Here is a 72,089-nt window from a genome sequence, read left to right as displayed (position 1 = left end):
TTGAAATATTTCCAGAAATAAATGATAGCATGATTATCATTAGCCATTAAATAATGTTGTAACATTACAATCACAATACAAATATGATTACGCATTCTATCTGTACATTTGCACTGTCTTAAGCAGTGCTATGAATGGTTTCACGTTCTTTCTGTATCCAGAAGCATGTACTATGGACTTCAGCCATAAATTAGAAAATGAGCACTTGACGTATATCATATAAGCATGAATTAACAAGAATTGAGTGAAATCCTCAAAACGAATATAACTTTCATTGCTATTGCGTTAAACAGTAATTTTTTAAAAGCTGAAAAATGCTATACGTTCTGTCTACATATTTGAGGAGTTCAAGAAAATGACCGTCAGCGCCTTGTTCTATGAGCATAACCTGCTGCAACACGAACTCATAACATAGCATAGAACCAGAATAAATTTAATATCATAAATTCCTTAAATAAAACATAGTTCATCAAAAAAAATCAGAGATAGTGCACCAAACACGGATACGAGAAATGTATCAGCCTAGGATTTGGATATTTTGATTGCTTTCCACCCATTTTAAAAATCATCTTTGTTCCATAGATAAATTTATTTAAAATATGAATTATCAAATACTTGAATTTCATATCGAGAAACATTACGAACCAGATCAAATTAAAGCAGACATAGCCTGAATTTCAATATATTTTAAATACCGTTATTTAATCTTCATAAAGTTGCAAATATACTACAGATGGCCTCCAAAAAGTTGAAAACAACTGATAAAATATATGTTGCTTATTTGCTCAAAAAAATGTGCTTTTTTTTCTTTAAATGAGGTGTCAGATTATTCCTGAAGATTTCAGGACAAGTAGTTCATTTTCCACGAAGCCGTGACATCTTTGACCTTTCAATGAGTTGATAGTAAACAAAGAATTATTTAATAGTCCAATGATTTTCCAAGTCACGATTTTCAGATGATCTCAGTGTCATGTGTCTCAATGTTTTTGTTTCACTTACGGTTTCAGTTTCTTTTTGCTCCATTTATAATGTGCAACCAATATATTCTTCTTTAAAAGATTAAGTACCTTGCTTACAAAGAAAAAAAACTACTTCATCTGCGAGAATAGTAAGATAAAGTTTTGCAATTTTACTTCAAGCACATTTTCAAGATCTATTTCTAAGATGTCCCTTGATCTAATGAAATAACAATTTTAAACTTATTTGTAATCTGCCTATACATTGTTATATAAGCAGATTTGATGAAAGCTTTGTTTCTATTTAGTTAGTTACAAATCTAATTTGAAAATTTTCCCCCAAATTTCTAATTATATTTTTATTGTATATAGAATGTGTTTTAGCTTTCTTTGCTCGTAACACCCATTGAATTGTTTAGAACTGTTTTTTTTTTGTTTTTTTTTAATTTTTCATGTCCTTTAAAGAACTCAACTGCTGAGCTTTACAATTATTGCTGATCTAATTTTAATAGATTGAGAATCAAAGATTTGCATCTCTTGTTATCGAAATTAATTTCATAATTAGAATGGGATTTATTAAGAGTTTATTCCGTGCAATTTTTGAAAAGCAGATTTGAATCATGGGCCTGATAATACAATGAAAAGTTTATCGACATTCATTCTATTTCATACGTTAAAAAAACCAAATGAATATCCGTTGTGATGAGTTGTGTGACAAATCCCGAAATTGTCTTCTATAACATATTCAAACAATATTTTCTGGCAAGTATAGAAATCTATTTTGCCATAAATATGTACTCATTCTACTAATTTTGAAATTTAGTTGAATATTATCAATTACTAATTCTTCCAGTGACTACAAATTATGCTTCTTTTGTACCCCAGATACTATATTGTTTAATATTTGATTATTTTTGAAAATATCTGATTTTTTTTTTTATTTACATTCGTAAGATAAGTAAGCTTTGAAATTATTCTAATTCTAACTGTTATACAATATATTAATTTTGTGCTTTATTTTTAAGAATCTTGATTTCGAATCGTTATTTAGATCTTGGAGAAATTCATACCTCATATAAATAAATCACTCTAAACATATTATTTTTACATTTTTATGTGCTAATCGACAATTTTATACATTATAATCATACAGTTAAGTTAAAATTCTTATCTTTAAAACTTTTAATCCCACTGAGTTATTGAAGCGTTGTTGATTTAGCCATTACATATTATAGATTTAACTTTATTATTATTTTCTAATCAATAAACCTCACTTTTTTAACTTATGAGAATAATTTAATTTGATATGAAATTTAGCTTTAACTTCCATGAGGTAATGATAATCTTTTCAGCTTGTAAAACCCTTTAAACCCCAAAATATCTAACCGACAATTTCTTAAATGATTTATTTGCTATAATTTTCATAAATATTATTTTTATTGTTATAGAGCTACCAGCCAGCAGCTCAACAACGAAGACCCGTCTACACAGCTCCCAGAGTCCCTGAAACATACAGCTACCAACCTTACTCCTTCAACTACGTCGCACAAGGTGAAGACGGCTCCAGCTCCAGACAGGAAACTGGGGACAGCAGTGGTCGAGTCGTAGGTTCATACACAATCGCTGTCGAAGACGGTCGCCGTCGGGTCGTCGACTACGTTGCCGACCAGAACGGTTTCCGAGCCACCATCGACACCAACGAACCTGGCACCGACGTCCAGAACCCAGCAGATGTTGTCTTCCACTCTGCTGGTCTTGACAGCAGGACCCAGACAACTGCCTACCAGCCCTATAGGCCAACCAACGCCTACAGGCCAAGACCTACCGGTCGAGTATTCGCACAACCAGCTGCATACACCCCTGTAGTGTATCGTGGTGATACCCATGCTCCCTACTACCACTACGACAACTACGCCCATGATAGGCATTCCGGACATGCTTATGCTTCCATCTACAACAATGATCTCAGATATCACTGGCACTAATGCTGTTTATATGCTTAAGCATTGAATTTAGACCCTGATTGTGTATATGGACAGCTTGGTTTATGTGTTCCGTGTATTTATGCTTGTATTTTAAGGTTTTTCTTTTTCGCTAATAAAAGCAAATGTATTTGTTATTTAATGTTTCACTTATTTTCCATCTTTTATATATGCATACAAATTTAACAAATAAATAGTATGTAATGATTCACAGACTTTACCAATGCGGTGAATACAAATCTGGGATTTTGTGAAGTTTTATAACTAACTTTCTGCTATTTGACATATTTAGTGATCATCTATCTTTCATATAGAATGCCAAAAAATTCTTTTGGATAATAATTTTTCCCCCATGGAATGGAATTTTTGTTCATCGGAATTAAATAACTAAAAGTTTAAAATAAAACATATTGCAAATAGCTATAGAAAAGGAATTTACATACATTTAATATTGAATCCGAAACGTAAACTGATTTTTGTTATAATCCAATCTTCAACGTCATTAAACATAAAACAGAATATTTAGAATATCTGGTAAATACAATACAACCTCAAAATGCATTAAACATCAATCAAATCAAATGTCAATAAATAAATATACCAAAGGAGAAATTATCTGAAAGTAAGTATTAACAATAATAATTTCTACATATTTAAAACCATTCACAGAATGGAAACATTTTCACCTACTAAACATATTTAAAAGAAAATCACAGTTTACTCTTTATCAAGAGCAAATCAAGTTACAAATTAAATACATTTTTTTTATGTAATATGAACCTTGAAGCAATTGTATTTTAGTACTTTCTCTATGACACTTCAAAAACAATTATCAATTACTTGTTTATTTGCAATAAATAATCTCAATTTGATTGCGATTAAATATTCTATATCTAAAATAAAAAAGTGAATTTTTTAAAAAAACATTAGAGAATTTTTAGAGAATTCCAAATAATATTTATTAAAATTTTGTCGTAAATCAATTAAGAAATTGTTTGAAACTTTTCAGAATTTTCCTTCAATATCTGTAAAATGATTATTAAAAGATCCATTATTATTGAGAAAGTTGACTGCATAATATTCTATCAATAGTGTCGAAAGATTTTTAAAGAATATCAAGAAATAATATAAGGAAAATAATATTTTCATATATATCCATCCAAATTCGTGATGTTCTTATTCATAAAATGATTTTAGCAAATATTTTCATTTGTAAATCTCAAATAAATAAATAATGATGTAATTAAAATAATAGTTAAATAGAGTAAACACCAGTAAAAAGACGTCATTTACATTTTTAAGGAGAAAAATTGTTGCTGTAAAGAAAATAATTTTAATCAATTTGACATAAGATCCTTTAATTTACTAGAAATACTTATTATAATAGTCCATTCATAAGCATGCTACTACTAATAATAATCTCTCCTTTAAGTGATTACTCTAGTCTTATGTATAAACAACAAAATACAGGATCGTTTTTTCACAGTTCCATGTTATATCTGAGACTATAGATAGGGAACAAAGTTTTCTAATCATTAAAATTCAATGTCATTTTTATTATTTTTACTGTTATTTTCAATAATAAAAATGACGTTGTAGATGTTTCTAAAATGACAAACTATAATAAAATTGCAAAAAAATTATTTTTAGAGGAATTTGAAAAATCAAGGCAAAAAATCAAAAACAGTAGTTTATCACAGGGACAGATGCCCCAATTCTATTGTGACAAAAAAAACACATGAAACAAAAGGAAAGCGAATCATTTTTGATTTCCATCACGTATATTTAATTAAAATATTTATTAGCTATTTTAAAATACAACCTTGAACTGAATCACAGATATAAGTGCCACTCAATCGCTATCTTGTTTAAAGATAACATTTTATTAGTGCTTTCTTTTTTAAAACTTGAATCCACCGTTAAATACCAAAGCTGCATTAAATATTTGAATGCAAATTAGAGGTGAAAAAAAATATGAGGTTTACTTAAGTGGAGTTCTATGCTCCAAAAAACATAAAATTCCATCCACAATAATAAAAAATATCCCTATATAATTTTAATGATATTCCATTTATAACTATAAAATTGTCCCCAAAAATATCCATATATAATTTGAATTATTTAAGATAAGTTCTACAGTAACACTCAGGAATGAAACATTAATTACTTTGATATTGTGTGCCTAGTAAAATAATTTTTTTTTTGCATGAGATTGATGTACATTTTTCAGACGTATATCAAATAATGAAGACTTTATTTTTTCTCGCATACATGTTGTTGTTTCTGTTGTTTCTTATGGCACTTGCCATGAACATGTCCGCTGTTACGAACACAGCGATTTAAGCCTGAGGGGGAGCGTCTCTTGTTTTTATAGTAGCGCCAACTAGGGCCAAGACAACGATTTTGCTACTCACGCATCACTCATTAGCTTGCACAACACCTTTTAACAGGAAGGCACGTTCACACATCTTACGGACAGATGAAAAACAACCATTACGGAACCGGGACTCGAACTCAGGGCGCGCTACCCCTATGCCAGGACGCCGGCTCTCGCATACATAGTATGGAGAATGTATAGTAATCCTCAAAAAATTCAACTTCCATGTTTCAGACCCCCCCCCTGAGTTTGAAGAATACATTTTTGAAAAATATCTGTCTGTCTGAATGTGACAAAAATAACTAAAAAAAGTTTGGACCTAGATGGATGAAATTTGGTATACTATTCTTTACACTAAATTTGCAGGTTTCTGCAAAAGTCCGTCTATGAGGCTGTTCGAATATGAGTTAACACAATAACTACAAAACGAAGAGAGCTAGACAGATAAGCTTCGGTACACAAGTTAAACATCTATAGCGATTTACAAATTTTCACTTTACAAATTTTGAACCAAATCTAACAAGGGGTTGAACATTTGTGAGTCTGCATTTTAAGAAATGTGCAAACGCAATAACTCAAAAATGCAAAGACTTACATATATCAAATTTGGTATACAATTTTCTGACTCCAAGTGTCATTTTGTATCAAATTTTTATTTCAATCGGTTGAGAAAAATACGTCTAAAAACAAATTCTATTTTTAGATACTATTAACAGGGATTAGTCGCCATAAAATTCTCTAAGGATGACTCGATAGACTGGGAAAAATGCTAGTCGCGCCATAGATTAATATTTCGTAACTACTGGGCGCCAATGCCATGTAAGGTGTTCTCTGAGATAATATCTTTATTAGAGAATAGACGAGAAAATTTTGAGGAGACTATTCCTACTGGTTTGTTTCTGACTTCCGAATAGAACAGGAATATTCTGTCATTCCTGTTTAATAGATCTTTAACATTTTTGATATCTAAAGCATATTTTAAATTTTCAGCTTCGGATTTTCTTGGCTATATATGTATTTGATGTTATTTATATAAATAAAATTATATTGAGCATAAAATTATGAAATATCCAATATTGATAACTTTGAATTTTGTTATTTCATTCGAAAAAAGTAATAACATATTATGGAGTAAATTTATCGGTGATCAAATTAAGCAGAGACTTTTTTTTAAAAAAATTTAAATCATAATTGCTGGAAATTTTTTTAAAAAAGATTTGTTTTTAGTATTTTTATACCCTATTTTAATCTGGCAGAAAATATTTTGATTTTTTCCACATGCAAAATTTATTATTCAGATAAATGAATACCCAAAGATTTTATATGTAAAGATACTTTAATTTGTATTTGATAGACATTTCAAAAACATTTGTATATCCATTTCTCAATCTTAATATCTTGAAACATTGACAGTGCCTTTGAATATACAAGAATCAAACTTGGAATATGCTTTCCGACATGTCTCTACGGTTTTAAGAATTTTCTGGCAGAGTCTTAACAACAACGAATCTCAAAAATTGTATAGATTTGGTGTCTGATAAATTCGCTGATTGGATGCTATACTTAGGAGAGGAAATGGCAAGCTAAATTATCTTCCTTGTCATTTGATTAGAGAGTCTAAATTTGAGCTTCGTGCAAATGGGGTGCTATTTTTCTGTAATTGTCGAATGTGAACAAAACTCGAATCACAATTTTCATACGATTTTTGCTTACTTTTATTGCTTTTTGGTTTGATCCCAAGAGGGGTATATTTTTTTTGTACGTTTAAATTTGCAAAAGTTCAGCATGAAAAGTATTTCAACAAAATAATTCGAAATGGAAGATACCATGTTGAAAACATTGAAGAAATGAAATCTATCTTTCACTTCCCTCACTCTCCTTTCTTAACAGTTTTATTCTAAAACGAAAAAAAAAAATTTCAGCTTTTAGTTACTTTAACGTCCCGTTTGGAAGTTACAAGAAGGCTATCTTAGCACAGAAATTTAATTTTGAACCACTGTCAGGTGACTGAGTTGGTATATTCTTTCTAAACATTTGAACTGTACATGCGAGAAGATTTCAATTTAAGGTGCACCAGTCCCACATACACAGCGGATCTTTTGTTGAATCGGGTCTCGAACTTGGAACACTCTGGTTCTTGCAGACCTTACCACTAGGCCACCACGTTCTACTAATATGGAGGAAGAGAAGGCTAAATAAGAAAAATGCCGAATAGACTAGAATTTTATGAATTATAACTTCCGATCCACGTTGCGTTATTCAGTTATTATGCCTTACAGATATAGAGAGATGGACATACAGATATCCTATAAATGAATTTCGACCAAATTTTTATAGAAATCTTTACATTTTCTGAAAGAAGCCACATATTGAATTTTAAATTAGAACTTCTTTGCATTTTTGAATTTTCATGCTCTTACACTGATATCAGACAGACATACTGTTTCAGATGTCTATGTGATATCATTCTAAGACATACATAATTTCAAAAATGTGTTTATTTGAATTTGATGATAAGATTTGAAACATGATGATTTTCCTAAAACTCGAGTTGCAATTTTCTGACGATTTCAATAATTTTATTTTATATAAATCTTAAAGGCTGAAGGACTCAGAATATCTCATTTTAAATAGGGATTAATTGTTTAGATTTTTTTCATGCTTGGACAAAGGGTAAATATATATATATATAATTATTCAAATAAGTCCTTAAGGTCTGGTCAACCTGTAGACTTGGTATCTTTGTTTTATATTCAGTGAATTTTATTTGTTTGACGTCAAATTCTCATAAAAAACGTAACTAAACACTCACTTAACTGTACTTTATCTTCAGTTGAATCATGACATTACATTCTTTTTCACTTACAAGATATGCACTGGATTCCAAATTATCAAAATATGGTTTAAGTAGCACTTGCAAAATATTGATATTTTGAAAATGCTTAGTTTGAAAACACAAATAAACAGAGGTTTCTATTTAACTCATACACGAGACAGATGTTCTATTACATATCCAAAATACTCTGTCTGTCTTTCAGAATGCAGCAATTCAAATCCTGTACCCATGCTGCTTAATTTGATGAAAATATTATACAGCAAATCTCCTGATGTAGCTATTTTCTTGAATAACCGAGAATTTTATTGTATTTTCCATTCTTTATGCTTGTGGTTTATGTTACTTTAAAATAATATTACATTTTTTAGTCGGGCATCGCGAAATTTAGTAAGTTATTTTTCCTAATTATTTTACAACAGCTGATTTCTCGAACTCCCAACTATAGATTCAGACCATTTTTCATAAATTTAGCTTCAATTAATGAAATTTATTTAAATTAAATTTATCAATCCATTTAATTGATTAATTAAGTTAAATTATTTTCAGCTGTCTGAATTTTTTTAAAAAAACAATTAAAATAATATCTTAAAGCGAAATTTTAAGATGTAACTGATACTGATATTTGATTGTATATATTTGCTTTATTATGATATAGCAATATGATATAATTATTGCATCACTTTCTGGTCCTTATGCATTTGAACATAACGCGAAGAGTGACACGAACCTAACACGATATTTTCTTAATTTTTTTAAAGATGGTCCTAGATTATAATCAAGGACAAATATCAAATAGGGAAAAGAACTGAAATGCAGTTCTTATTGTTCTTAAAATATAATACAGATTAAAGAGATCAACTTTGAAAAATATCGGAACTAACAAATCCTTCTTTTTGGAATGCACGAGATATATCGCACTTTTTTTCCCAGTCAAGGACTTATTTTGAACCACATTTAAACATAGAGCATAACAGATGCGAAGGTTAAAAAAAATCAACTCATCTTCAATATTCAACATTCCCACTTCCTCCCCCCCCCCTACAATTTGACATTGAGGCCTTGCCCATAATCTTACGAGTCTAACAACCAACCCTTCAACAGAACTGTCCTTGAGTTTCTATAACCATATTCGTACTTTCTTATCAGCAATAAAAAAAAAGGGTGAATACCACATCTTGAGCAGGAGGCGCCAACCTCCATGACCTACTTACCGCCAAAGACATAAATAAAGTCGCCAAACACAGGTGATACCGTTATGTGACAAAAAAAAAAAAAAAGACATGAAAGGGAGTTAATTAGGAGTCTTGTCCAGGGACGAGTTGGAGGGGGAAAACCAGGACTTGCGAAATGAGCAAAGCACGTGCCTTAAAATTTAAATGTCATTTTGCAATCTGTGAAAAGTCAATGCATGTTTTTGGGACCCTAACGGCAAGGTTGAAGAAGATGAAGATTTATGTTTGAAGATGGCCTGATTGTGAAGCAAATGGTCGGAAAATGGAATTAATTACTTTAATAGAAAGAGGAGAATGAAATTCTTCATTTTAGGATCAAACATTCATAGTCATATCAGATCTAAAATTTCCAGAATTCATTCTCGAGATTTTGATAAACGCGTGTTTAGTCTTTATTACAGATTCAAAATAATATCTAGGTTATTTTTTTTTCAATAACTTCGGATAGTTACACTTAAATAAACAAAAAATCGAAGAGTTACATTTGGTAAAACTAATAAGTATTATTTAGTTTTTTAAAAAGGTGATTAATTTTATTTAATTTTAAAAAGATAAACCTTTGAAAAGTTCAATTCTTTTCGTTTTAATTTTGCATCGAAGGTACAAATATAATTTTATCTTAAAAATGGGTATAAGCTAGGTGCTCTATATAAGCTTCGGCAACATGTATGATCTCCAAGTAGTTCGAAACGTTCTACAGAACAAGCATTTGGATAAAAGACAAAGGGCAAATTTGACATATAGTTATTTCGTATTTTAAATTTTAAATTAGAATTTAAATTAAAAAGGCGTCGAACTATTAATGTCTTATTGAAATAATTTTAAGGCCTATAATCGGAAGAAAGCCAATTTCGCACTACTTAATAAATAAAACAATTAACTTTTCAGTGATACCAATTTTATTTTTGTATATAATTTTTGTTTTCATTTTAATAAAACTTTAAAAAAATATTTAAGAGGAATTTTTGTGACTGCCATTCTTATGCATTTATATTAGTTTGTTCCGAGGATATTAAATACATTTTTGTGTGTGTGCTCGTTATCTTTGCTTTTTTTATTTTTTTTAATGCAAAGATAGAAAGAGTTTTAAACTTAACTGTTTTAACAGACTTGTATTATCATCAGAGACAGAGAGGCATTCGAGATTCGTCAAATTTTCCTCATATTGTTCTGAATCTGTCCTTGTTCATTTTTCAAGTGTTTGAAACATCCTGAGTTGAAATACAACCTTAACCAGCTACTCGGATCAAAGGCGCGTGGAAAAAATCTGAATGGTAGGACTGCAGTGACAGCAACGCTGGCGGGAATTATGGTTGAGTCCTAAGTGTCATCACCGGTCACGGTACAGCCATTATCGTAGGAAGCATGTCCCATCATCGGTAGGAAGTAGCCGACTGGGTGGCCCACCAGGGAGAGGAGAACCAACCACCAGGTCGGCAACTTTTCATCCTCATTTCTGAGGTGCCCTCGCTCTCAAATAAAGCGAGTTGAAATAGGTAAAAAAATAGAAGAGTTTTATTTAGGAATTTGGTATAAATGTTTAGGTCAGTTTTTGGATTTCAGTTTTTACGTCTGTAGCTAATCGCAATGTTTCAAAGCGTGAATATCAGAATATCGATTGCTCCATGGATATTCTTTAAAACGCTTTATAAATGATTAAATGAAATAGTTAGCCTTTTACTTTAGATCCACATAAATATAGTTTTTGATAGGTATTAATACACATTAAGTTTAAAATAAATATTTTTTTTTATTTGATAATTATTCAAAGATTTAAAAATGCACTACAATATTAACTAAATTCACAAAATTAATTGAAATTGTTTAACAAAATAATTCAGCTTCAATAACGTTTTCTCGTTATTAACACATATAAAATATCATTTTAAATATTTTTTAATATTCTAAACATTATTAATCCTACAAAAAAATTCTTACTTAGTTATTAACATTAAAGGAAAAATTTTAACAGGCCCTTAGTTATAACAATCATTTGTTTAATGTCTCCAAAACATAAATTTGTAGGAAAAAATTTTCGCAAAAAAATATCAAAATTACGCCTTCTTGAAGACATTTATAAAAAACGCCTATATTTTCGAACTTTATTACATTTGATCAAAATAAATTAATGAACTATGTAATATTTTTGTTGAAAGAAGTCAGATTTATTGAAATTTAAGGTTCTAGATTTCAAAATAAAGGCTTCATTTTTAAACTTATAAAAATTTATTGAATTCCATAATATGCCTCTTTTTTAATTCATTTTATTTCTGTACAAAATTCATAACTGTTTATTAATCTTCTTTTTGAAATCATTCATTGAATATACATATTATGAATCTGGTATAGCACAACCAAAGGATAAACCAATAAAATTCGTTTCACTTAAAGATTTTATGAATGTGTTATTACTAGCTGAAAATGGTCAAATAACATATTGGAAAGAATGTAAATTGAATCGATTTTCAAACAAAGAATGGTTAAATCATTTTATGGCAGTTTTATATTTGGGATAAAATCTTGAGTGAGTTATGGGGTTTGATCTCTTGTGATCTCTTGGTTTTAAATTATCTCTGTTGCATACAACTATCTTTTCGAATTCTGATCATCAGGTCTATTTTATATATTTACTATTTATATTTATAATAATTTTAAGACATCTTTTATTATAAACATTTGATTTATTGTGGAAAAGGAACAAAAATTCAAAAGCTTTTCTGTTTCTGTTTCTTTTAAAATAAACTCCTGGACAAAGTAGAAAGCTCTTAAAATGTAAACAGATTAGAAATGATTTCAACTAATTGTAGATGTAGGCTAGACACACCATAAAAGAATAATTTTAGAAATATTATTTTACTGCATTTGCTATATGTAGACAATGGTTTGAATTCTTGCTTAGATTCGGACAATTTTGACAAAAAACATTCAATAACAGATTAAATTTAAAAAGTACAAAATTATTCCTCGTGAAATTTCAAACAGAAAATATGAATGAGAATATATTAGAAGATTTTGATGAGCTTAAGTATGCCTGTTGACGAAAAATATTACAGTACTTCTTTTATGCTTTAGTTCATACTTACATATTTAAACAAACTAGCCATGCTGAGACATTTCTGTGTGTTCTAGATGGATATTTTCAAATTATTATTATATTGGCAACTTTTTATATTTTATATTATAGAAAAATTTGCTTAAAATATTTCTAGTGATAAGATCAATTATACTAGCCCATTTTAAGGTAATAATGGAGCTAGTTTGCAACGAACATCTTAATTTAGAGTCACGGCAAGATGACGGAAACGACACCTGAACTGGTACCTTTTCTGAAATCTTCTGCACCTCAATTCTTTATCTATAAAATTCTATATTAAAAAATATCAAAAAGGTTTGTTAATTAAAAATATCGAATATTATGTTTTGAGTTTTGTATGAAATTCAAAATAAAAAATGTGACATAATAAAAACTGTCCTGCAACAAGAATATTTAAATCTGAAGAAACTTCGCATCTTCTGAATAATTTTATAGATATTTAAAGTTAAAAAAATGTTTTTTTATTTCATCATTATATATTATCTCAAAAGGTTCCTCATAAATAATGCATTTCAGATAAGAAAATTATGAAAATGTTTGATTTTTTAATACTTGAAAAAGTATAAAAAAATAATTAAAAATTAGAATTCAAATGAGATACAAAATATGCTTGCTAACATGCATTTTACATATGCATGTACCATATAGAAAAATTTATATGCTGTTCTATATATTATTCAGCATGCCATTCAAGGACAAACGAATATTTAAAAAATTTATTAAGGTAAGATTAAAGTTTTCGGTTTCAGATAAAAAGTACAAAAAAAAATGCACCACATCAATTATTTAAGTCTGTATTCATCGCAAGTAATTCCTATTAACCTATATCCATAAATTTTGATTAATCTTAAAAAATTCATTTTTAAGGTTCTGGTTGGGGTAAGAAAAAAAAGTCAGTAACTCGGATGTTCACTTTCTTTATCATATTTATGGGTGACGGAAAGTCTGTTTAAAACAGAGAAGCACAATTCACCGGTTCTTTTTCTTTTTCTCTTTTTGCCACATCCGCTAAGTTCTTTCAATAGCAACGTGTTCAGTTTTACTAATAACGTCACGATAACTCAACATGAATAGGGAATAATCCATATGATAGTTTAAAATATATCACTGCATTGGTAGACATATACAGAGTATATCTTTTATTTTGTATTGTTGATTGAAATAGTCGTATGGATTTCATCATACTCGATAGTTTGTTTAAAAAATATGAAAAAAAGTTTGAGAAAGTCAAAGACTTAGTTTAGGTCCGGTTTTTTCTATTATGAAGCATTCATGTTTTATGTCAGCTAAAGGATGTTGGAATATACAAAAAGAATTTATCTTCTTCTGTTCAGGATAAAATGTCGTAGATATATTTCGTCAGATTAGGATTTTGAAGAATTTATATATAGTTTCTTATTTTTTCTAGTTTTATTTATTTATTTATTTTTAATTTTAAAACAGAGCCGTGTTCTATTTCTGTTATTGATATATTACGACTGATTCTAACTCCTTTTTTATGAAAGTAAAGTAAATTAGACATTCCATCAGCTTCAAAAAGTTTGCTTAAATGGTAAGGAAAAGATAATATAAAAATTAGTAACCCATTATAGTGTTTATGGTTATAATTTATTTAAATTCTTGATATTTTTTGTTGACTATATTTTCTGTTATTTGAAATGAAAATCAAGATTAATAGTCAATTTTTTGAATTTTATTTCACCTTCAATATGTTAGATACTAATATCTTAACTTTAGTATTAAAACTAAATTCAAATATAAAAATGATTTTCAGTACATTGTAGTTTGCTTGTTCATGGGGGTTATGAATTGAAATTTGTTGCAGCGTTCTCTAAGAAATGCTCAATAACATTTTAAAAGAAATATGGACAGATAAAAAAAAAGCACAGAAACGATGTGCGTGCCTGTGGCTACAACTCTTTAAATTAAAAATTGAATTTTATTCAGTAGCAGTTTTTCTTATATTGTTTTGGATTACAATATCAGATTGATGACCTTAGAATATGTTGATGTATTACACCATCTAGATTTCCCATGAAATTCGGATATCACATTACGTTATTTCTGCTTTGGATTTAGATAAATCAAAGCACAAATTTTTACTTCCCATTTTAAATAGCCTTTAAAGGATATTAAAAAGCACTTTGTCGAAGAGAAAAAGCACGTTTCTTTTAAAAACTTTTGTTTTATTTTTTTATAAAATATTTATAGAAAAAGAAATTCCAATCAGACATTGAAATTCAAAAAATAATGCTATTCAAGTCAAAATCATTTTTACGAGCGTACAAATCCTATCATACTTTTCAAAATTTATTCATCTATTTTTTTTTTCTACTTGACTGTTTGGACTGTGATGGCTTGGGAGGTTCCAGATTCAAAATTTGATCCAATCTAAAGTTCTAAAAAATATTTGGATTTGTTTCCTATTAAATTTACGCATCAAAAGTCAGAAATCTTCATCCTTTTAGTAGAAGACTGCAGAGGAAGAAGTCAACTCTAGATGTCGATCTTTCCAAGTGATCATTTCTCAGAATGATTTGGTTCATTCCAAAATTGTCCTCGTGTATCTTTAATTCTTATAGAAGTTTTTCATTCTATTATTTCATAATTTCTAATTTCCTACATGCGTGATGAAAAATATCTCTTAAAGTTTTCAGAAAAATCTTTCGTGAAAAGATCTGATGAATATGCAGATCCTATAACACTGGGAAATAGAAAATAATGTCATTTTAGAATGTAGTCAGAACGATTGCATGTAAGCTCCGGCCATAAGAGCAGTGGCCCGATGTTATTAAAACCACTCATCTCATTGATTCTTCATTCTGAAGTTCTCTTTCGTAAAGAGAAAAATTTATTAGCAATAATTAATATGGTTTTATCTCTTTTCTTCTTCAAGAAAAATATTCTGAAAATCCCCACCCTTCATATCATGCTGTTACTTTGGTTCAATACCAGTTGCCAGTCTGCAATATCGTTTGTCGATTAATCCATTCGAATAAAAACGAAATTATTGATCTTGATACTAGTTGTAACTTTCAAGAAATGTATCGCAAGAAGTTAGAGTGCTTAAAACTTTAAAAAAGCATAAATGTAGAAAACGACATCGTATAAGGGATAGAAACATTTGTCATATATACTTTCTTAATCTGTTAACCGAGAACTAAGGGAACATAAATTTCTAGTCGACCGGTCTATATTTCAACGCATATAATTAAAATATGGAAGGACTATATATAAAAATATAAAATAATAACTTTAATGTGAATTCTACATTACCTTTTGGTCTAACAATTATTATCTGGAAAGTTTATGGCATTTAATACATTCTTATAAAAAATATCTTTTATAAATCTTTTGATGTTGATGTGTCTTATGTCTCAGTTGAAATAATCTGAAACGAGATAATACACAAATTATTAAAATTTAGAAGAAAAAAAAATGGGTTCAATATTTTTTTCTTTTATGTAGAATAAAAAAAGCTAAAAAAAATCCGTTTTGACCTAAAATAGGCTCAATTGTCATTGCATGATTTTGAAGATTTGCTGTATTTGTTTTTCAGTTAATTACAATTAAACTTTAAATAAGGTCAGATCTTTGGTTTGTTATTTAAGTGAAAGTAGTATTTCAGAAACCTTTTCAACAAAAATGAATGAATGAATCTTTTCGTTAAAATAATAAAATTGATCAGTTCTCACAAAAATTAGCCCACATAAACCAATACCATAAGTTTGTCTAAAATATTTTGCAGCAGGAGAATCAATCAAAAATCAAGTGTGTTTGAAATACTGTCCGATGAATCACGTCAAGCAAAAGAAGTTCTTTTTCGTCTTTTTTTTTTATTTATACAATCAACGAGTAAATTCTCTCTACTCAGAGATAATAGAGTTTAGTTGAATTGAAAATCCTGTGTGACTAGTTTAAACCAAAATTAAAAACATTTTTAAAAAAAACATTTGACTTTCATAGAAAAATATTAATCGATTTGTGCTGCTGCCATCTAGTTTTAATACCAAGAACTAACGAAGCAGTGCCGGGGAGTCTGTGCTCGTGTTAACGATTATTTAAACGATCAACCATTCAGATATTCTTACAAATAATTATGAAAATGTTATCTGAATATTTTCTAGAAAAAATAATTTAAATAACCATTACCATTTAATAATTTTAATAATATTTAATCAAAATATATTTTAAGTATTTTTGATTTAAGACCTCTAAAAACGTGCTTAAAATTAACCTTTTATTCCTGCCAAAAATTCCATACTTTTTTATTTTCTTGAATCTCACATTCAAAGTAAGTAGGTCAAAAATTATACAGAAATGCATTTAGATTTCGAAAATATGGAAATATATTCATTAGATTCGATAATAGTGTCTTTATTTTAGTATAGACTTTGTATAGCTTTTAAATTATTCATAAAAAGTAAATGTAGAGAAACAATAACTAGAACAGTGTAAAAATTGAAATTTTAATTTTATATACATGTGGATCCTCTATACTAAATATATATATATTTTTTAAGTCTTGAAGAAAACACGTATCGGTCCGCTCAATAAACTATGCATAAAATTTTTTTTTAATCCATGGCAGTTTTGAAATTAGTAATTATCATAGTTAAAATATTCTTTAATGTTATGAAATACTGTTTCTTTTTGCTCGGTTAGAGTTCTGTAATATTGCTTGTTGATGTTATCAAAGATTTTTTAACTATATATTCATATTACTTCCTATTAGTGTCATTAAAAAATTGGTGTTCATGAAATTATTTCCAAAGTATATTTTTTAAATGTATTTTTCCGGGTTTTTCTTGTAATAACAAAAAACATTCCCTTTCTGCCTAATTTTTATTCTTTAAAGACAAAAAAGTCCTGATAACGAGTATGTAGAGTGCATGTATATTGAGCATTTACTGGCGTTTTGCTTAAAATACGAAAAATAGCATTCAAATTGTCCGAATGTGAGCTTTAACGTCGTATTTTTATGTATTTGCTTAATTTTTTCTTTAACGTTTCTCCCTTAATTAGCTTGTTATTGTTACATTCTACCCTAATTTGTATAATTTTATCCCCTAAGTGAAAAAAAGTCTTATGGAGTCACTAAAAATATAGTAAGTTTTAACTGTCAAGGTATATCAAGTTCCTCGAAACAACAACACTATTTTTATTACTTCAGGAAGCACAAATTTACATATAATAAACGGTAATAACATAATTTGTTTGTTAATTAACGAGCATTTTGAACTGGATCTAACGAGTATTTTCTTTTCCCTAACGCTTATTAAAAAACTGTAAACTGTACAAGTGAAAAGATATGTAGAGATTGAATTTCTCTTAAACGTTTTACTTGTCAGTTGACCATGGATAGTATGCAATTCGAATAACAAGTACATTTTAAAGCAGAATCTGTTTTATAAAAAATGAAAATTATTCTTTGAGCTTCCCACGTTTCTCGATTTCTTAATCATGTTTACAGTCTTTTTATTCTATCGTTATCGTGTTTATGTACACATCAAACATCACTGACAGTTTGACTGAAAAGGAAAAAATAATAATAATAGCGATTCGAATAACATTTTTTAAAAAGCTATTTCGTAAGATTTTGAAGGATCTTTTGAGATACTCCCGTTTCTCGAGTTAATCAGATATTGTGTTTGCAGACTACTCATTACACAGATATCTAAAGCTTATGTCAACGACTTTCTACGTCCTCTTATTGCATTTTTTTCATTATTTGCATTTCGAGTTGGAAAAATGAAATTAGTTCTGTTCAGAATGCTGTAGACGAAATTCTAGCGATTATAAGAATAAATCTCAATGCGGTATTAGGACAAAGTACCCAACAACAATGTCATGATATTGGACAGTATTCAGAATACAGAAAACCATCGTGGAAATATCATACAATATCTTGTGAGAATAAGGCGGCATGCATGTCAAAAACATAAGAAGATAAAAAAAAATTGAAAAAGGTTTATTCCTCGAGTATGAAATTACAAAAAGAAAATATGGTAATCAAAACATTCGTCAGCGAGAGTTTAATAAATTGTCTCGTTTTAGATCTCGCTGAGTCAGATACGCAAATATATATATATATATATATATATATATATATATATATATATATATATATATATATATATATATATATATATATATATATATATATATAATTATTGGAAATAATAATTTAATAATTAAAAATAATTAAAGCTGCCTAATTTATCTCAGGACTCAAAAACGAAATACTCTAGATAATGCTCTCTGTATATTAAAATTTTAAATCAAAATTTCTCAAAATGTATCTCTCTGTCTGTATGCGTATGAATATAACAACAAATAATGAAATGCAAGACAAGATAATTTGAAATAAAATATCATTTTTATATGATATTATTTATATCTCATTTTTTTATATGTTATTAATATCTCAGTGATCTATTTTCTTTTTAATAATAATATTTAAAGAAGTAAGTAAATATAATTAAAAGTATAATTACTAAATATAGTAATTTTATTTTTAATAATTATACTTATTACATTTTTAATAATTTAATTATTACTTCGAAAGTTTGTTATAATCTTTAAGGTTAATTCAGAGTCCAGAAGCAAGGGTTTTTTTATTATTATTATTATTTTATTTGTTTATTTATTACTTTCTAATATACGAAGTACACAAAGAAAAAGCATTATGATCGTCAAAAAAATTCACAATCAATATTTTGACAAATTTCCAAATTTCAAATTTCCCCAAAAAAGAAAGAAAAAAAATTTTTTAACACATTTTTTGGAATTACTTCTCTCTTTCTGTCCGTCTGTAAACAGGATAATTCAAAAAAGATTTTAGTTAGAAAGGTGAAATGTGATATATCAATTTTAGACCAAATTTGTTGATTTCTATGAAATTTTGGAAGAAATTCATTCCGAGAAAGAATACAAAGACTAAAAAACGTAAGCAATTGGAAGAATAGATTTTAGTTAATATTACATTTTATTCCTCGCATTTACAGTACAGATTCTTATCAAATTTTGTACCAAATCTGTCGAAAGGTTGTCCGTCTGTCGATCTGTGCTTTTCCATGTTTTGAAGAGCTATAACTCAAAAACGCAATAATTTAAATAAATGATCTTGTGACATCATCTGTAGTTCCACATCAAATTTTGTTTTCATTTGGCAGGAAAAAAAGATATTCGAAATACATATTCGATTTTTTAATACTTGTGTACTAACTGCATACCAGCGTTTAATAGCAAGATAAAAAGTCTTCAAAGATATCGCCAGCTCGATTCAGTAAAAACTCTAAATTCAAATCAACTATCCATCTTTCGTAATTTTTGTTCTCCAATGCCATGCAATTAATACACAAGCACTATTTTTATTGATTATACTATGACCTACACAACTCTCCCTTGTGGGAGTCAAGTAAAAAAATGAGCACTCATGGCCTTCATAGGCTGGCCGAAATACCACGCGGTTGTGGAAAGGGTGACAATTCCTTCTTTAATGAGCATTCGAGAAAGTTCGATGGGAGATCAATCCCTCTGGTAACTAGGGAACATGATTTTGGAATCCAAAGAGAAGGGGTGAGGGAGGCAAATCAGAAGATTCTTTGTGAATTAAGTAAAAGAAGATGCACTATATAAAATGAGCAGCCGAACTCAAAAGAATCAAATTAACAATAACGCAGCAAAATATTATGTTCATATTCTACTCATTCCGTGTTGTACGTTTTATCCAGTGTGTCTTTTTCTTTTAGGTAATTCGCTGATTAAAGTATCTGTATGATTACCCCTTTTTGAATTTTCAACCCTATTTTTCTGCACAAAAATAATTCGTTGCTATGTGCTTGACCTACCCTTAAAGTTTTCGGAGACTTTGTGAGTATCAATGTATCATTACCCACTATGCAATCTGGCAGGCAAGAACTTAATATTTCTTTCTCAACTCGAGAGTGAGATACTTCAACTTCTTCTGTTAATCTTTTTATTTCTTGTTTTTGTTGTATAAATATATTCTTGTTCCTTGTTAAAAATGCCGTTGCGTCGTTTCTTGAAGCTCTGAACATTTTAAGTGGAGGAATCATCCCTATCCCCACAAGTGGTGACCCGGACGTGATTGAACACACAACCTTCTGATCTGGAGTCAGAAGCCCCACCCATGGGCTAGTTGCATTTTCACAAGCATCAAAATTTTGGGTGCATAAATGGATAGCGATACTGAGGAGAGTGGAATGTCGAAACGTATCGCATGTAAGCCATGCAGAAAATTTATGAATTTTGGTAATTCATAAATCTAAGAAGATTTTTTTTTTTTTTTTTTTTTTTTACAAATCTAATCGAAATATATATTTTTTCTTCTAAATTTTACATGATATAGCAAATAGAATTAACTAATATTTTTTTTAAAAAAATATGATTAAATATATAATTAAATACCCTAAATGTATCATGTGAATGTATTAAATAAAAATTCTTTCATTTATTTTTTTAATCGATGCACCGTATTAGTTGGAATAGCTGCTTTTTGAAAAGAAGTGCCATAAAGAAAAAAACTAATTTGTTAGGAAGAGACCAAGAAATTAAAGTGTTGAAGACTTTACCTAACCCAGAAACTTCGAAATTAATTTAAGTTACCGAAACTTTTTTACATGCAAACCTTATTTTAAATAATCAATTATTTCCACTCTGAAACAAGCTCTCCACTTTCCCCATTTAAGGAAGCTGCCAATCTTGCTTATAGGCGTCAAGACAACCATCTCAAAATAGGTGTGAAAAGCTATTACCCGCCTTAAACAACCCAAGCCATCTAGGAGTTATTATCACTTCTGCAATAACCGCAATCAGTATGCACGAGTGCCGTAACTACGAACGAGATCTATGGAATGAACAAAGCAGTAACGAGTGCCATCTTTTCATGCAAAGAATAAGAGAACCGGTTGTGGCAAAAGGTCGCCATTCACTTTCGTCCTCCGCAACACTGTGTTCCACCTGTTTGAATGGGGCGTAGAGTCACGATTATCGTTGAAAGGACTGCCGCGGAACAAATAGAAGCCGCAAAGTAGGATGCCATCGACCAAGACAATGAATGACTGTAACGGCGTTGTCACTTCTGTTTTATGTATGTCTTCTCGGAAAGATGCAGTGGAATGTCCGACTATCTACTGCTTCAGGCTTCGTGACAGCGGCTGAAAAGGAAGAGCTGGATTCATTTGTCTTGTCTTCGTCTTCAACCTACGCTGAAATGCAAGATTTTTAGTTTAGACTTTTGAGAAAGGAAACATTGTATATTTTTAACAAATTTGATTTATTGTCTCAAGCCCAATATCGCTACTGTCTGTATACTTAGCTAAGAACCAATGTCTCATTCTTTGAATCCTTTGGCATAAAATATGAATGAGTAAACATATTTGATACTTCAGAATCACGATAGAAAACGATTTAAACAAATAAAAGTCTTAGCTAGACTTTTATTATTAACACCTTTATTTAGCTTGACTTGTTTCATCAGTATGAAGATCGAATTTTATGATAGATTTTTCACATACATTCTGGTTCAGAATTTTTAACGTTTGTGTCCTTTCGATGAAAATGCAGCATTTTTCCACTTTCAGAACTAAATTGCTAATGAATCGATTCATTTTAATCAATGGATAGTGTCACTTAATAGTAAATTTGAGAAAAACATTATGTTAAGATTTTATATTTTCTATATCTATTCATATTTTAAGATTATAATATTTATATTATGACTTCTAAATTTAGAACTAAAAAATTGGAACTAATCAAAATAAGAAACTTCCACTAATATAGGCAAATTTCTAAATGGTGTTTATATTTAATAATTTATCGCAATTCAGTTTAATAATAGCTCAATAATTCAGTCTTTATGCAACATTCAATGGAATGCTACTTCCATGTCCCTTTAATGGAAATATGAAACCCCTTTTAATGCTTCTCCAAAATTAGTATGTTCTGAAAATGATGAAAAATTTTGTTTGAACGAAGGAGCTAACTCGAAAATTCTTTCAATCATTAGAATGAATTTTTTTATAAAACCCAATTTATTAAAAGTAAAAAATTTCAACAGGAGATAACAATTTCAATACAGACAACGTCTAGTCCTTTATCTGGGTCAAGTTCTGAAAATACCATAACTAGGAGAAGAAAAAGGAATTTCCTTTTTCCGAATCTCAGCTGCAATCTCTATGACTCGTTGCTTTTATTCCAGTGCGAATTCGAGTAATTTTACGTCGAAACTGTGCTGTTAAACAGCTGCCGCTTCTGTCCCCATATTATAAAAAATCGTTAAGTGTGCTCTCTCCGTATTATAAGAAATTGTAAACAGTACTATTGAACAGTACTCATTTTTTCCCCAATATAATAAGAAATTGCTAACCGTTCTGTTGAACAACTGTCATTTCTTTCCCCATATTATAAGTTATTATTATCTGTACTGTTGAACAACTATCGTTTCTCTCCTCATATTATAATAATCAACCAGACTGTTGAACAACTATCGTTTCTCTTCTCATATTATAAGAAATTATTAACCGTACTGTTGTACAAAGATCATTTCTTTCCCCATATTATAAAAAATCGTTAAGTGTGCTCTATCCGTATTATAAGAAATTGTCAACAGTACTATTGAACAGTACTCATTTTTTCCCCAATATAATAAGAAATTGCTAACAGTTCTGTTAAACAACTGTCATTTCATTCCCCATATTATAAGTTATTATTATCTGTACTGTTGAACAACTATCGTTTCTCTCCTCATATTATAATAATCAACCAGACTGTTGAACAACTATCGTTTCTCTTCTCATATTATAAGAAATTATTAACCGTACTGTTGTACAAAGATCATTTCTTTCCCCATATTATAAAAAATCGTTAAGTGTGCTCTCTCCGTATTATAAGAAATTGTAAACAGTACTATTGAACAGTACTCATTTTTCCCCCAATATAATAAGAAATTGCTAACCGTTCTGTTGAACAACTGTCATTTCTGTCCCCATATTATAAGTTATTATTATCTGTACTGTTGAACAACTATCGTTTCTCTCCTCATATTATAATAATCAACCAGACTGTTGAACAACTATCGTTTCTCTCCTCATATTATAAGAAATTATTAACCGTGCTGTTGTACAAAGATCATTTTTTTCCCCATATTATAAAAAATGATTATTATATTGTCGTATTGCAGAAGGTTGTCACAATTAGTTGCATTCATTGACTGTTTGTTACAAATAGAAATTTATTGTTATTCGCGTTAGATCTGTATAGTGTTTATCTTACAAAGTATAATGGATTCACTTTTGTGTGCATGAAAATTGATAATTGTCATCTTTAGTCATTTCAGCAATAACGATAAATAATGTATTATCACTGCCCAAATAGTGTTAAAAAAGTCCCTCTTTAAATTAAATTTTCAAGAATTTTCCAGCAGAAAGAGCTGAATAAGAAACTGAGCTATATTTTCATGGTTCTCGAGATTTATTAGATAAACAATGGAACAGTTGAACTTCCTCCAACTGCGTGTTTTGTAAAACTCTAAGTCGTGAGTAAAATATAAAATTCCCAAAAGAATTTTCTATTCTAAGCTATTTCGGTTGAAAATAAACAGAATGATGCAATGTGTAGTAAATTACATCAGAATACAAATGTGTTTAAATAGAAACGTAACTGGTATAAATAAGTAATTTCCAGAAAAACGTAGAAATTTGCTATCAGATTACCTCTACAGTATAAAAATAATTTTAAAAAAAGTTGTGCTGTGCTATTTCTCTCTCTCCATACAGTTGACATGTGATCACTTCACGACCAAACTAAATGAAATGGCTTTGCAGTACACATGTCTCAAACAGTTACATTTATGATTATATAATGCTGAAATAAAGCACAAATAAAAATGATAATTCCATTTTGCAATCTTTACCTGCTATTTCTTTCTTCTTTGGATCAGTATTGAAAAACATTAAAAATATATAAAATGATATATAAAAAAATATAAAAATATATGATTTTGTTTTAAATCTCAAAATGTGTATCACTTAAAAGGATAATCAGAACTTTAGAGTTCGGATGATTCTTATTTGATGCTTCATATTTTTGTATCATTTAATTCAATATCTCAAATAAGTATTTTCTATTAAAAAATTATTGAAAAATCATTTACAAATACTTCATCTTTAAATAAGTCTATTACATCAGATGAATTCATTAAGCAATTTAATTCATCTTCATTTTATTAACAGGAAAATACAAAAAAAAAAAATAATCTCAAACCACTTTGTATAATCAACTTTTACTAAAAATACAAAACGTTTTCTTATAGAAAGTCACTCCTATATCGATAGGAATTAAATGATATTCGTAATTACATTTTAGTCATTACTAAGTCTTTATAATAATTAATAATAATAAAGTATTTCAATTAAAAAAATCACTTTTTAAATTCAACAATCGTTATTATTCTGGTATTCCTCAAAATGTTTTTCCAATGTTCATAACTTTCCAAAAACACAGGTTATCATCTCACCATCGCAGTTAAACAATACCAAAAGTGCTAAGTTTTTAGGAGGGTTACCAATTAAGTACATAAATGATATATAATCAGTAGCATAACTATGATGAAACAAGTTTGGCAAATGTCTTGAATTCCATTATTGGGTGAAAAATTTTGGAATAAATTAATTTTTTAATGAAAAGTATATTTTTTTCTTATATTTCACATAACTGAAATAATACGTTTCAAAAATAGAAATGAAGATTTCCCTCTCATTTTAATAGTTCTATATGTTAAGTTATCTCGATTAATTCCCAAATTTATTAGTTTAATATATCTATAGCTTTGGAAATTCTGAAAATCTCCTGAATATTTTATGAAAATTTAAGAAGCATAAAATGAAAAATATAATCTTGAAATAAACCTTACCATTACGCTTAAGACCACTGGGCGAAAGAAAGAATCGAAAATTCGTAAGGTATTCGTAAGCTTCCCTATTGCCTTTTCATTGCTTAAGAGAGAAGTAAAATTTCTGATTTAAAAAGTTATCTGTAATACAATAATCTTTTTCTGTACAAGAACAATAAACGATTTAATGAAACAAAGAAATTCGTTTGACTAGAATTTCCTCAAACTAACCTCTTCGCATACAATGAGATGTCTGACACGCGCATCGAATTTTTAGTTTTAAGTCTGCAATTAAGGTGACAGAAATAAGTATTTAAAAATGTAAAGACCTCTTAGAAATGCTTCCATATCTCAAATGCTCCTTATTTTATTATGAGAATCAAAATAACAATACAGTATAAAATGGGATGTGTCATCTAAATTGGAAATTAAATAAATTCGCATGTCAAGAGGTTAAACTAATGTTAAAAATTTCACTCAGAAATATTTTTTGCGACAAGTGTTTGTGACTATAATTTAATAATATTCAAAGAAATTTATATTTGTAGTTGTTTCTAAAATAGGCTGGAATATATTCTATGCATATAACAAAAGGGAAGTCAACCATCTAACTCTCCGATCCGCCCGAAGGCACACGGATTTAAACCATAAAACTGAATGACCGGACCGCCGCAACAGCAACATTGGCGGGAACTGTGGTTGAGTCCTAAGGGCCGCCACCGGCCACGGTACAACCCTCCCCGAAGGAAGTACGTTCCGTCATCGATGGGAGGAGCCAGATCCCCTACCTATTAGTGTACCCTCCAGGGTGGCGAGATCCAACCACCATATCGGAAGCATCTCATCCTCATTTCGAGGTGCCCCCCCCGGGGGTATAACAAAAGGGAAAGGAGAATTCGATAGAAGATATCTTTACATAATCAAATCAAAATATTTTATTATTAATATAATTAAGTTAAAGAAGGGAAAATGTACACTTTTTTAAAGTTCGTAAGTAACAAAGCAGATCACCCGTAGAGTGGTATAAGGTTTGTTTTCTTTTAACTCGGAAAAGACTTCCTAGTCAGAACATTTCTAAATGATATAGAACATCTGTCCATTTTATATTAAATATTAGGAGGCAGAATGTACATGTACCTTAAATTTTTAGGTAATTTTTAATGAATCAGAATTCATTTTTTTTTCGATTCAAACTGTTTACTTATAAATAAATTGAGAGACATGTTTTCTATTTGTTATAAAATTTTGAATTGCCCGCTTTATTCGGGTGATTTTCATCATTTTAAAATCATTTTAATCTACTATTTAAATAATCTTTCTTAAAAATACTTTTTTCACTGCTAAAATGTAAAGCTGAAAACCCAAATAAACGTTAGCATCCCCAGAAAATTTTATAAAAAGAAGAAAAAATTCAGCTGGTCGCTGTATGGTTTGCCTCATGGCGAACACTATCGTGTGGAGTTCTGCACGTGAAAGTAAAATGTGCGAGTATCTAGTTCAAGGTCACATATCAGGATGAATAAAGAAGATAATGTACCGGGGATGCAGTGTGACTCCTTTATTTAATGTGAAATCTTGATCTGTGGCTTCAGGTACACACCTCCATCGGTTACAGAAGACATAAAAAATGACCTGTCTTAAAGTAAAAAACGCTCTCTCTCTTTTTTTTTCCTCTTCTTTATTCTGAAAAGAGAAGAACTGGAATAATTTAGTTGAATTAATTTCTTGGGTTTTTCGAGAAATGTTTTTGCAGGTGTTAGCTGCTCTTATTCAGAGGCGGGTTAAGGAAAATGTTTTTTTATTTTTTATTGAAGTAATATTTATTTTTATTTCACGTAGCTTTTAAGTCCATTCTGGTTTTCAGCTTTACTTCTCAGACAATTAATTCTGTAATTTTTTTTAAGTGTAGATAAAGGTCTAATAAAATCGTTTGAATAATAAAAGTTCTTTATTTATTAAAGAATTTTTAATTTTTTTAATTTTATTTTGCAGCTTCATAAATGGAATTATTAACAAATTAAAAATCGCGAATATACAAGAGTTAAGAATTTGATAATGATAACACTCAATTAATTAAAGCTTATGCAACTAATACTATCTTGAAGCGTTCATGTTGGTCTATTATAATCCCCATTATTAATGTTCATTCTCAGATTCCGTCGACGCTTTTGCGCATGCTTTTGAAAGCGTTTATGTCGTCAAAAAGGCAGGGGGGGGGGGAAGGAATGAGAGGAAAGATGAAAGGATTTTTACATTTAACATTAGGGGTAATTCGGATTATTCACTAATTTTGGAGGTGTAATAACTGCTCATCTTCCCTTAGCGAAGTAATATTGTCGAAAAGTACTAGTCTTGAAACATTGACGATTTTTCTGCGTACCACCTCTTAGTGAAGTACAATCATCGAAAAGTTTTTGTGCCGGCGTTCTGGCATAGGAGTAGCGCGTCTTCCCCGTGATCTGGGCATCCTGGGTTAGAGTCCCGGTTCGGGCATGGTTGTTCTTCATCTGTTCTATCTGTGAGATGAGTGACTTGTCCCCCTATAAAAAGGGGCTGTGCAAGCGAATGTGACGCATGAAGTAGCTAAGTCGTACTCCTGGCCCCAGTTGGAGCTACTAAAAACAAGAGACGCTCACTCCCGGCTTAAAATTGCTAAATTCGAAATTAGCGGGCTTGTCCATGGCAAGTGCCATCAGAAACAACAACAAAAGTTCTTGTCTCGGGATAATGGAACAATAGTATGTAGAACTTGTTTACAGTGATGTGGAAATCGTATAATACCAATTATTGCTCCGCTGAGAGATCAGAAGGAAATTCAAGAACATATGGAACAATTTGGCAGTAATATATAACAGATGTGTTCTCCCTATCCATCATATCATCCACATTTAAATTCTTGTTATCATGATTTGTTTCGAAAAATGTTTCACAGGTAACCTCTAAGAAACTATTGATAGCATTAAATAACAATTAACAATTGTATTTTACAATTTCGAAAAATAGAGTAAAATACATGTTAAGACTTTTGAAAGCTAATTTGAACATTTCCCGCAAAATTCACTAAATAAGCTGATGTGCAAAATCTCTCCTAAATTTTGAAATGCTCTGACGAAGTTTTGTGAAATTATTTTTTATTCTTATCACGAAATCGTTAATTAAAAATTTTTCCAAATAATTCGTAATGAACTTAGACTGTTTCTATTTTCTATTCTAGCTTTAAATGAGTCAAAATGATTTTATGAAATATAATTATCTTCAAAAAGTGTTTAAATAAGGAAATTATTTTTGCAAATATTTGAATTTTCTACGTAAATTGCAAATTTGCTGAGCTAGTATAATTCACGCACGTAAATTACAAGTCATTTCATGGGTAAGTAATTGTAAATAATAAATGCTAAATTGAATTTGAATTTAAAAACAATTTTCGAAGTTCACGTGGATTTTGCCACAAAAAAGTTTAAGATAGACAATGATTATTAATTAAAAATAAAATATTTTAATGATCAAATATGACAAATTTGGCTTATGCTTGAATTATAGTTTAATCGAATTCGATTAAGGTCCTATTTTGAAGCAATACTACGACTATTTTCGAATTGACCTAGAATTTTTAAATCACAATCAGAAGAACAACATCTTAGCTGACATCTGAAAATCAAAACGCTAGGGGGGGGGGACATTTGGACCCGAAAGATTTATGACGCACCGTATTTGCTAGGCCGCGTTCCGACGACCTGTGCGCGTCTGGAGACAGGCACACTTTCCTTTCACTTGTAGTTTTCCGGGACTTAGATATAGTCCTAAATCGGCCTACTGACCCTTTGTAGGATCACTTTCACCAGTGGATGTCAGTTGGGAGCTTCCGGCAAATTGTCGGTGAAATGAGCAGACACCAAAGAACCCCGGAAAACCACAAAAGAAGAGAAAGTGTGCCTGTCTCCAGGTGCGCACAGGTCGTCAGAAGGGGGCGAATGTACAGTGGAATCGGATTCAAACTTCGAACCCTCTATAATCCTCGCCATATAGCCCTTATATGGAGAACTTACTACCAAGCTATCGTCGTTCCTCAATTATAAAAGAACACTTCTCTAATGTGACTTTTCTGATCATTTTACTTTCAATATTTTTTTTAATTTTTTCGATTCTATTCTATTTTAAAGTAAAAATGATTAAATTTTGGTGGGTTTTTAAAATTTTTTTTCTGCTTATAATGTTTATTTTATTTGTGCATCCAATAACAGTATTTTATTAACTTTAATATACAATTAAATAGGAGCAGTCGTTTGAAAGACAAAATCATTTGAACACGCAATAGTATCTCGGATGCCTTTTACATTCATATATTGATTAAATCGAAATAAATGTCCTAGACAGAATGCATCATCAAATTAATATTTCAACTGCTAATTAATTCATCAACTGCTGACCAATAAATTAGTCAAGAGTTGAAAGGAAAATATGAACCATCAAAGATTAAGTTGCAGGAACGAATGATAATTATTTATTTAAGAAATATTTTACGGTTAAAAATAATAAAAAGAATTTTGCTTATGATAATAAAAGAAAATATTTTCGGTAAAAAGTTCCATTGTCCTTTCACATTCCACGTCTTTATTCTTTACTTTGATTTACAATTATTCAATTTCGATAATAAGTTAAATCATGTAAGAAAATTAATTTCTATATTAACATGGTGAAAAATATACAGCACCAGCCACCAGCAGATATTTTCCCCTGTTAGTGCAAGTTGATGAAATTTTAGTAATAAAAAGACATCAGGTACAAATCACTTACGAAATTGACCTGTGGGGTTTTCTAAGAAGATAAGGGGAAATTAGATATTATCACAGATGCTGTTTTATTATTCTAATATCCTACTTTGAAGCTGCACTAGAGTATTTAGGGATGGATGTTATAATTTTGATTCGAAAACAGATATCGAGGACGATGCCTGAGACTGTATTTCCCCTCTCTCCAAACTTCCACAATACACAAGGAAGAAAAACGATGGAAGAAAGGTACTTAGATTCTAATCACAAATGACTCAGAAAGATTAAATGATATTTTTGTTATTCTTTTACAATATATCAGTGAATTGATTATATGAAATACCCTCTTCATATAAACTAAATGCTAAAAAGAGTGATAGTGAGAGATTTAATTTTATAGAGGAACGATATCGATATGAATTAGAAAATTCTATTATGATCCTATACTCGGTTTAAATCGCAGGGATTGTTTTCCTGCCAAATTTCTCTTATACTTGTACAAATGGATGCATTTTGTGTTTTACTTTGTGGAATAGTGATGATATTATGCACTTTGTGTTTTTCTTATTAAATGATTAGCCCTGAAAGTTGAAACGTATCTACAATTTAGAGTAAAAATTTACATAGAAAATTTTTAGTACTTTACATTTTTGAGTATAACATTCATAAACGCTCAAATAGACTGATCAAACCGAGTAGCTACTCATGACAATTTTAGTCTAAAATTGAAACAAGCCTATAATTTGGGTTAAAAGATTGTGTTTCAAATTTTATTGCTCTAATATCTTGCATTGTTCAAACTCCTTGATTCCTTTCATTGTTCTAATCTCTTTAATTCTTTGCATTTTTTTAATCCTCTTGATTCTTTACATTATTTTTCTCGCTTTCATTCCTTGCATTGATTTAATTCTTTTCATTCATATTGTTATATTCTCTGTCATTCCTTGCATTGTTCTAATCCTTGCATTCTAGAGAAATATTCGAAGTCCTTGCATTGGGTTATTTTATTCAGCTACAATTGGGTGGACTAAAAAGTAATCCATACACAAATTTCATTCAAAAATTAATATGAATGCGCAATTTTAGTTTAGAGAAATCAAAGAAGTTCACATGGAAATGATTAGAAAGAATTTGTTGAAGCATGCGGAAAATTCGAAAATGATAGAATCCTTTTAATTAATAAAGTTTCATTTATGTCAAACTGTTTTGTATAGAAGTGAATAGTTTTGTTGAAAACGAAACGAATAGTAAACGAAGAAATAATAAAGTGAAAAACATAAAATTGGCTTAGATTCAAAATTTATTACTATGCTGATGTTTCAATTACAAATATTTAACATTAAAAAGTAAATAATCTTCGATATTGTTTGAACAATCGATCCCAAAAATTGAGTCTACACCTGAATGTATAAACAATATTTTTATTTGACAGGCTAAATTTGCCTTTGAGAAAATTGTGTTTTTCATTGAGACTCATCCCGTACCAACATGTCAAGAAGAAAAACTAAGAAGCAAAAGTTACTTTTATAGAAAAATAAATAAATATAGCATTTAGAGGGAAAAGAATATCATGAAAATGAATGTACAACTTTATTAATTTCGTCACAAAAAGCAAATGAATGTTTAGTTGGAAAATCTTTTGCCTGGACCATAGCTTGTAATCGCTTAGGCATGGATCTGACCAGATTTTTGGTTGTTTCAACTGAAATTTTGGCTCACTCTTCCCTTAAGACTTTCTTGAGATCCGTTTTACTTGTCGCGACATGTTCATGTACGGATTTTTCCAACTGAGACAGACTATAAATTTTCTATAACACTTACGTCTGGAGGTGGAGGTGAAGTTGTTGTCTGCAATGGTACTACAAATAAAGCTTAACAATCCTCGCAGTATGATTCGGATCGTTATCCTACTGAAAGATGAAGTAGTTTGACACTAGTCCTAATTTATTGATATTTTTTTGTAAGTTATTCTTTAACATGTCAAGATATACCAGTGTATCCATAATGCTATTAATGAAAACAAGTTCTCATACTCCATTTGCTGCCATACGTATGTATTCTTAGGATCTAGTTCTTTTCTAACTTTTCTCTACAAATCATACCTACTATATAGATATTATTTGCTTTTATCAGAGAAAATAACACAGTTCCAGAAAGATTCCGGTTTTGAAGCAGGTTCTTTTACAAAAGAAAGCCTTATTTTTCTGTTGATACAACTGTTGGAGTACGACCATGAAATCCTGCATTATAATGAACATGTCTTACAGTTTCAGATGAAAGCTTTTTACCATTTCCTGAGGACGTCGCTGATACAAGTTTTGGAGCATTTAAATTTTTAATCTTTCTTTACTGAACATATAGTCTTCCTCTTTTCAGTAAGGCTTAAATTTTCTTTACGTTTTCTTCCTAAAGTAATGGCCACACATCTACTTCTACGATAATTCTATAGCATTTTCCGGACACAACTATGACTATTTCCAATCAGAGAAGCAATTTCTCGAAGAGATTTGCTATCTTTCGACCATTTGATGGTTAAACAACGTACATTCTCAGAAGTTTCAATCCTAAAATTCATTATAAGGGTATTTCTGGTGAAAAAAATAATTGTATTCATGCAAAAATTATTACGTTTATATGCTTCAAGTAGAACTGTAGAATTCTTTAAAGAAAATTTTTATCAGAAAAAGTGGCGTTTACTTGACAAATTGTTTAGGTATATGCTCAATTCTATGTTTACCACAAGAAAGTTATATAATTAAAATATTCTTTTAACTTCATATTTGTTTTAGTAATATCATTTTCATATTTGTTTTTGTAAATATTAAGTTTAAATGATAAGTTTGTATTATATTTTTAACCCATTAAAGAAGAGAGTGATTGGTGTACAATCAATTTTGAGATCCACTGTATTTGCAAAGCTTCATCTAGAGCTCATTTATTTTCTCATGTAATATACTCTATCGATAGATTCTTGGTAAATTTGAGAAGCATTTTAAGGTCACAAGGTTAATTAACTCACCAAATTTTTTCACTCTTCTTGAAATAACGATTCTAAGTAAATATTACTTTTAAATGCTGAGAAGCCATAACGGTAAGTAATTATGTGAATTGATACAGAAGCGCACGAAATGATTTGTAAATAATTCTTTTTAAGTTTCACTAATAAAATGCTTGCTGTAGGATGGAAAGACTAAAATACATTCTACATTTTTGAAAACGTTTGTAGAAACGGAGTGGTACAAGAGTGAAGTTCAAAATCTTAATAGCATACATCAATAATTCTCAGTACTTTTATTGATCTTTAATAACGTAGGACAGCGATAGATTTGTTAGAAATACCGGGTGCGGCATAAATTCGTTCAAACTTCAAAAAATCATAATAAAAAAGTAATGCTCCAAAAAAATTGCAGTTTGCGGGAATATGTTCAGAGAGCCTTTGGATTCGTTTTTTTTAAAGAGAGTTGTCCTGTATCCGGTTGGAAAAACCTGTTCCGTCTCTACAGAGCGCTATCTTAGGCTTTTGCGAGACCACGTTATGCCTGCTTTGCAGCAAAGACGTGCGTTATCTTCCGTCACCTTCATGCAGGATGATACCCCGCCCCCACGTTGCTAGTTCTGTTAAGACGTTCCTCCTAGACACATTCACTGAGGACAGAGTGATAAGCAGAGGATGTAAGAATGAATGGCCCTCACGATCGCCAGATCTTTCTCCAGCGGACTTTTAGTTGCGGGGTACCTGAAGTCTCGTGTCTACCGGGGCTCTCCTGCCACGTTGATGGAACTGAAAGATGCCATTCAATTGGCCATTAATGGCATCGATGTCAATATGTTACACTCAGCTGTAATAGGCGTAGTTACGCGCCTCACTTGCTTAATACCTTGTGGTGGCGGTCATGTTGGGAATCTTTTGTTTTAAAATAAAATGTACTATAATGTTACTGTGCTCTGTTTTCCTGATTTGCATAAACCGTCTCGGTATGATCGGGTGAGCGCTATCTATCGGTCATTTTTAAATACATTTTTTAATGGAAAAAACGAAATCCAAAGGCTCTCTGAACATATTCCCGCAAACCACAATTTTTCCCGAGCATTATTTTTTTTTATTATGACTTTTTGAAGTTTGAACGAATTTATGCCGCACCCGGTATATCGCGTCTTAAGTTCTTTAAGATTATTCATATCATCAAAAATTCTGGTTCTTTGATTCAATTTGAATCAAGTTATTTTTTTATTCAAATTTACTTTGAGGAACTCTATGCTGCAAAATTAATACGTTCGCTGCCATGATTCGTGCCCCGGATCCCACTATTATCTAATTAGATATTTACTTTTTTTTATCGCTTAGTTGTAGTATAGTTGATTATGTGTATTTAGAATGTAGGTGTGCATCACAGGCGATTCAAACGGTGAACAAGATATTGAAACAAGGAGATGTAAACTAAACATAGACATGTTCTATTCACATTAAATTCTATATTGAATATGGGTGACATAGTAACCAACGTGTTTAGCATAGGGGTAATAACCATGAACAACACCAGTAATTCTGAGTAGAATTCTTTCTTTTAACTCTCAAACATGTCTTTTTCTAAACCTAAACTGCCCTTTAATGAAAATTTTCAGGTTCTTTAGAGGTCCCTCCTTTAAATTTGGCAGGCCCGTTGTGGCCTGGTGGTAAGGTCTCGGCTTCGGAACCGAAGGGTTTCAAGATCCTGGACTCGATTCCACCGAAGAACCGTCGTGTAAGGGAGTAGCCTGTTGTACGTTAAATTCATCATGACTAAACATTCTCCCGCTGATGTGGCGTGGTGTGGAGAGGGGTGCCAGTTCAGGTCGTCCTCGTCATCTGACAGTGGTTCCAAATTACGAGGTCCGTCCCAAAATAGTCCTAGTGTTGCTTCAAACGGGAAGTTAATATAACAATAAACTTTAAAAAAACCTTTAAATTTGGCTGGGGGAAAAGAGCACAAAAACAAGGTATTCAGATAAATACCTAAATCAATCTTACTGACGTCGGTTTTACTGAAAAAGGCAAAAACATATTACCCTTGTTTCTCTGAACGATTATATTGAATATTTATGACACTTATAATTTTACAGTAATATCTTTGAAGTGATTTAAAATTTAGCGTCATTCAAAACCCTGTACGGTTAAATGAATACATTTTTCATGGTTAAAATTTTTATTCTTATAACTTTGTCATTCGTGCACTACTTTCTATAATGAATATTTAAACAAACCAACTACGAATGCCAACAATTAATTCTTGATCTTAGAAGTAAACAACAAACAACACATGTATAAAACTCGTGACTGAGATGCCAAGAAGCAGCGTGACTTTTCTACTTATTTTCTCGAAAACTGAGGCTCGAGTAAGAGAGTAGTTATATTTTACAACCACGAATCAAGTGCGTAGTAAAATTGGCCTTACATAAATCTACAGACTAACTCAGAATCTTAATTCTTTGCCATTGCGAAATCATTTTGGGAAATGGATGCTGAAGAGCACATTTGCAATATTCACGTTGACTATGATGCAGTGAACAGCAATTAAAATGTAAAACAAAGAATGGCATGTGAGTTAAAGTCCTTTAATAATTCATGCAGTTATTTGTGCACGATTAATTAAAACCTGAAGACCGCACACTTAGAATATAGTATTTGTAAATCAGAAGAATTGTACTTGAAAATAACTATGATACAAATAATTCAAGAAGTAAATTTATTTAAAAATACCTTCTTATGATTGGAAGATTTGTAATGAAAGTAATTTACAGAAGAATGTCATAATTTTTAAAGATTCTATCATGGCAACTAAGCAACTTTGAGAATTATTTTTTATTCTATCGTGAGAAGGGACATTCTAAAATTGCATTTGTTTTTTGAGTTTGGTTGCTTGGGGCATCTTCCATCGGAAAATGAGAGTTTATTACATCTTTTTTTTAAATATCGCAATAAGATTATAAAGTAAATCTTAACTGTGAATGGTAGCATGAGGAGAAAAATTTATTTTCTGGCCTAACGGACAACACTACTTATTTCAATTTTCAAAATTTTACTGAACGAAAAAAAATATATATAAACGAATTTTTTTACTAGTTATAAGGAATATATAAACAAATTTCATGTTTGGTATAAGCATAAGGCAGTTTATTTATTTCAAATGCGAAAAAAAATGTCATATTCATTGTAGGTTACGAAAAAAAATCAGCCTTTTCTTCCACTTATAAAATTTTGAAACCTGAAATAAGACTTAATATTTCTGTACTGTTTATTAAGCTATGATTTGTTGAGTAGCTATCTTTTAAAGAACTACCTATTTTAAAAAAAATACTTGCTTCGAATTTTATGCAATCTAACTGATGAATATAATTAATTTCCTTTTTAGCAGTGACATTAACCTTTTACATGCAAGTATGTTGTAAGTTTTATTTATTTCTACTCTTTTCCGAAACAAATTTCTTGTTCGGAATAATTTATTCATAAAAATAATATTTATGCCACTGAGCTTTCGAGTAGTTCATTTTCAATACAATGGCAGCTAAATTAGCAGATATGCCATGATTATTTTTAACGAATTTACTTCTACGTGACTCACCAGTGGTTCATACCTATTAAATAATTGCACCAAACCATCGAAATAATTAACTGATTTTTCCTCTATTATAATTAAGAGAGAGCAAAGAAAAGCTCATCTTATTAAATAGAGACCTCTTTAATCTGAAAGTGAAAAAAAAAATCATTATAATACTAACGCCTTAACATTTTCACTTTCTCATTGGCTCTTACCTCAGCTGATCCAGTATATCTAGCCAAGACTGTGAGCCAGGGATTTAGGATACACGATACATGTGACGTTATGTCTTGATCAAAGCCGAAATGCCGTGGCGACTTTGAACGAGTAACAGATTTAACACCACTACAAGGACACTGAGAACAATTGCAATGATTACAAATAGCTCTAATTTTCTTGTAAATAAAATGAAAACGCAAAACAATTTGAACATAAAGCAGAAGGGAGAGTAAACTTTCTCTTGCAGTATATTATATAAAAATTGTCTTATGTGATTTTCTTGGTCACAAGGACAACATCTATGTGACAATCCATTTCACCACCATATGAGTTATTTTTTTAAAAGCACCTTTAGTTCATTCGTTGTTGGCCTCAAGGGAGGCATTCAGACTCAATATATGGCATATTACACAGTTTAAAACATTTCAGAATATTCCGGTAATTACATGCTGAAATCACACGCCTATCGAAAGCACATCTATGACTACGAAAATATTTCTCACAGTGTGATGTGACATAAACTACAGCACGATATTACCCCTGTGATCAATGGAAATCACATGAATCAATTAGGTACACATAACAAAACTTCAGCTTCCTGCCGTAGTGTACTCAAACTTTTTTCTTCTCGCTTGCAAGATATTATAGATATTTATAATAGATGCAATCATTTTCAATATTCCTGCGCTTTTTTTTTTCTCTTTTTAGGTTTCGCAGTTTTTTTTTTTTTTTTTTTTTGAAATTCTATATATACATCGTTTATTGAATTCTATGCATCGTTATTGAATAAAATAGCACAAAATATAATCCCTTGCCTAATTTAAAACATTTTTCTGGTTGTAACTATATGTCTGATTTTAAATGCTAAGAAATTAGCAGATGAGCCACGATTGCGAATACACTTTATACGGTGTCTCAAAAGAGTGGAACATGCGTTTATTTCCTTAACTAATGTAATTAGACATATACTTCTAGTCGAAAAATTTCATCAAATAAAATACCCCAATGTATGAAAATACTTTGGCCTCTGTAGAGGTTGAAAGTACAAAATTACAAAAATTAAAATTTTATGCAGCGAATTTAGTTTTATCCACAGCGCAAAAATGCCGGTGGGCAAAATGTTTTTCTTTCACATTTCTGTAAGCACGCGAAGTCTATCTATAAAATTTGCTAACCTATTTGAAAGTAAATTTATTGACTTAGATAATTTTTCTATACTTCAGACTGGTGTGTGAGCGAATCTTCCGTTGTCTTTTTTAGGAGATAATACACATATTACAAAAGGTTATTAAACGAGCTTAATCAAAATCAACCATGTATTTGCATTATGATGCAGTTATTAGCTATTTCTTTTTTTAAAAAATGATCGAATAATACATTAATTGAAGTTCTGAATGAATTCCTTAATACTGAATAAAAATCTCCGACATTGCTCGAATTTATATTTTTCTAACAATACTCGCTAACGCGATTAAGTCATTATTTGTGACATCAAGGCATGTCGACAAGCAAAGATCTTCCACATCTGCAAGAGACCTGTTATACACAGAAGAGCGTAAGCAACTCCATCAATAAAAGTCAACAAGCGTCAAGTCAGGTAATACGGGAAGAAATTCAATAAGTCCTTGTGAGCCAATCCACCTGTCAACAAATCTACCATCCAATCAGCGACTTACTTCTGACGTAGGGTGAAGAGCAGCGCCATCTATTTGCTAGTACATTTATAAAGGTATTACCAACAGTCAAAGAACTTAAATAAACTATTCAAAACTAATTGAATAGATTGGTTACCATATAACATGCAAATGTTCAAAATAAGACTAACCCAAAAATTTTTTTAAATGACACACCACACATTTATAGAAAATTTTTACTGATAATGAGCCTCTTGTATGATGAATAGATTTTTTTTTTTGTTTGAAAAGTGATAGTTTCATTGATTGATACCTCCATTTCAATTAAAACAAGGTTTTCTTCATTTCTTCTGAAAGAAAAAATGCTTGATTTCGTCAGAAGTAAGGCCCATTTGTAAAGCTCTACAAATTCATCTGTTTGTGGCTGTCAGTGAATTTTACGAATGCCTAATGAATGTCAGTAATTATGGCATTCATAAGGTCCTGAACTGACTGTTCATACATTAACATGAGGATAACGTGAAAAATAAAAAGAAATAAAATGCCAATTTCTTTGCTACTTGCATAACGCCTCGTCTCCTTGGGGCATAAGAATCATGTTATTTATAAATACAAATCTTCCTGTAAAAACATTTTCTAAAGGGATGCTGAAAACTCTCTATTTATATTCTTTTTTTCTTTCGTTCTTTTAAAGTAAATTTGTATTATTTTGCACCTAATCCAGCGTTATTGTTGCATACAATTTAAATCATCAACATTCCAAAAAGTCTTTCTTTATTAAAATATTTCATATTTTGAAATATATCACACATACACTTGTATGTGTGATATTAACATGCAAACAAAGAATTTTCTTTTCTCTTTCGGTATTCAATTACCTTGCTAAAGATCGAATGTTCAATTTCTCAAATTTCAAGATAGTAAATGCTTTATCCAAATTTGAATATAATAAAGGTTTTCGTATAAAGTTGTGATAAGCCTCTTTAAATTTTAAAGTACACATATTCCTGCAGATTCTAGAGACAGAAACATGAAATTCTGCGTATAAAAATGTATTTTTAAACACCTTTTATAATCAACCTGTACAGAAACGAAAGTGTTTTTATATAATCACTTTCTTACTTAAAGCAAACAAACTTTGCAATTGGAAGTATATATATCTAAATGCAATAATTAAAGAAATAAATATTTGTTGCACTTTGGAGGCGAAGGGTTGTGATTTTATTGTTGTTTGAGATTTTTGCATTTTAATTGGGTGATCAGTTTATTTGTTTTATTTTATTAACTACCATTCCTGTTAGGAATGAGGTTTGCTAAACTCTTAAAACCATAGCAGTGGATATTTCAGTCATCATGGTTGTTAGAGTATTCCGGCACTTGTCGTACTGGGTTCGTTCACTTCTCTTTACATCTAATTTCAAGCTTTAAACCAGGTTGGAAACGCAGATCGGAGTATATTTTCTGATAATCTGCTTAATTGCAAAAATCTGCGAGACTCTTGCAAAATAGTTTTCTTATTAAGTTTTAAAATTTACCACTATAATTCAAAAGTAAATTCAGCCGAGTGATTTTGATGAATCTAAGCAAAGTATTCATGAATGGAAGATGGCACTTTCATTTGGTACTATCCATTTCTTTTATCGTTTAAATTTTAATCGTTATGCAAATCACTTGTAATGATTTATGTCAAAAACATTTAAAACAATGTGGCACCTTGAATAAAATTTTCGCATAATTTTGAAAGGCAAATAGTTACAAAGTCATATGTCTATTTTAATTTATTCAAAACAAAGTTTCGCTGTGAGGGACACTATAACCCAATTTTCATCGTAATGTCTTTTTAATGAAGATCAAAGATCTTACAGTGGACACAGTGTCTAATAAAATTTACGTTAAGGCTACTTAGTGACCTGTGCCATTAGTATTCAGTCTATGATGTTCACAATGAAAGCAACAGTTTGATTTAATTGCCCTTTGATGTCTTCAACAACTAAAATGTTCAATAAATCCCTCATTCCCTGTACTGCTGATGGCGTTCTCGAGCAGAACAGGTGGTGACTTATGAATACAAATATAATCAAAAATCACTAACAACTTTAGGTTCTTATGATTTTTTCGAGGTCAGCCATTTCCCTAAATTTACGAGTTGAACTTTGCACTGGCCCAAGTTAAAACTAAATTAGAATCAGACGCCTTATGAATAGATTTCAATGGTGATAAGAGAATTATAAAAAACATTGTTTTGGTATAAAACTGCGATGCAGATTATTATTTTACCACATTTTCCTCTTTGGTGTGAGTGTCCGAACGATTTCCTGATTCTTGTATTAAAAATGAAGGTGAGTATTTTCTTCTATGAATTTTTGATGTTAATTGCCATCAAAGGATTTTTCGTTATTAATTTCTATTTAATTTCATTTCAAATCATAAGGCTGCAGCCATAAGTTCTAATACTATTTACTTATTGAAAATACTTACCTTCTATTCTTTTTATTGAAATTTTCGGCATTTAATGATAAAAGTTCTGTATGGAAATTTTTTTAAGTACCGAAACTGAATTCAGCAGCAAGTTTGTGAAAAATGTCAGTAGCAGTTTATCATAATATTTTATTTTTTCCTGGATATACTTTATAAAATGTACTTGATGAAAATTTTGCGCTAAACAATTAGAATTAAACTCTGCTGTGTACCGGGGAAAAGACATGGAACATTTTACACTGTTGTGCGAAGGCTACACGAAAATGGTGCCGGTTTCGCTTCCGTCTCCTTTGTTTTAAAATGACAAAGAGTTGCCGTATAATATGCATTAAATTAAATATTGTGTTTTCACCGTGTAGTTCTAAAACGGTCCATTAATCTAATAAAATGAACTATTTGATCAAATAGTCGTAGTTATGCAACCGAGAAACCATTGACCTTTTGTGGAATTTGAGTTTTTAATACTTTCTAGTTTGCGATGCCAAATTGGGAAAATTAATCTGTTGCACAACAGATTATTTATAATGCAATCATCAGTTTTGGAAATAGTCATCATAATAAGAATTAAAAAGTTTTCATTATAATTTCTATATCTCAAAATACATATTTTGTGGATGACATTGTGTCTAGTATCGTTATAGATACTCTACGTTTATTTTAATTTCCGCAATACTTTAAAATTTTGGCTATTTCAGTACTGAAATCAAATAAGTTGCTTCATAATGTCTGGATAATTATATTAATATAAAAAGATATACACAGTTCATTCTTTATTGCTTTGATCTAAGCAGTCATAGATTGGGAATAATTTAAAAGTAATATTTGGTTTGCCATATTATAAAAAAATCATTTTGACCATTTTTACTCTTTTGTTTGATTTTACAATTGTACCTATTTTCCTTCTTTTGAGCATGCGTTTCAAGGTATGAAATAATTAACTTAAGATATCGTTTACAAAAAAAAAAAAAATTTTGTTTGGTTTTTCATTTTTTATTTATTTATTTGATAAGAAGAATAGAAAACAAAGCTATTGAAGTTCGATAATCTAGTTTCATCAGAACTAACAATTTTTTTATTGAATCAAAATTATTTTTAATCTGAAGTCCATCATTAAAACCCAAATTTCGTTTGAATATTTAAATAATTTGAAAGCTTAATAATGCCTCAAGTGTCACTCTAGCCCTCTAATCGGGACTCAAAGCTACGAGTTCCGTTCCAAAACAGCCCTATTGTTATATCGGGATTAAAATAACTAATCCAAATAAAAAAGAACCGATCTTAAATGCAGAATTATAGAATTTAATCTAGTTTTGGTTCTGATGAAAGGCAAATACCAGTGCAAGTTGGTACACATTGATAAAATTTTTTGTTGCATTTCATGATACATTTAAAAAAATTATTCGATTTCAGCTTAAACTTCATTTTAATCTATTATCAAAATGTGAAATTATATTTCTAACTTTTATTGCAATTTAATAAAATTTTATATGAACAAGTTTTGAGTTTCTTTAAATGTATGACTTGACACTATTATTTTTATTTTTTTCGTTATATTTTCTCCAGCAAGGAATTATAATTTATTTTGTTTATTGTTTTAGTTTACTGACTGTTTTAAAACAATCATTACTTATTAAATAATTTCTTACTTATTCTTTCTACCTAAACACCTGCTTAATATGTGTGTGTGTGTGGGGGGGTATATAAGAACTGTAAAATACATTGAATGTTTTGAATAGCATTGGCAAAAAATAATTGAGAAATAACTATCTTTGCGGGAATCTAACATCCTTATTGAATCCAGCGCGCGATTTTTGGCATTTTTGAGGATTAATCGCTGTCATGCGATTAGTAAATGAATACCAAAAAATCAATTATATAATATATAATGTTCTTATATTATATAATATATAATGTAATTATATAATTATATAATATATAATGTAATTATATAATTATATAATATATAATGTAATTATATAATATATAATCCTATAATGTTCGGAGACCTTTTCTCCGAACATTTAAAACTAAAATTCAGCATAGAACTACAATTGTAGTCACAAAATGAAATACCAAATATCATTTATTGCATTTTTGAGTAATCGTTTTTTATGTGCGCAAAAGTATAGACCGACATACGATCAATCCTTTGACAAAATAGACTGAAAATTTCATAAGCTCTACAATTTAAATACTAAAACTGTGAACTAAATTTCATTTACCTTTGTTAATTGTTTGAAACATTGTGTTTAAATGCATGAAAAGTACAGACTCATAAATTGCCCGCTCTTGACAGATTTGATTAAAATCTGATGCAAAATCGTGTATGAAATTCTGTCTAGCTTGCTTTTTACATTTTCGCGTTATCCTGCCAGTCAAACTGATATACAGCTTTCTCTGAATGGATTTCGTTCAAATTTTAGGAGAAATCTGCAAATTCGATGTTAAGGTCATACACAAAATTTCCTTTGTGTATCTCAAAGACTCTTTGAGTTATTGTTTTTGTTTTATTTTGTTTTTTATTCTTTTATCTATTGAATGCAATATTTTATGAAAGAAGTCAACAATGTGCATTTCTCTGTACTTATTCCGCTTACTTATTTTGATATTTTTTATTGATAGTTTCTGGTGATTTTAACAGCTGTAGTGGCATCTGTCTCTGCTCAAACAGGTTACAGAGTAAGTAGATATTTTTTAATAAAATTTCGTTTGTTCTAAAGACCTTCGAACAAAAAATAACACTATGGAACTCATCTAAAGAAAGCAATAAAAAAGGTACAATGCAGATTAATTAATTTTTATTTCCATTAATAATTTTAAAAATTGATTACTTCAATACTCTTCAATTTTTCATACTCAATATAGTTACTTAGCCTTTGTTTGCTACTGTTTAATGTTTAAACAGCTTTTTATTGCAGACTTCGTATTTTATCAGTCTTCCTTTATTCGCTTTTCCCATTTACCTATCAGTGATATATTAAATATTTTTTTACTCCAAAAGCGTCAGTACAAAGTTTGACACAAACATATGAATGTAGGTGTCATAAATCATGGTGAAAACTATATGTATTTTTTAAAGTAACAAAGGATAAAATAAAAATATTTTTAGCATTTTGCGATATTAACATTCTAACTGTTTCAAATAGACCTTTTGAAATTCATTTATCAACTTCTTTATCAAAGCTTTCATTTATTTCTTTGCAGCCTCAAATACCTGAATATGCGCCGATCCCATATTCCTTCAATTATCTGTCTGAAGCAGATGAAGGTAGCAGCAGTCACCAAGAAAGTGGAGACGGTTCAGGAAATGTCCAGGGATCCTACACAGTAATCCACGGAGACGGCTTGAGGAGGGTCGTCGAATATACCGCTGGACCTGACGGTTTTAAGGCCATTGTTCGAACCAACGAGCCAGGCACCGATAACAGTAGTCCTGCCGACGTCATCTTCGAATCCACTGCTCCTGAAGCAAAAGGGCCCATCATCACTTACAGCAATAATGTTGCTCCTGCAGTAAGAAGTGGAGGCCAAAGACAGAATGTAAGATACGTACTTGTGCCAAGTACTGATCCTAGGGCATCACGACAATATTAGATTCTATCAAGTTTATCTTAGGACCATGGGAAGTACAAAACATTGAAAGCTGGTTTTGGTATACAGGCTACTACTTTTTGTATTAAATTTTGTAAAAAAAAAAATGATGACTATTTTAGAATAAATTTTATTTCTTGCATGCAAATTTATTGTTAATCTCCAAATCAATGTTTCAGTAAATGTGTAAGTCGGAATTAATTTCAAGTGATATATTGTGTTTCATAAAGTTTGGCTTTATATCCATTGAAATTTTCAAATGTTCATGGGAATAAATGTACTTTAGGTGCATTTGATTTTTATTATTTTTTTAAAATTATGATATTCAGATTCATAAGACAACCATATCACCTTTAATTTTATTTCTAAAATATATCCTCTTTTCGATAAATTAGGAAAATAAATGTGGACTATTGAAATATGTTTATTTAATGAATCTTTTAATTTCTTCAAATAATTTTTCATCTCTTAGGGATCAAAAAATAGCACTCAAGGTTTAACCATTTTTCTACAAAACTGAAATAGTAAGAATAAGAGGGAGATTATAATTTTTTTCATGTAACATATGCCTTCATTTTCGTCGATTTCTCTTCAAAACCTGTATAATTAAAAGAAATTTGCTCTGTAATTAAATCGGAAATATAGTATAGTGCTTTGACTTTTTTTTATTATATTCTGAAATTAAATACTGTTTTTTCAATCATCTTTTGATCCAAAGTCAGATATGTTGTAAGGTATCTCGGGTATGTCAAGGTTTATATATGAATGAGAATAAGTATCAAACTAATAACAAACATCAGGCTTTATGATAGCACTAAAAGCATAAAATTTTTAAAAAAATTATATCTCGAAAAATAATTTATTTCTATGAAAGTTAAAAGTTATCACAAATGTTTTAAAGACATTTGTTAATAATTTTAAGATAAATGGTACTAAAATGAAAGAAATTGAATGAGTCAAACATAATTCATAGAAATTAAATATTCTAATCAGTGGTGGAAGCATCTTGCACATGTAGAAAAAATGATAAATCCTGTTTTTGTTACTTATGGCACTTGCCACGGACAAGCCCGATGTTCGAAGACTGTCGATTTAAACCTAAGGGGGCCTCTTGTTTCTATAGTAGCGTCATCTAGGGCCAAGAGTACGACTTAACTACACAGACGTCGCAACCCTTTTTACGGAGCGGACGGACTTCATTCACGCATTTCATTCACTCATCCACAGATCGTCATTTAGACCTGAATCAGAGAACGATCACCCCTGATCTAGTACCCCCAGTGATATTACTCTCGACATGGAGGACTTTGTGACCACGACAGATTTATGCGCCCGTCAGTCACCAAGAACGCGGGGAAACTTCGGCCGGTGGGGTTCGAACTCGCAACCTAAGGGACGCGAATACAACCAGGCTATCCCGGCCTATATATAATCCTAATGAAAACTATATATATTATTATAACTTGGATGAGTATAAGACAAACATCATAGTTGAAATCAAAAATATACAAATTGGCCTCATTATTTCTTTGGAATCGACATTAGATTTGATAAAATTTACATCATCAATACCAATATTTAATTTTGGCATTGATATCAAATAATTAAATAGTTCGTGAAATAAACTGCCATTTATAGAAGATTGCCAGAAGATTATATAGAATTTATACATTGGTCCTTATAAGAATAAAATGATCATATTATTTTGTTGAAGTCATTTTATTTTTGAAACTATTGAAATAAAGCATCACTTTTCAAACATCACCATCGCAATCACTGCTACAAATGAAAACGAAATGCGTATCTACACTGTATAGGACAGACAATTAACTATAAACAACTACACAAATTTATTTGAATTGATCCAACTATAATTTGAAAGAGGAATATATACTTATTTCACTACATTTTAAAAATTTTATTAATTAAAAATTAAACAAGTATTGGCGATTTTTATTGTTAAGGCCTCAAATATTATCACAAAAATGCGATTTTTTTGCACCATCTTCAGATTTAAAACATTTTATTTTTAATGATTACAGATTGATTTTTTTTAGTTTTCCCCTTATTATTACAATTACTTTAAGTTATTTTGTAATAATTTGTAACAATATTTTTTAATACTATAATGAAAATCTTTGAATTTTTTCATCAAATATTTAATTGCTTGTATTTCTCTAATCTCAAACTCCACGAAATGAATATTCTACTTATATTCCCACATCTTTTCAAAAAGTCATAGTGAATTTTTACTTCCTAGTATTATTTTCTTTAGTTTTTTTTTTGTGAAATCTGTAAATTATGCCTTCTAAAATATTTAGTATACTAGGTAATTTATCCACTACATACTGAAGCAATATATTTGCCCCTTTCATAAATTTGTTATTCGCACATTCCAATTATTTTACATGTTTTTGAACATGTTTCTCATAATGCTCTTGACTGCACCACATCAATTTAATATTGGAATCAACAATGCATTTTGCTAGAAGAATAAGAAAGTGAAGTTACAACATCGCGTAAGGTGCATCCAGATATTAGATAATACAAGCATAATGTCTTTCATACGAATATAGCAATCGATTTGATTTCATTGACAGTTCATGCATACACAAAGCATAAAAAGGTGTAAGGCTGCTATTATAACACGCTATAAATATCCTTCATAATTTGAAGTTTAAAAGTATCCATGAGTGGGATTATCAAATCAAAATACTCTGCATGTTGATCAATACGCAAGAGATTTAAATGGAATTCAACACAACCAGTATTACCGGCAAGTAACCTGGCCGCTAATGGTAACTAGTTTCAAACAAATATAATAGGAAAATATTTAAAAATAATGAAATTTTTATATTTAATTATAAATTAATTTAAAATAAGTTAATTGTACTCTTGTTCACTGTCTCATTTTTTAAAAAAACTGCAATTTTTCTAATATCAGACTACAAAAAGGAGTTATCTTGAAACGTGTCAGTAGAAATAACAACATGCACTGAAAAAATGAAATTTGATCTCTAAAATTCCTCCATTTTAAATGCATAATATTTCAGTTAAGTAATTACTAAGTTTTTTTGTATTTAATTTCCTTTAAAGCTTAAGTAACTGTTGACAAAAGTATCGATTATCTCACCTCACAAACAACTAAATATATTTTGAATCATTGTATTGAAATCAATTTTAAGGTAACTAATCAAGGGGTATTTTTTTCCAAAAATGTTATAATGCAATAATCAGTAAACCAAAACAATGCGTTTTGATCCATCTAAATTCTCATTATAATATAATCATCTGAATCCATTATCACATTAATTGCATTATCTTTTTTGAACCATAAAACGTATGTGTATATACAAGGTCAAACTTCAAATTTTGTGACTTTATTTCAAATTTGGTGTGGATTCCCAAGAATTAATTATATCTTGAAATTGGAATTACTTAACAGATGAATTGGAGAGAGAGAAAAACTTTGATATCCAAAATAAGTTCCGAACCTGGAATTTGCTGAAGATAACGAAAGTTGTTTACATACCATTCAAAATCATTAAAATTGCTTGTTGCAATCGTATATAAATGTTTAAGAACGATCAAGAGTTATTTAAGAGTAAAGCCGAATAGGAAATTTGAAAGAATTTTGGAAAAGAAATTTGAATAGTAGGAAAGAAATTTGAATATGTAAGATTAGTTGCAAAATATTCTCAATAATTTGCTTTTTGCTGTGAAGAACCTGATCATCTGTTAAAGCAAAACGTTTTTCATTCTGGGGAAGTCCTAATGTTCTCAACTCAAATATCTTTCTCTCAGGTATCACATCTTCTAATTCATTTATTTATAATTGAAAGAAACACTTTTACATTGAAAGAATCCAAAATTATGAAACACATCCTAGAAACCAAGCCCAATTTTGACACCTGTCTATTTTAGTTTTACTGCCCCATCCTACTTCTTTTTGAGAAGATACCAAGTTTCCATTTCAAACATCACGATTAGTTTTTCTAATGTAAGGATTTTTTTTTCCTTTAAATAAATTCTTTCTCAAAATTTATCCCACATACTTTAGAGAAAAAAACGTATATCCGATCACATAAAGTTTTAAAAATTCAGGAAAGATAATTAATTTCTCTTTCGTCTTGTTTTAACATTTAACAAAATTACCTAACAAATCTAACACACCTATTCGCTTATCATCCTTAAATTTTGGGAATGCCCCCCCCTCCTTCCCTTGGCTTGTTTGCCAAGACTCCTCCACCTCTTGCAGCTAATATTGTGTTAAGCTTCGTCGCAAACAAAAGCATTCATTTTGGAACTGACCTTCTTCCCTTTGATCTATTCCCCGAGGTTACCGAAAATATGAAGATACAAAGCTTCCGGAATAGTGATTGGTTCTCGCTGCCCTAGTAAATTACAGAAATGGTGTGGTATGATTAGCCCCTACCAATGATTGGACATACCCCCCTACGGAAGGGACTGTACCGTAGTATCTCAAAAATAGGAGTGAGAAACTTCTGGTACGGTAGAATAGGTATATCCAACTACAAGTGACGATCCTATGGGAAGGATAGCACTGTGCCCGGTGGCGACCCTTAGAACTTAACTTTAGTTTCCACCAATGTTGTCGCGGAGGCCCGGTCATTCAAATTTATCCTTATCCCTTAGAGTCGGATCGGAGTACTCGTAATTGATCTTTGATCAGCTGATACCAAATAATAGAAATCCATAATTTTGGTATACAGATCCTATTCCATATTTTGTTTATCTTGCTGATGAGGCATCGCGTTCATATTCACAAGGATTAACAGACAGGCAGTTGACCTTTTATCAACTAAAGTCCAGAATTTCACACGATCATTCAAATCTTTTTAGAGGGATCACATGAAAATGTGTACTCATTTAGTTCATAACAATTTTTAGTTAGTTACAGTCACATGGATGGACATTATATCATTCTACGACCGATGATCTTTCTGTTAATTGATTATTACATCAAGTCCTGAACTTTGTTGTAAAAAAACTCTTACCGAATTTAATTCGTTTTTGAGTTATCACATTGCAAAAATCCACAGATGGATAGATAGATATAGTTCCAAAAATATAATTATAAGAAGCAGGTCAAAGCTGCAAAGAGAGGCAGAAATTTTCGTTGACTGAAAACTTTCTGCGTGCCCTTCGTATGCGAAAAGATACAAAGGCAGCAATTGAAGTAATATGGTAAATTCCTAATAACATATTCTAGATCTGAAAAACTTCTTAAACACTTAAAACGAATCCTAAAAGGAGGTGAAAATATGAACCTATACATATGTATCCAGATTGCACCAATAAAGTCGTCTGTTGTGCTTCAAAGCAGCCTTTATATCCCCGAATCGCCCCTACTCTACCTATCCCAGTGACGCACGAGACCAAAACTAGAGCAAAAGGCTTGCAGCCAGGAATAAAAATAATTCCGTTGACGTAAATTGTTGTTATTCATAGTTGCTTTCACTAAGATGTAGCCTATGAAAAAAATATTTCAAGTTCAAGTTAATTTCATATCAAATTCTTTTCAAGTTGATCTAGTAAGAGTTTCAAGGAACTAAAAAGGAATAATTTTATTTATTATCAAGAATGTTAAACATTACGAGGGGCATTAGCCTAACCATTAGTAGTACATTATCCTAATTTAGTGCAATGTACTAACCCACTGCACTAGGAAAAGTAACTCAATGCAAGATTATTTACTTAGTATAATGACTTGTTTATTGCTCCAAGAAATAAACATATATAATTGTTTTAAATTAAATTTCCGTGAAGTATTTATCTATATCTTTTTTATCACTCTATAAGTATTTTTAAAAATCCAAATTTAAAAATAAATAGAACTTTAAATTGATACACTGTCTTGAATGGTATCTCATAGAAGACATCCGTGTGCAAAGGGTTAATTGAAGTGTTTTTCTTTTCTTCTTTCGCACTTCAGTTATTTAGTTTCAAGAATTCAACATTGATTGCTTATTGATAAATGATGTTTGGAATGCCTTTAGTTGAAGTTAGTTTAATTGAACTAAAAGCAGATTCCAACATCATTTATAATCAATAACTGTTTGAAACTGAAATAAGGAAAACTAGAGAAAAAGCAGAGTTGAAATACGTAATGTTGTTTGCAGCGCTATGAAATGAAGTAAATTAAATATTGCAAAGGTATGAAATGTTGTAATAAGTATTTATATAAAAAAAATTATACCCTCGAATTACAAATTAAAATGATTTCATAAATTTTTTCAAATGCGCCTTTTTTAATATTCTGGAAATCATTGAACATTTATTTTAGACAATATTAATCTTTTCTTTTTAAATTAAAAAACACGTTGCATAAAAATCATATAGATATCTTTTCACCTATAAATATTTTTTCTAAACCTCAAATTTTAACAAAAAGTTCTAACTATTATATATCTTCTATTAGAATCTACTGTGTTTTTAAAAATTATTGATTTATAATGTTCTATTTGTAATTTATCAAATTTACGCGGGAAAATGTGTGTTTGATCTGACATTACAATTTTCCCATAGAGACTGCATATAAAATTTAATTCTTCTTGTCTGTTTCATTTTTCAGATATCAAATTCATTGAACAAACAATAATATATAGTTCCAAGCATTTTCTTTATTTTTAATTCAGAGAACAATAAACTTAAAAATTCATTAAATCTCGAAATTGAACATATTAATGATTACAGTATTTTTTGTATTTTTATCCAGAAAAACAAATATTTATCTCTATCAATTTTATCTTTTATTGTGTTTCTATTCATTTAGAATAAAGAAATGTTCACACCTATCATTGCATTTAATTTATTATGATTAGCATCTCAGAGTCTAAACTTTTCTCATATTCATATTACGATATTAAATATTTAGATTTTTCTTAAAAAGAGAGAATTGGCGTGATTTCCAGTGGCATAAATATTGAAATATCAATGCATGATAACTTTATGTAAATAAAACATTATCAAACAAATCAAATATTTGATATAATATTATATATATCTACTCGATGGCATTAAAAAGTGTATTAAATATCTCTAACATTAGGATTTTGCAGCTCTTGGATAATTCCTGGAAGAGGATTATTACAGTGTTCCAGGTATATTAAAAGAATTAATATATTTCCTGGATACCTGGATGGCTAATCCATTTGCAGGAAACCTGTACACTATATAAACTGTAATACTATGATAAATTTTAGCACAAATATAATAATTATTAATAAGGAAAAAATTAGTTATCGGTTGTCTTTAAAGATTGTCTGGTTGAATTACTGTTCTAATCTTAATTGAAAGCAAGCAATGAAAGATGATAAAAATTTTAGGCGATAAAAGAATTTTGTATATTATAATATTTTACACAAAAATAACCTTTTCTTTAAAGATATTACACTTAAACGGATTTTAATTTCAAGTAAAACTGTGAATATCTGTCAATGTCATACAAAATTTCTTTAAAAAGTGTTGAAAATCAAGTACTTAAATCCTATAAATGATAATAATTTTCTTAATTTTAAAACACAATGTTCACAAATTAAGAAAGTCTGAAATTCATTGGTTGAAATTCAATTCTATTATGTGAGCATAAATTTTGATTACGAGTTTTGAAATACATTTTGGGCACTAATTTTTTTATACTATTGTACGCTTGACGAATTGCATCTAGTATTTTTCAAAGCATTCCCGAGTAGAAAAAGTTCTATGAAATTTTGAACACGAAAATCATCATTCTGAAATATATATCTGCAAACAGTTCTGTGTTTAATATCAATACCTTTTTTATGAATCTGTAAAACTCATCAAAATACAAAATTGTGCTCTTGAAAAAAGTGGAATTTATATTTTCTATGTAAACAATGGTTGAGAGAAAAAATATGTGAACACAATGCAGAAGTAAGCTTAAGGTATCCATTGCGTATGTAATAACTGTCCTTTATCATGCGGCAGTTAATTTAACCATCATATAAAGTATTATTTTGACCCAATTTTTCTTTGCTCTTTGTTGCAGAGAAAAGAGGCGTTAAAATAGAGCCTATACACTCTCAACAACCATACTTAGAACAAGCACGCGCTAGCTACCGAACGTGTATCAACAGTATTAGGCCCGAAATAGACTGCTGTATGCGTGTTACTCAAATAAAAGTCGAAGTCACATATGTCAAATATTACACACACAAACAAAACTTTAAATTTTAAACATTGTGTTTAAATCTTTTCTGTCGCTATTTAAAGAAATTAGTAGCCATTTTTAAATCAGTGCAATTGTTCTGAATAATATACAGATATTTCTGTGTATATTACACTTACGTAATAAGCGGGAATAATGTATAGATGTTCAAAACAACGCAATTATTATTCGATATCATGTATTAGGTGAATAATTAGCAAAATTCATAATTTTTTAAAAGCAAATTAAAGTTTAGAAAAAATTGACATCGTTGCCCAGGCATTAATGAATTGCAAAACATATGAGTGAAAAAGTTCTTCTCTGAATATTCAAAAGACAAAAACTCCAATTTACTCTTAAATTTAGAAGAAGAAGAAACCTTACTTAATATGTTTTCTAGTATAAAAGCAACTCTCAACTTTTATCTGCTGAACATAGAAAAATAAAAAGATATCTATACCTAAAAATTTTTTATTGATTTAAGAGGGATCTTATAAAAAAATAATTCATTTTATCATCTGAATATTTTCACAGGAAATACCAAATATCTCTACGCTTATTTTGCATTAGAAAATTCTAGATGGAACAAAATCACTAAGATAAATCTGAGAATTCTATTTCATTACTGATGAGGAGAATTAAAGAATATCAATTATTCATCTCGTGTTCTTAAAACTTCAGTTATGAAGGAGAATCTCATTACATGGCGAGATATGTTTCTATTTTCTATATATTCATAGACTGAGACAAATTTATGTGACTGTTTCAAGAATTTGCGGTTCATCAAGGTTGACTGAATATCGCACTTATGACTGGGAATTTTAGCCTTGAACTATGAGATAGACGGTCATATTGAATGCCACTGTAGAAAAGCACCCAATTTTTTTCTTTTAGTGTTCTCTTACTCAAAATGTATATATAACGTCCCAAATTCGGAATTGTTCTATCATTTTCAAGTAATCTAAACTCGACCAGCATCTTCCACTCACCTAGAAATATGAAGGTAAGTTTAAGATTCTACTTAGTCATTTTTTCTATTCATCATAATATTTAAATTTTAGGAATAAAAAATATGTTCTTCTCATTTCTTTAAATATCTATAAATATTTCTTAATTTCCTGATGAAAATTTAACTGAAATTTTTCCTGCTATTGAATAAGCTATTGATCTTAGGCTATTCAATATAACAAACTTAGCTATTAAGTGAAATGTAAGAAACGAATCATGCGAAAGATAAGAAGCGAATGATACGAAATGTAATGAGTTACGAATTTTTCGTATTATACGAAATGAAGAATAAGAATTATGCGAAATACAATGAAATTTTGAATTTCTCGTATTATGTGAACAAAATGAAGAATGAGAATTATGCGAAATGCAACGAGATAATCAAAAGATAATAAAGAAAAAGAATTTTTCTATTCTCTTTTTATGCTTATTTACGCAAAAGAATTTATTCTATTTATCTAAAAAAAGAATTATGCCAAAGAAAAGAATAACTCTATATGTACAAGTAGTTCAAACATATCTGACATATTTATAAATTAGTATACTTTTCTTAAATTTATAATTCATGAATTTATTTGATCACTGCTGATGAAAAGAAGGCAAAAGTTCTAAATTATATGAATTATGCTTTTTTTTTTTCCTTTCGTAAAAATCAAGTAAAAGTTTTACATAAAGCAATTCAATAAATAGAAAATTGTAGTTACATTAAAACAAAAGTTACATTAATTGTAGTTACATTAAAAATGGAATTCGTTAAGGCTAGATTAATTAAAATATGTACCAAATCATATCAGTTTCTAATTTTAAAAAACTCAGAGCAAATTCACGTAAATATGTCTATTATTTGAATAATGATTGTTATGAAAATGGTAAGGTGTAATCAATTTTCTATGAAAAAAATTATGGAATCAATATGGAATATTCGCGGGATCAAACGTTCAAACTATTTGAATTTTTTGGAATTAATTCCGGATCTTAAAATAAAAGAAACATGTAGCAGAATGTAATAAAATATGTAGTTGCGTGTTAGTTATCATGCGCAGCCATGTTTGGCATGTGACTAGAACATCATGCGGAATAATTACATCTAAATATTCTTATTTCAAACAAAAAGAAACCTTGATTAACAGAACATTTGCTGCATACTGAAAAGCAAAAATTTTGGAAAGACAGAAACATTAGCGCTGCGTAATATAATGCGCAGTTACATATGATTACGACAACTTATAAAATGGCGTCATGTTTTAATTTTTCCAGCTATTAATATTTGCAGTGAAAACGACACTTTGTGTGACTTTAAATTTGGAACAAGGAAAAGAAATTTGAAATGAAATGTTTTTATTTCAGAATAATTAAAAACATTTTTAACTTGATCGGTTGGTTTGGAATGAGTTTATAAACTATGCATCTTTATATAAACTATAAATCTTTATTATCTATACATCTATACATTTTTATAGCTTGTGTAATAAAAAGCAAGTATAAAAAATCTGAAAAATAAAACTGCTGATTTTTATAAAATCGTTTGACCTAAAGTCGCTAAAAGATTTTACAATTTTATTATTAATAAAATCCAATAAAATAAGGTCCAAACTCTATCTGAAATTTGAAACATCCATTTTCCCAAATTAAAAACTGTAATTCTTCACTTTAGTACAATAATTTTTTTTTATTACAAAACAATATAATTAAAAATTTTGAATTGTTCTCTCGGAAAATAATTTGAAGAAAAATTCATCTCAAACTATGTTAATAAATATCTAATAATAAATCTATGCACACTTCTCGCATACAAATGGATATTTTTATCAACCATTTTGAAATATGCACCTTACGCAATCGTCTTTGCAACATATAAGCGTGGTAATATTTTGAAGTAATTTGCTTTATCTATGCATTATCCTTATCAACCAAACTACGTATTAAATACTGTTTATTACCTGAAATTTTTAAACATGTATAAATCATTTTACTTGAATATGCGCCATTTTAAAAAGAATTTTTCTGAAGTAAACATGTTCTCGAATAAATTTAGTTTCATGCTTTAAAATATTGGTCAAATGTTTTCGCCCAGAATCATTCTTTTCTAAGAAACAGCTGGAAAATAAAAACAGGTTGAAAACATCGTACTATTTTTTGTTGAAGGTTTACTAAGAATTTTTTTGAAAGTCGTATGTTCAAAATAGAAATTTCTTTTCTTTCTTTCTTATAATTAATTACGCTTTTTCTTCACAGTGCAAAATAAGAAGAAAAAGAAGAAAATAGAAAAAAATAAAATAGAAATAGAATAGAAAATAATAGAATTAATCCTAAAATGGAAGAAAACAATTCCTTCAAAACGAATACTTTATTTTATAAAAATATTTTTATATATTATATAAATACAAATATTTTGTGTTTTTAAAATGAAAATTTTATTTTACATACATTTTCAATTCCTTCACATATTGCAATGTTCAGCTCACCTATAAAAGTACAGGTTAATTGGATTGGAATTTTTTTATAGGTTTTCGTTGCTTTGTGCGCCCTTTTGGCAGTCGCTGTCGCCCTCCCCGTCGTAAGTATGACTTTTACTTATTTAAATACAAGAGAAAATGTATTATATCAAAGACAATAAAGGTGATAGTACAAATTATCAGAATAATATTTAGTTTCAAAATCTTCCCATGTCTTTATTCTCTTGCTGTTAAAAAGCAAATGTGAGATACCGCATTGCATTTCAAAAGCGAGGTCTTTAAATTCTTATACTTAGTAGCAAATATTGTTTATGATCATATATGACAATTTAATAATTCTCATTTCGAAACATTGAAGTCAAATGTTTGGTATTAGAGATAAAAAAAATTAAAGGCTGTAGTGCCATACAACCAACATTATCGGTGTTAAAAAGTAAACTAAATGCCTTCCATCATTGGAAGAAGACTTTTATAAACATGGAATTATAAAATTCTCAATATGATATGTATACTCAACAGAAAGTTGCATCGGAACTTAGTATAAGAATACAGAATTTTAAATGAACAATAGTCATCACGTCAATATCATGGGAATTGAGAGTGGAATACTCTGAAGACTGTCACCCTCCACAAACCATCCTCTGCCCGAAAATGAAGTTTTGTCATTATAATGAAAGTAATATAATCTTAAGCCATTGTTAAACTTTCAGGAAAGGCGAAACGGCTTTCTTTTTTTCATTCACTTATCTCATGACAATTGAGGTGAGAAAAAATATGTCAATCAAGAAGTTATTCAAATGTCCATATTTCTACTAATAATTTAAATTTAATTAGTTTAATGAAATTACAAGCAATGAATGATGGGCTTTCAAGACCACAAGAGTTTTATTAATGGCTTCATGAATCAAATTGACTCTCAAGTGAAATAAAGTCACTCTGTAGATTTTAATTTTAAAATTGCTCATACGACCTCAATGTTCATACTATTGCCTTCTGGCCATGCAAATTCTATTGAAGAGCCTCGTTACTTTCAGCCAAATAGCTAGAACGACACCTCCCGTGTCATCAGTCTTCCATACCTTCACCACCAAAAAGAGTTTTAGGCCAATAGGCGCAGTGAATCACAGCTAAAACAGGTTCCGAACCAGTGACCCTAGAATCCGAATCCGGTGCACCATTGCCTGACCATTTAAACAATTTAGTTTCTGTCAGTTAGACTTTTTCAACTAAGGTAGGTAATACTCTTATGAAAATAATGCACTCTTCTGTTCTACTACCTGGCCGCTTACCCTCTTACAAATAATTTGACCACGTGAGTTCCAAATTAATGAGTCGTATTAGTGCAGGTTTCTCTTTCCAAAGAGGAGCGCAGGATGTAAAGCGTGAACATTCTTATTTATAACTTGCTTTACATCTTGAAAACCTCGTTTGAAACAGAAACCAGCTTTAAAACGTCCCATTAGAATCGAAGTTTCACTGCCGGGTTAGCAGTGGAAAGGTTCATCTATTTAGTTTCTGTTTGTCAAAGGATCCCCCTCCCCTCCAAAGAGAGGGGAGGGGGATACTCTTATGAAAATAATATACTGTTTTGCTGTTCTATCGAAAAATTTGCATACAAGTTTTCTATAATCTTCTTCAGCCTGAAGACGAAAGCCCCAAACCCTATTCCTTCAACTATGTGGCCGAAGGTGAAGAAGGCTCCAGCAGCCACTCAGAAACTGCTGACGGAACCGGAGTTGTCCGAGGATCATATACCGTGACCGACATTGATGGCCGAAACCGAGTTGTCGAATACGTTGCCGGACCCGACGGATTCGTCGCCAATGTTCGAACCAACGAACCCGGAACCGAGAATGCTGCCCCTGCTAGCGTGACCATCGAATCCACCGCTGACAAAGCCGTCATCTTGAGCACTCCAGTGAAACCTGAAATCAAGCCAGTTGCTCCAGCTCCCGCCACTGTCACAAGCCAAGGTGTTCGATATGTCCTTGTCCCTGTGACTGAACCCCAAGCAACCCCTGTATCTAGTTAGAATGATGTAAAATTTTGGAATTTTTAGTTTTTTGGAATTATGAAAAGTACCTTTTCAAGACATATGTATCTAGCTGTCGATTATCTCATCTTAGTCTAATATTTTAAGTTTCTTTTATTTATGCCCTATTCATAAAGCATATTAATCAGTGTTAAATATTCCTTTAAAGCTATTTCCATGAATATAAATCGTCATATTGAACATGTATTCACATGAATAATACTAACTAATAATCGCATGAATAATACTAATTAACTAATACTAGGTGAAAGAAATATATTGTTTTGTTGATATGTATTAGAGATTTATGAAAAATATTTTCTTAGAGCTTATATCAGAAATATTATTTCATATTAGTTATATGACTTCAATGTCTTTGTTAATTTGTTATACAGATTTTTGTTACCACAAACTTATAAATAAAGTAGTTAGAACTGATTAGACTCTGTTTGCATATTACTTTATTTGTAGAAGCTGAAATCATAAATTTAAGAACTTCAGATATTGTATCTTTTAGAGCGGAGGCGTTTAAGTCATTTATGTTTGATGGAGATTATTATTCTGACGTAATAAATAGTGATAAATATTAAATTATTTTCAAAATGTAATCTTTTAGATTTTTTGAACTGATTTAGTAGTTGTTTTTTTTTTTTTTTTTTTTTTTTTTTTTGCATAAAACCAAACCCAATTTTCAAACCCTATCGATTTGATAGGGAAAAATTCTACAAAAAAGGCAAATCTTTGATTCTGAGTCCAGACCTGGAAAACCATTCTGAAAAGGAAAAAAACGTAATATCATCGTACACTTCACAGTAATTGATCGTATCCATTCATTTCCATTGCATATTTCGTAGGTGATTGCTATATTGCATCCACGGAATAAGCTATTTTTCACACACTTTCATACAAATTGACTTGTTTGATATTTGTAAAGACTGAATATTGAAATACATTTTTCATTTATTCTTGATGTGCTGAAGTTCCGAAAGTGTGTGCACTTGGGTGGTCCAATACAAGATTTAAATTTTCAAAATGATTTATTATCATTTATAATGGAGGTCATTTATACGATCATTTATAATTTATAATGGAGGCTTTATAAATTAAAAACAAAAATTGCGGAAATAATTAAAGCATAAATTTCTACTTATTAATGCGCTAATAAAAGCTCATTTTTAAAAACAGTTTTTATTTAAATGATATTTTTGAGGAGCATTTTTTTACACAGAAAAGTTGATATTCGATATCATTTTACTCCAAAATTTTTCAGGTTATTTTTTAAAACTTTTTTATTAATTTAATATTAGGTGGTTTGCGATTGAAACGCAAAGCAAGTATTAAAAAATAATTATTAAATATAAGTCAGAAATATTTCTTTCAGTTAAAGACCGTCTTTTAGTCCAGGTATTATAGCATTATACCATGAACCGGTAGTCTATCATATAACTTATAAATTGCATTTGGTTACAATAGCATCATTCAAGCTTATATATTATAATAAAAGCTGTTCGGATTTTTTTTTTTTTTTTTTTTTTTTTTTTTTTTTTTTTTTTTTTTTGTAAACGAAGCATATTCTGCAAAGGAAAACAAAACTGCAAAATATTTCATTCTACCCACTAGTTTGATGATTCTCGACTGTTCATTCAAAGCGCATTTTATAATGATAAGAAAACTCTTTGCTATTCTGTAGGCTCGAGTTCCACGAAGACATTCACCCACATCAGAGAGTCAAAGGGCGCAGACACAGTTCTACGATTGCCATCACGTCCACCCTGTTCATCATACAACCAACGCTAGCGATCGTATTTCATGTTGAGGCACGGAACACCACGAATATGGAACGAGTAAACCTCCTGGGGATCTATTAAGATGCGATTTCAAAGAAAGTGAGGAATGAATGGCAAAACGTCTTCAGACAATGATGATACGCTGCAGGAAATATGACTCGTTTCATTTTTTCAGTAAAATAATGAAATGATTGTGAACTTTATAAAAAAAATTTTACTTTCAAAAATTTAAAAAAAGTTGGAATAATATACTGAAGTATAAAAACAAATAGCATTAACTTCTTTTCCTTTATTGACCCTCCAATTTTCTTGGGTTTTTTTCCCTTATGTCTTAATTTTTAAGGCATTCTCATTTACAATGTGTATCTTACAAATTTCTTTTTTCCAATTCGCACATTGCGTTTTATCTTTCCTATACTAAAGTTATCAACGAAATTACCACTTTTATTCTTTTTGCAACATTTAGCTTTTAAATTTTTAGATTATATTTGAAAATTTTTTTGATCAGTTTTTATCATCGTCACCCGTTTTCACCATATGTTTGGCGCAGCATAGTCTGACCAGGTGGTTGCGCCATTAAAATCAACCAACCAGACTTTAAAAAATTAGCTTTAAATATATAAGAAAGGTTAGCTCTAAATTAATGTTATAATATGAAATTGATTTACCGTTTTTTTAATTCTTTGAATTTTATTTTTGTCTCCTTTTGCGTCAAATTTCTCTTCTATCGTATTCATGCATATTGAAGACGTACAGTTGAACTCTAGTTATCTGGATTAACCGTTTGCACTGGGATGTCTCTTCTCAAGCACCATTCAACACGGTGCATCATTTTAGTGTTTTCTTTATTTAATTTTTAATTTTGATTGCTAAAAATATCGAAATAATGGAACTAAAATGAAGAATTCTCTTTCAGGTGAATTTAGTCTAAAACATTTATATATATATTTATTTTTCGGAACGATAAACAAGTCCTAGTACTAGATAAATAATTATGCATCGAATGGTTTATCTAGGTGCAAAGGGTTAATCAGAACTAATCTTATCTGAATAGTTCAAGAATTGACAAAAAAAAGTCAGAATATTTCTTAGAAAAATATGAAATTTGATCATAAAATTTTAATTATGCTAAAATCCTTTAATTTTGACAGGCAATATTTATCATTAAAGTACATAAACACAAAAATATCTAGATCGTAATTTCTCGTATAAAATAACTGCTGTGGGATTTTTTTTAATATGATTATAATATTCAATGCGAAATACTCGCAGAGCGAAACAATTTTTTTTCTATAAGAATTCTGTAAAACAGTGATCTGATATATCTGAGGAGAAAGTCAAATGGCCTATATTAAGTCTCTGTTTAATACCTGGAAGCTATCATTTTTTTTAGTTAACATTTAAAATAGCAATAAAAATATTAATAATTCCCTTTTTATTATTACATTTAAAATAGCAATTATTAAGATTAATAATTGCCTTTTTATCATTAGGCAACAAGTACGTCATGTTTTACATCGGTTTTTGAATTGATAACTTACTTTCTATATTTCCACTTCTTTTTTCTGTAACTTATATACTTTAAATATGCTCTTCGTTTTTTTTAAAAATTTTTTTCCTGCTTTCGGTGTTATATTTATTTTTTTGCGTGAATTTGCCGCTTTTTATTTTTTTAATTCATTACTGTTCCTTTCGTTTTAACAAAGAAATATATTTTTGTCTTCTGCATTGCTCACATCCTAGATTTTTATTAAACTTTTTTCTAATATTAGAAGGATACTCTTCACTATATGAATCCATCAATTGAAGCATCGAATTAATTCCTCTTCCATCGAAGATAAGGTTCATTTTTAACGTACAGTTTCAATATACTGAATACAGTTAGCAAAGCCAATTAGCATTTATCAAAATATGTTTTCATGTAATTTCTATATAAAGCATTTTTAAAAAGTATGTTAATAATAATTTATCATATGCATGTTACTTAAACCGTCCTATCAAATAATCTGAGATGCAATATGAGAAGAAGTATTTGTAAAATGTGTCCATCCAATTTGACTTTTTTTTTATTGTTCCAAGTAGCTGATTAGCAATAATTTCTTATTCAATCTTTTTTCTATTCTTGATTTTCCTCACATTTGACTTAGAGTCAGTTAAAAAACTACTTACTAAACTAAAGACAGCAGATCCATCATGAACAGAGTTAGGTCTTCGAATAGTTCAAAACCTGTAGATGTATAAATCGAAAAAGAATACTTTCTCTTTATCTCGTGACTGAATTTTATTTGATCGCAAAGTTAGGAGAAAATGAGACTAGTTTCCATTCTATGCTAAATCTTGGAATTTAAACATTGTTGGATCATACTCATTTCATCAACAATGGGATCATTGTTGCTGAAATGAGTATGTCGATGAATGAGTATAAAGTATGTAAGAGATTTTAAAGAAAGACAGCCTTTTATTTTCTTACTTTCTTTCCAATCCCTCATTTCAGTGAAAAATATTTGAAATATCTTAATAGATCTAAAAATATATTTCTGAAATCTCTGTTCTAGTCTTAATCTTGAATCATATATTTCTAAATAATCGATCATGCATACATGCTGTTGATCGTTTAGATTGTTGAATTCTTGCCGATTTGTAAAATTCAAGCTTTCTTATTAATTTGGTAAATCAAGTTTACATATTTTTGTTGTTAGTTTAAAAATAATTGTTAGTATAAAATTGTTTAGTTTATTTAATAGTTAATCATTTTGATTAAATTAAATTATTAGAAGTTGTTTCTTAAAACTCAATTCATTATTTGATGAAAAGTTTTAACTTTGATGCTCATAATAGGGCGCCAAAAATGACAGAGCCGAATACTGAAAGTTAAAGATTCATTTTTGTTAGTCCTGCAATTACATTTAACTAAAAAATTTCATGCTATTCAATAGTAAATAGCCTTTATATAGGGTGATTGTAATATTGTGATTTGTATTCCACATTTTTATGATTTCTTAAATTCTGAATTTACTTATTTGTGAACTCTAAATTTATAATTATTCTAGAACTTAATTTCGCCGAAAATTCATCATTCAAAGATATATTTTATGGATGATATTATGGTACAATACGGGGCAATATAAGCCATTGATAGCTTGCATTAAATTATAGCTGGCATAGGATATATTTTGGGATGGTAACTGGATTAGCTGGCACTGGATAGATGCCAACAAAATATAATATAATCTTCTTAAAGAAAAGTACAATTGAAGTTCTTTAGAAAGAAAATATCTCTCTCGAGATACTATGGATCGAATTTAAGGATAATTTAATTGATGAAAGAACAAATATTATTAATTTTTTAACATTCCATTAACCATTATCTTGAGGTTAATAATTCCTGATTTCCTACACCTTTTGGTAAGTATTTTACCTTTTCTAATCTAACACTTGAAAGGCTAAATGACAAACTATCATATATTTTAAAATTTATCAATTAATTACGAAGAAATTCTGAGTTAAAGGGAATATTAGTTTTCCTTGTTGATTCAGTTCAGAAAACGAATATCCCTATGGTCATGAATTTTAGAGACAATGTACAGGCTACGCTTTGCCAAATTTTACAGTTGCAATCACATATAATTTTTATTCTTTTATTATCTGTATTTCCATGAAACAATTAATAAACATTGGTTAATATACAATTAACATCAAAAATACTAATTAAATACCACCTTTGTTTGCTAATTTCAGACGATCTTACGAAGTATAATAAATTTTCTTATACAGAAAGATAATCTTAACACATTATATTTTTATGTTTTCTCTTTCTAATAGGAAATTTATAATATTTCTTATATTTTATTTACATGTAACTTTTCCAAGAAAAATTAGTATCAATGATTAAATTGGTCGAGTCAGATATTTGAAGTAAATAAGTACTAATAAGTGCCGAAGTAAATTCGGAGATTCTACTAAAATTCTAGATATACAAACATTTACGTTCTTGTGTACAGAACATCTACATTTATGGCCTTTACTTTTTAGTATACATAAAATAATTTTCTGTAATTTATAAAACATTCTTTCGCATCCACCAGTGAGCAAAAACTAACTCCAAACATCATTTTCTTGAAGCGTTAACTATTTAAATTCAATTATTTCAATTATTTACTTGAAGCATTAATTATTTCGTTCAATTATTTAAAACTCCTAAATGTATTTAAATGTCATTTATCATTGTAATAAAACCATGTTAGCGCACGATTTTACGATTTAAATTTTCAAAATTTCAATTTACTACCAGTATTCTTTTTAAATAAACACAGTTTCTTTTATACTTTGCTATTAGATTTCTTCACTATTTATCTCATTGAACTAGTTGAACTAGGTATATTTGGAGATGGGCCTTATAATCTTATACCACAGTTGATCCTGAACAAGGTGTGCGGTGAAAAAGGTTAGATTTCTTCACTATTTATCTCATTTAGGAGTTGAACTAGGTATATTTGGAGATGGGCCTCATAATCGTATACCGCAGTTGATCCTGAATAAGGTGCACCCTTCAGATTTATCAAACATCATTTCGTGGAGGCATATGCCAGACCTGAGTAAATTGCGGAACTTAGATGGACTCTAAATCCGGTCCGAGAATCTTTCGTTCTCGGACCTGAGGTTTTGTTACTTAGCTATTTTAGATCTCAAACTTTTACCGGTATTCAGAGAATAAACGCAAATTATCGATTCCAATAATATTGATGGTTAAAAATTGATATTTTGAAGAAAAAAAATTCTGACAATTAAGAACTCCGTTCGATTTGATAGATATTTTCAGAAATGCAGAGTTACAGTAATTATGACACAACTTTCGAGTTTTCAGTTCTAAATCTTATTTACTTATGATAAACCTTAATTATTTACGTAATCATCGGAATTTTTTCTTCTAAATTTTCGCCTCTTTATCTTAAAAAAGTATAAATAAAGTAATTTATATAGAAAGAAACTTACAGACTTGACTACATCTATAAATGTATGCAAATATTTCAAAAATTAATTTGCTGTTTTTCTTCCTAAATTTTTCAAAGAAGAAAATTTTTCATTTTCCATGACCCATTCTTCCTTGCATGTGCTCGATTAAAACAGGGAAATGAAATAAAACCTTATTTAAGGTAATAATGTCTGTAAACTGAAAAATCTCAATGTATTTATTTCTTTATATTTTTATTTGTTGCTGTCAAAACCATTTATAAGATGATTCATCACAAGAAAAGGGGCAAAGGTTATTGAATTTGATCGTATATTTTGAATCTTTCTATTACATTTTCTGATTTAAAGAAATTTTTTTTGTCTTTTGTCTGACATTTATTATAATTTATTGAGGTGAAATACATATTTTTATTGAAATCCGGGTCAGATGACAATTTTCAGTTTCTTAATCTTGATCCCAACAATAGACAAAAAAAGTTAAAAATGCAAAATCACTGAAATATATTGCATCAAAAATACTTCACTCCAGCTGTTTACAGATTTGAAATGTTTTAACTCAGAAGTATTTGCATTAAAACCAATGCATCACTAAAAGTGACATTAAATCTGAAATGTTTCGCATTAATGAAGCAATTTTAAATAATAAACTGATTTGCATTTTTCATTCCTATTTTTGTAATTATGTTTCACCATCGTTATGCAAATGTTGTTTATTCTTTGAAAATAAATGTGTTGTTTCATACATTTTATTACAAATAATAAATATGTGTTGCTGGTGAAAAATTAAAAGTACGAGGAACAAAAAAACAATTTCTAATGTGTTAGGTTTGAAGAAGATCCTTTAAATTCTCAATAAAACGTATGCAAAATTCAGTATAAAAAATAATATACAATAAAAAATTAATGAGAATTTTTTAATGGTATTTTACTTTATTACAGTACAGTTATGTTTATATTTTATATTACTTAAATTCCTAATACATAATTCAAAACTAAAATACTTATTTTCAAAAATAAAATAAAGTAAATAAATAAAATATAAATCAGTCAAATACTTATTTTGACTGATTTTCAAATTCAGATTATTTTCAAATTAACAATCACATCAGTGATTTCATAGCAGCACTGTACTCTGACAAAACTATATTATATCTAACTATATATATAAGAATTTGTTAAACGAAATAAATACTATTTCAACTATTCAAAATTATTACTATACTCAAAAAAAATTGTCAGCTATAAAACTTCGTTAGAAACTTTTGAATATTTAAAAATTTGTAAAACAGAAAAAGGTAAAGAAAATTTCAAGCAGATTTTGCTTAAAACGATATATATATATATATATCACAAATTTAACAAATTTTTACAAATGTCAGACCAATAAAAATAAAATTTTAGAATTAATTTAAATTTATTTTTCCACAGGAGGGCATGATTTATACACGGGGATTACCGGTGGAACACATTCATTCACACAGAGAAAATAAAATGTCAGATTTCTCTTTAGCACTTTTATTAAGAGATTTCTTATAGGAATTTCTTTGACAGGTGTTGATTCAAGAAAAGGAATCTTTGGAAGGAATGCCATAGAATTTTATCCCTTCGCTTGCATCATAAGAATTACATAGTCATCAGCATTTTTACAGCTCATGTTAGAATTATTAAAATAAAGAAATAGAAAGTGAGATTTGGATCAGGAAATAAAAGAAAATTTTCGAATAAAGTAACATGGGCTAATTTAAGATTAAAAAATTATGATCTAATTTAAATAAAATTAATATATATAGAACTTAAGGTAAATGTGTATGCGTCTGTGTGTTGTTTAAATATTTGTTCACAAACTGGATATCCGATAATAAATAGATAAATTTAGAAATTATTTAAAAAATAACTAATTAAAAAATGGTTTTTATTATTTCATATTTGACTAAAATGTTTTCGAAATTTTTATTTTACGGAATAGTTAGTTCTTAGAGCTAGAATAATTTAACTTTTACTCCTAAATTCTTTTTAGCTTATTAACATGTAGCATGAAACTAAATAACGAACTCACATCTTTTGTCAGCCAAAGATTCTCACAAAAAAATTTATTAATTTAGGTACATAAATTAAGTGCAATTGCAGATTTTTTTTTACTGCCCATCTGCATTTTGTGAAACAGTCGTGTTTCTTTTCAACGAAGTTTCATTGCTCCATTTAAAAACTTCGTTATAAAAAAATATTATCAGAAATATGTAAATTAAGTTATAAAAACGAAAAAAGAAATATGAAATTTAAATATCCATTGCATTTATTTTATAAAATTTCATTAAACTGCAAAAAATGAATTCAGTCTTGCATTACACAAGTTGAACACAAAATGCACGTCTTCTCATAAAATGTTTCCAGATTAAGGTAAAATTCCCGTTTTTTTTTCACATTTTCTTGAAATTTTAATTCGTTTTGAATTGTTTTAAATGCTGTTAGCATTTTTCTAAAGAAGATTTTTTTTTTTGATAAATCTTCATTATCATTTCTGTCACTTATTATAGTATCATCATTACACTTTGTAACCATTTCCAATGTCTTATGTTCTGAAATTTAGTCTTCGTCAAAGAAGAAATCTGGACAACAGATGCTGCATTTTTCAGACTGTCGATTTAATTGATATGGTTAAAACATTAAAAAGATGAAAAGACGTCAAAATATTGCAAAGAAAGTTTTAAAACCTTCATTCCAAAACATATCTTTAAAAAAAAAATAAGCGATAAATAATAAATAAATAAAGTCAAAAGCATTATTTACTTAATTAAAAACTTGGTAAAATAAAAATTCGTTAAATTTTGATTCCTGCATTTGCTAAAATTTTTTATTACTCTTTTTTTCTGCCTTTGAATGCATCATGATTCTAACAATTTCTCTGTAAAGTTTAATATATAGCTGTAATATAAAAATGATGTAACAATCAAATATACTGCTTCGAAAAACACTATATAATGCATAGTCCAATGAAAAGCGATTGCACTATGAATAAGTTTATTTCTTTGATAAGGAAGAATTCAAAGTGTTTTTTTTTTCACGTTATTCGTCGTAGTGTTTTTATTCAATATCCAATTATTTAAAGCTTCATAGTCTGACAACTAAGAAAAAAAACTCAATTTTGTTTCTTAATTTATTTTGATTCTTGAAAAGTTATTTTGCATACTAGATGTAATAAAGCTTCAAGAAACTTTTGATATATCAAAATTTATTATATTATAAGTTCAATTTTTGAAAAATATAAAGTATTCTATATAGAACTTACAAATACTTAATTTGAAATGTTTTACTAAATGTATGTCTAATAATCTCAGGAAAACTTGAATATTATCAGCATTCTTTTTTTATACATAAAAAAGGGTTAGGTAACCGTAAACCCATCGAGTGTTTTTTCTGCTAATTTTATAAATTACTAGTATAAATAATATGTTTGATTTTTGAGATATATTTAGGTTACATCATCCTCTTATTTCACTTTCTATATACAGATGTGATGCAACAGATTATTTCTAAATCAAGATTCAGGCACATACTTGGAATAATTGTTGAATAATGTCATGTTTTTTTAAACTTTTGTGACTATTTTCGTTTTCATTTATTAAAGGAATTAATATATATATATATATTTATTAATTTCATCCATTACTGTATAGGTGTGTACGTGTGTTTCTGAATATTATTATCATTATTTAAATTCATATTTCTTTCGATGAATTTTTTTATAACATATATTATTTCAAATGGGAAAACAGAAAAATAAAAAATTTAAAGGAAGAACAAAAGTAACTTGATTTTATTGCAAGAATGAGAATTATTATCTCAAATTATACCTAAAAAATTAATTTATCAATTTTAACGAAAGATAAAATTAATATTAGAAAAATAATTTTCATATTTTGTTAGGCTTAAATTTGTTTCCTATGAAATGTTTTTTCTAGAAGTTATTCTGCAGATAAAATTTTAGTTACTAAAAAATCTTTTTTTAAATTTAAAATTTAATATTTTCACCTCATTATTCATCCATTACTGTATTTTCGCAAGGTGTCTTTGGAAATTTTAACAATTCCAAATCCGATCATTTATTTTGTAGTCTGCCAACAGATACTCATTCGATTTCATTATTATTACAGCGTTTCTTATTATCATTAGAATAATTGTTACATAACTTCATGTTTCAGGTTAATATCACTATATTTTAAATTGAAAATGAGTCAAATCTTACACAAAACAGATTATTTTTTTTCTATGGTTCTCTATTCGCTCCTGTTTCAATCCATATTAATGATAAAGGACATTGTAGGATTGTCTGCTGGCGTGAGGTCTGGAGAGTGAGAATGTGCATTTTGCAGAAATATTGTTTTTTTAAAAAAATTTTATAAAATTTTAATTAATTGAAAATAAGATTTATATCTTTTCCTCAATACCTCTGAAATAAGCAATTTCACTAAAATAATATTACATCGCTTTAAAACTCATTTTTTTCTTTTTAATGGTCCCAAATTGTCATGCATTGTTTATTGTATTTCGACATTTTTTTTTTAATTTGCACAACTTTCCAAATTGCTTTTTAGTTATTTGAAATTCAAATCATTTCAATTGTTTCATGATAAATTTAATCGGGTGATTTTCTTGTACGTTTCAAAGAAGAAAGATTCGTATTATTATACGCGCAGTTTACATGATAAATAATACAATCACGTGAGCTGTAATACAATTTGAAGCTAAATTACCTGAACTGTGCGCTTTTAATGGCACTATGCTGTTTTCAGAATTCCTTTCATGAAAGACTTTCAGTGACACAATAAACTAAGTAGTATAAAACTATAGTTGCGTTGTGACGTAGGCCCTTTACAAGTTCGCTGACAGTTATCTGTCAGCGATTTAAGCCGAGTGAGCGTCTCTTATTTTTTCAGTAGCGCCAACTAGGGCCTAGAGTATGACTTACCTACTTCATGCGTCACAGTCGCTTGTAAAACCCCTTTTTACAGCGGACACATTCACAAATAGAACATAGAAGAAGGACAACCATGCCCGAACCAGGACTTGAACCCGGAAAGCCTAGATCACGGGGAAGAAGCGCTACCCCTATGCCAGGATGCCGGCTAGTATAAGGCTATTAAAATAATATAACAATTTTATGTTTAAAATGCATTTATTCATATTATATATAAAATGCATATTATTCATTTAAAAAATATAATATGTTAAATAAAGCATGTCTGTAATGAAGAAAGTATTCACGTTATTAAGAGAGAACTTCAAGTTATTAAGAGTTTTCACTGAAGTTCAGCGCAATCAATATCCAAAATAAATTAGCAGTTTGTCAATCAATTAATCAATGCTAATTAAATTTATAACTTTAACATTCTAATCAGTTAACCTTCCTTTTTACTTACTCGTATACGAGGTATAGAGAAAGTATGGTAATGGACAAAAATTCGAACTCGAGATTTTGATGAATCTTCATGTTTCAGACTTCCCTGAGTAAAAAAAATTTTTTTTTGGTATTATCTAAGAACTGTCTAAGAACACGAATAGAACAGAGAGATAAGAATGTCTGTCTTAGCTCTCTGTCTAAAAACACGAATAGAACAGAGAGATAAGAATGTCTGTCTTATCTCTCTGTCTAAGAACACGAATAGAACAGAGGGATAAGAATGTCTGTCTTAGCTCTCTCTCTAAGAACACGAATAGAACAGAGAGATAAGAATGTCTGTCTTAGCTCTCTGTCTAAAAACACGAATAGAACAGAGAGATAAGAATGTCTGTCTTAGCTCTCTGTCTAAAAACACGAATAGAACAGAGAGATAAGAATGTCTGTCTTAGCTCTCTGTCTAAGAACACGAATAGAACAGAGGGATAAGAATGTCTGTCTTAGCTCTCTGTCTAAGAACACGAATAGAACAGAGGGATAAGAATGTCTATCTTATATCTCTGTCTAAGAACATGAATATTGAAATACGCTTTAAGTTAGACTGTTTAAATTTATTGCATAGAATTATAACTAAATGTGTAGATTACTATGAAACTTCGATCAAATTCGATTTAGAGGAAATCTATCTGACTATTCGAATACAAATTAACTAAGAAACTCAAAAAAAGGAGTTAAATAACATTCCTGCACAGGTTTAGCATCTATAATTTGGATAATAATCAAATTGTGAACCAATTCCGTCAAACGGTTGACCGTCTGTCATGTAATTTCGCATACATGTCAATTTAACAACTCGTAAGCGCACTGAACTTCGGTATGTTACCTTGTGACTACAACTGTAATGTCGTATTAAATTTTAGTGTCAATCGGCAGTAAAAAAGGCACCAAAATTCATATTGTCTCGGTAGATTCAGTGAAAATTCTAGATTCAAACGAAAGATCTACATTTCATAACTATTGTTCACCAATGCCATGCAAGGAATTCGCGGCTTACCCAAGATTCACAATTTTTTTTTTACCCGGTAAAGTATTTAATTCCGTTATAATGCTGTAGGAACATTATTGTTAAATTTTTATATCTTTTAGAGATACGCTGGAAATAATGAGTCTCGGGTTCGCCTCATTAAAATTCAATTTTACCACTACAAGCACTGAGGTTTAGTTTAGGTTTTTAGTTATATTAACGTCCCGTTTTAAAGCAACACTAGGGCTATTTTGGGACGGACCTCATAATTTTGTACCGCGGTCAGATGACAAGGACGACACCTGAACTGGCACTCCCCTCTCCATACCACACCACACCAGCGGGAGGACGTTTGGTCATGACGGATTTAACGTGCAACAGACCCCCTTACACGACGGTTCTTCGGTGAAATCGGGTCACGAACCTGAGACCCTTCGGTGCCGAAGCCAGGAACCGGATTATTCAAAACTATTGCATCCATTGTACAGAAAGAAGTTTGATGTTTTATTTGCGGATGTAATAATTGCCCTATATGGCTACATTTTGTCACATCAGCAATCATGTAG

At 29.5% G+C, this 72,089-nt stretch overlaps 3 protein-coding genes across 3 annotated transcripts in view; all 3 read left to right on the top strand.

The window, feature by feature from the left end:
* The window catches only part of LOC129969267 (cuticle protein 16.8-like), a 6,513-nt gene extending 3,438 nt beyond the window's left edge, over positions 1 to 3,075 (top strand). Inside the window, exon 3 of the mRNA XM_056083747.1 lies at positions 2,405 to 3,075. Coding sequence (XP_055939722.1) covers positions 2,405 to 2,941 — 537 coding nt within the window. The 3' untranslated portion in view covers positions 2,942 to 3,075. The remainder of the gene's footprint in view (positions 1 to 2,404) is intronic.
* A 37,750-nt stretch (positions 3,076 to 40,825) lies between these two features.
* Positions 40,826 to 44,950, top strand: LOC129968156 (adult-specific rigid cuticular protein 15.7-like). The gene is made up of 3 exons (XM_056081976.1): positions 40,826 to 40,929; positions 43,691 to 43,747; positions 44,273 to 44,950. Exons 1-3 carry the CDS (start codon positions 40,849 to 40,851, stop codon positions 44,660 to 44,662), a joined length of 528 nt encoding a protein of 175 aa, XP_055937951.1. The 5' UTR covers positions 40,826 to 40,848; the 3' UTR covers positions 44,663 to 44,950.
* Positions 44,951 to 53,751: 8,801 nt separating this feature from the next.
* LOC129969178 (cuticle protein 10.9-like) lies at positions 53,752 to 58,784 on the top strand. The gene is made up of 3 exons (XM_056083617.1): positions 53,752 to 53,853; positions 56,365 to 56,415; positions 57,954 to 58,784. Exons 1-3 carry the CDS (start codon positions 53,848 to 53,850, stop codon positions 58,344 to 58,346), a joined length of 450 nt encoding a protein of 149 aa, XP_055939592.1. The 5' UTR covers positions 53,752 to 53,847; the 3' UTR covers positions 58,347 to 58,784.
* Positions 58,785 to 72,089: the final 13,305 nt, after the last annotated feature.

This window comes from Argiope bruennichi, chromosome 5, assembly GCF_947563725.1.
Source record: "Argiope bruennichi chromosome 5, qqArgBrue1.1, whole genome shotgun sequence".
NCBI lineage: Eukaryota > Metazoa > Arthropoda > Arachnida > Araneae > Araneidae > Argiope > Argiope bruennichi.
This window is presented reverse-complemented; position numbering and strand designations above follow the sequence as displayed.

Coding starts and splice junctions, on each gene's coding strand:
- LOC129968156 (XM_056081976.1), top strand. CDS start 40,849: ATGCAGATTATTATTTTACCACATTTTCCTCTTTGGTGTGAGTGTCCG. Junction 40,930..43,690: donor TTCTTGTATTAAAAATGAAG/GTGAGTATTTTC, acceptor TTTTATTGATAG/TTTCTGGTGATTTTAACAGC. Junction 43,748..44,272: donor CTGCTCAAACAGGTTACAGA/GTAAGTAGATAT, acceptor ATTTCTTTGCAG/CCTCAAATACCTGAATATGC.
- LOC129969178 (XM_056083617.1), top strand. Junction 56,416..57,953: donor TCGCTGTCGCCCTCCCCGTC/GTAAGTATGACT, acceptor AATCTTCTTCAG/CCTGAAGACGAAAGCCCCAA.